The following is a 72,089-nucleotide window of genomic DNA, read 5'->3' as shown; positions in this document are numbered from 1 at the left end:
GAGGATTGCAGGAGGCCATCACAGCAGAAAATGGACCTTGCGAGGGCCGTGGGCAGCACTCCCAAGCTCCGTTTTCGTTGGCAGAGTGATCGGGCCATCACAGGCACTCCCTACACAAGTTGACATCAAACTGGCCATACCCATCCAGGCCATGCCCCCATCCCCCCCTGAAATCAAACATTTGTTGTGGCATTCAATGAAATCGTGTTTGAGACACCTGGTCTAGAACAATGGCTCTAAACCATCACAACCCTCTTTAAATAGCTTTTGTGGTCATGGACCCCAAGACTTAACACAAGATTTAAATCATAACATTTATTCAAGCCGCTGCAAACCCCATGTGACAATATCTTGCCCTCCCCCCCAGAGGTCCACTGACCACAAGTTGAGAACCACTGGTGTAGAATCTTAACCACCCAAAGTTAAAAGTTAATACAGTTATGAATACAGCCACTGAGTTCACACATCATGCTACCTATGTTTCTTCTTAACCCTGGTTTGAATAAATATAGCACAGTGGCTTGTTTTATACTTAACCAACAAGCTATAACTGTATTTTACAAATTATAATGGTCAACTTAATTCTACTAACTATAACCAAAGAAACCACACTATGGTTTAATGCGAGTTTGGAATCCAGTAAAGTTTTTGCATTCTAAGGAAGAGAGTCAAGATCTAAATTCTGTGGTTTGCCAATTATTTTCAGACTGCCATTCCAGTCCACCTGGATTATTGGTTATGGTGGCCAGAACAGAGAAAATGTAGAATCCAACAAGAATTTGGAGAAATATAACTTTCACAGCCTTAGATTAAAGGTAAAGTTTCCCCTCTCACATATCTGCTAATTGTTCCTGACTCTAGGGGTGGTGCTCATCTCTATTTCAAAGCCTGAAGAGCCAGAGCTTTCCGAAGACATCTCCATGGTCATGTGGCTGGCATGACTAAATGCCAAAAGGGCATAGAATGCTGTTACCTTCCCACCAAGGGTGGTTCCTATTTTTCTACTTGCATTTTTACATGCTTTCGAACTGCTAGGTTGGCAGAAGCTGGGACAAGTAATGGGAGCTCATTCTGTTACTGACACTAGGGATTTGAACTGCCAGGATGGCGAGTTTACCTTCTACCCACAATCAGCTGTGACACAAGATTTGTATTAGCTAGAATCATCGAATTTCTTACTTTTAGCTAATCTAAACTTCCTGGCACAGTGGACTTTCCTCCCCTCCCCCCTTCGCTGTTTACTTACGTGCTCGGTAGCAGGCTCATCCCTTTTTGATGCTCTGCACTTGCGTGGAAGGTCCTTGCGCATGTGTGGAAGTGGCATGTGTGAAAGTGAGTGCTCGCACTCACATGTGCGAAATGGTAGCAAAAGTAAGTTGATTTCAACTCTAGTCTACAGTCACTTTGTGCAGAATGGAATTATTCATAGATTTGATTACTATAACCACTCTACCTGAACTGCTGATTAACAAGCCTCACTGTCTTAGCCACTGAGCCACCATGTCCCTATAATTAAGTGAAGCCACTACATACCTTGGAGTAAGAGAAGCAAAGTTATTCAGCTGCTGGAGCAGATCAGAAAGCATAGGAGAAGAATAGGAGCCAGATCTAATTGGTAGGAATACCAACCAATAAGCTACAACAATATGGTATAACTGAGGCTTTACACATAATGACTGTTTTACCTAGGCCCATTCAACAATGGCTGCTGTCCCAACTATTTCTTTAAATCTACTTTCTGATTTATTGCGATGGCAGGGCCTGTTTGGAAGCTGATATTATGACACATCCAAAGCTTCAAAATAAACCTCTCTCTTGATACTGGGTTATTTTATCGGGTCCATCAAGGCTGCAAGCAACTTCATCCATCTTAAGAAATGTATTTTCCCATTTGCTATATAAATACATATCTGTTTCTTCTTCTAGACAAATGAACAGGGCAACAACGCACGGCCAACGTTTCTATGCCTGTAATTGAATTGACACTGGGGAACCTAGCAGCAGGAATGGCTTGGTATATAGAGGATTTCTTGGCAAAACAAGCTGGTAGGACGTGACATTTAACATTATTCAGAGCTGCATTTGGATGATGGGGAATATAAACACACACATTGTTCTGACCTAGGCAGAGCATGAAGTAAACGCCTTGTTCCAACAAAACACCCTTTTATTATTTACTGCTGAATTCTGCTCATTCAAATACAGCAAAGTCTTTCAAGGAGGATTTAAAGTCACAGATCTTATCTGGCTTGGAGAGCGGGCCAGATCGATACCTGCAAACTGGCAAGGAGTCTTGGCGAATCACGAAACCAATTAAGCGAACTAATTGTCTCCTGCAAACTCCGCTCCACCTTCCGCTCCTCTTTTATTTCCTCTGGGAGGGGCCATTCATCGTCCACCTGTGGCCTTACTCCAGAGGTGGGTTGCTCCCAGTTCGGCCCAGATCAGGCAAACACGTAATAGCAGTGGCGGGAGGCTTTACCCACCCACCTGGTTGCTTCTGCGCAGAAGTGTTGCATGCAAGCGTGCACAGGAGCATGGTCCAAACCGATAGTAGAAAAATTGACACCCACCTCTGCTTATTCCCAGGTCGACCTCTGTTCTTTAGCTGTTCCCTTCATCTGGCAACTCTGCGCATACGCACAGTGGAAACAGGCTCCAGCTGTTCTTCTGCTCACTGATGTCTGATTTCGAAGGCAGCTGATAACTGTCAGATGGCCCTGGTCCCCTCTCTGCCTCCGACAAAGAGCCCTCAACAGAGCTTTACCCAGACTACCAGGACTGGGCCATGTTCCTCCACAACCTCCTCACTGTCCGAATCTATCACAGCTCCACTGACTGCTGAGCCCAAAATGTATGTTTCTAAGTGAGACATTTGTTAAATGAGCCCCCCTCCCCCATTTTACGATCTTTCTTGCCACAGTTGTAATCACATGCAGTTATTAAGTTAGTAACGTGGTTGTTAAGCAAATCTGGCTTCCCCATTGACTTGCTTGTCAGAAGGTCTCAAAAGCTGATCACATTATCCTAGAAAACTTCAACCGTCATAAATATGAATCAGTTGCCAAGTTCCTGAATTTTGATCATGTGACCACGGGGATGATGCAACGGTCATAAGTGTGAAAAACGGCCATAAGTGACTTTTTCCCCAGTGCCACTGCAACTTTGAACGTACACTAAATGAACTATTCTAAGGCAAGGATTGCCTGTAAATACCCCTCTGGAATGCACTCTGGAATGCCCTCTGGAATGGAGTGAAAAAAGGAGCTGAGGTGGCGCAGTGGTTAGGGTGCAGTACTGCAGGCCACTTCAGCTGACTGTTATCTGCAGTTCAGCGGTTCTAATCTCACCGGCTCAAGGTTGACTCAGCCTTCCATCCTTCCGAGGTGGGTGAAATGAGGACCCAGACGGTGGGGGTGATATGCTGACTTGTAAAACCGCTTAGAGAGGGCTGAAAGCCCTATGAAGCAGTATATAAGTCAAATAAATAAATAAATAAATAATAATAAATAATAATAATAAATAATAAATAAGACAAGAATGTGGACACAACTATATAAACATAGCTCCATCCTTTTCTGTGTATCTTGACTTCAATTTCTTCATTTATTCAGAAGACTTTAATGGCTGCTTATCCCATACCTTGAGATTTGTAACCCACAACAATCCATTCAATAGTTAAGAACAAAAATATCCTTTCTTGGTGGCATGATGGCGCAGTGGTTAGAGTGAAGAACTGCAGGCTACTTCTGCTGACTGCCGGCTGCCTGTAATTTGGCGGTTCAGATCTCACCAGATCTCAAGGTTGACTCAGCCTTCCATCTTTCCGAGGTGGGTAAAATGAGAAGCCAGACTGTTGGGGACAAGAGGGGGCTGACCCTGTAAACCACTTAGAGAGGGCTGTAAAGCACTGCGAAGCAGTATATAAGTCTAAGTGCTATTGCTATTGCTATGATCCCTGCATTGATAACCCTGCCTGGAGATGATATCCAACTGTATGGACTGCAGAAGAATGAGGGTAAATGTTGCAGCTGCATGAAATGACTTAAAATACCAGAATTTCATTATATTGCAAGCATGAAAGAGGGATCCCGGAGTCTTAGTGGACAACCAATTAAATATGAGCCAACAGAGTTTGGTCGCAGCCAAAAAAGCCAATGCAATCCTAAATTACATTAACAGAGGGATAGTCAGGATCCAAGGAGGTACTAATACCACTCTATAAAGACTTAGTGAGATCACACCTAGATTACTGCATCCAGTTTTGGTCACTACATTATAAAAAAAAATGTTGAGACTCTAGAAAGAGTGCAGAGAAGAGCAACCAAGATGATTTGAGGACTGGAGGCTAAAACATATGATGAATGGTTGCAATAACTGGGTGTGGCTAGTCTAGTGAAGAGAAGGTCCAGGGGAGACATGATAGCAGTCTTCCAATATTTGAGGGGCTGCCACAGAGAGGAGGGGGTCAAATTATTTTCCAAAGCACCCAAAAGCCAGACAAGGAATAATGGATGGAATCTGATCAGGAGAGATTCAATCTGGAAATAAGGAGACATTTTCTGATAGAAATCAATCAACCAATAGAACAGAAGTTGCCTTCAGAAGTTGTGGGAGCTTTATCACTGGAAGCTTTCAAGAAGAGACTTGGACTGCCATCTGTCAAAAATGGTGCAGGATCTGCTTGGGCAGGAAGGGGAGGTTGGACTAGATGACCTTCAAGTTCCCTTCCAACTCTGCTCATCTGTATCTTTATCTGGTAGCAGATGCCTCCGAGGGCTTAAAACCTAGGTCTCATATTTTTCCCTAGTACTGATTCGACATGAATGTCTCCTGTTTGAACATCAACATATACTTTTTATCATGCAGTTATTTCAGTATCAATTTGCAAGTTTCTTTGTTTCTATTATTTGCCATACATATGTGGAAAAATAACTCTTATCTCCAAATAACTTTGCTTTTGTGAATGTGTAGAGAGATGTGTGTGAGTTCTTGTGCATGTAGTGGTAATCTACTGGTTTAAAAAGAAAGCTGTGAATAGGGATGTACACATTATTATAAATCCTATCTTTCTTTTCACTATTTTCCTTAGGTGGTTATTCTGGTCCATTAGTAGTGGAGGGGGTTTACACATTTTTTAAAAAAGATTTGTTTAAAACATTCCCTCCTAATTTGTCATCCGCTTTCTCTTAGATTCCGAGCTTTTAAATGAAAGTTCTTTTAATATCCAAGGTTTTGAACACAGATTTTTGAAGGTTTGCTTTTTCTTCTACAAAGCTTTCTGTAATGCTGTATTTTTTTTAACATTGTGTTCTTTTTTTAAAAAAAACCCACACATTTCTTTATCAATGTTTTGCTAAAAAGAAAAGAAGCATCTCTATTGTACATTGTTCGGAACATAACTTTCATATTTTTTGCAATGGTATTTTTACCCAAGAAACTGTGCTTTGGGCAAATTTTTGACAAGGGAAAAAGGAATGTTCATTTAACTTACGCTGACCTAACGATGGTGGACTTTCACTTCCAGAAAAGAAATCAGTGAGAGATTTCTTTTACATCTTTTGCTGTGATGATGATGAGCAATGTTAAAGTGAGGAGAAATTTTGCACTTCTCCCAAAGAAAATTTGCAGAAGCCTTGATACCAAGTATACTGTAAAATTCCCTTTTTGTGTATATGTATGTACCAGAGGTGGGTTCCAGATCATGTTGCAACCGGTACGGTACAACGGGGCCAGGCATCAACCACATAAATGAGTGCAGCATGCGTGCACATGTGTACTTACCGGCCGCGATGCTCCGTGACACCACTGCAATGCTCCAGCTGCTCAGTGGAGCATAGTGCGGGTGCCATACGCTCCACGTGGGTGCGTGGAAGCCCCGAACAGCTCAAATACCAGTAAGGAGAGTGGGAGAGTGGGTGGGCCCTGTTAGGTAAGCTCCCCATTGGGAGAGCGAGTACGTTCAGAGAAGTGTTGTGAGAGTTGTGTTGGAGAGCACACAAACCAGCATACAGAGAGACTGCAGTTTAAGTAGGCTTTTACTTTTGTGGAAATAGAGGTATCAGAGTCCATCAAACAGTCCAAGTCACACACGGATAAGACAGTCAGTCATCAACGTCTTTCAGTTAAGGGATAATCCAATAACGTAGTCCAGTATCATATATCAGTTCAGTACTCAACGTTTTGCTAGCAGTTGCAAAACTTACAATAGCTCACAACACTTTCTAACAGCCAGCTTCCAAAACACTCAGATCAGATCAGCCCAGCATTTAACAAATAGAGAGCTAACAGTCATTCTGGCTCCCTCTTATGGCCGATTGAGGAAACAGCAACCAATCACATTTTACAGTATGATTTAAAGAAACATTGTTACATGATTTATATATTGTCAACCCAACCGTTAGATTATATTCTTAACAGGCTCTCTGGGAGCCCTGTACCAGAACGGTACCCGGTGCTCCCAGCAGGCACCAGTACGCCCGTACCAGGGTGTACCACCTGCAACCCCCACAGGTATGGATGTATGAACAGACACATACAAGCTCTTACCCATCATATGATTAACACTGGCTGGCTAGATTCATGACAGTTTGTCCCTTGCAAATTTAAAATAGGTGTAAATATACTGTATCTACTTGATAAAAGATTTGATGTCCCTAAATAATTTGCTATGGACTTGGGAGACTTTATCTTTCTAATAACAGAGTAATAGAAGGTAAGCAAATACCTTGCTGAAAACAAGTGAAGGAAGGAAGTGCAAATGGCTTTAGGAAATCAGCATGGACATTGGGAGGCCTTGCTGGCCTGATGATTTACAGTAATCCTTTCTGTGATATCTAAACAGACTATTCTCTTTTCTTCTCTGCCCTACTAGCCTACACCCTATCACTATCCAGTTTTGATCCCCCTGTAGCTCCTCCACCATTTCCCATAGCTATCATATTTTTCAAACTATAAGCCACACCGGAGTATAAGCCACACCATGATTTTGAAGAGGTAATTTTTTTAAAAAGTTTTTGCACTTTACAGGTCTCCCAAACCCTCTGCACACCTCGTTTTTGCACAAAGGGGGGGGGCATGCAGAGCTTTGGGAGGCTTGTAGAATACTCCGGGAGGTTTAAGGGGGGCAAAAATGAGCAAAAAAACAGCCCATTTTGGGGGCAAGGGTATGCAGAACTTTGGGAGGCTTGTAGAGTGCTCCTGGGGGCTGCGGGGGGCAAAACCAAGCAAAAACGCCCCATTTTTGCTCATTTGTGCCCTCCCCATTCCCCAAGAGCACTTTACAAGCCTCCCAAACCCCTGCACATCCATTTTGCAAAGGGGGCAGGGTTTCGGGAGGCCAAAAATGCTGAATTCAGTGTATAAAACACACCCAGATTTTCACCCTCTTTTTTGAAGGGAAAAGGTGCATCTTATACTCCAAAAAATACAGTAGCTCTTCCTCTCTTCTTTGGATTTTTATCTTGCCTTTTTGCTGGAAAGAAATAGATAAATATCCATGCACCAGTGGTGGGATTAAAAAAAAAATTACGACCAGTTCTGTGGGTGTGGTGTGGCTTGGTGGGCATGGCTTGGTGGGCATGGCAGGGAAAGGATACTGCAAAATTCCCATTCTCTCTCCATCCCACCAACCTGCTTTTCAGCTCCGTTCTCCTGTACAGGGCAACAAAAGCTCAGCCGATCATCTGGGACTCAGGAGGCAGCAAATAGATTGGGGGCAGGGCCAGCCAGAGGTGGTGTTTGCCAGTTCTCTGAATTACTCAAAGTTTCTGCTACTGGTTCTCCAGAACCTGTCAGAAGTGGCTGAAAACCACCTCTGGTATACACGTGCCTTTGAGATATTGATTCGTGCCCAAGGGAGAAAATTATTGGTACATATAGATGAGGGATGAGTTAATTTTGCAAAACAGGTTCCCTTCATTAATTTGCCAAAATTAATCAGAGTTTTAAATGCAATACATTATATTCCTAGCCCTGGTCCTTTGAGAAATATGATTTCTGGAAAATTATATATACATGTGCACTCATGCACATATATTTATACGTATAATTTTTATATTTCACAGATACCGTATATTCATATGTTGGAAAGGAATCTTTTAAAATTTAGGACTTCTTTTTGAGCAAATACGATAACCAGATTGCAGAGCATAAAATAAGGCACTGTTATTATTAATTATTTCAAAAGTGAAGGACAAGAATGAGAAGGATGGACTCCAGATGGCCATATAAGTGGAAATCTTTAGATTATGCTTGGGTCAGAAATTATGGCACAGGGGCAGAGGAATCAAAATTAGATGCAGGAAATTTAGTTCAGAATTTGAGACATTGTCCTACTTGAATGTCTAAAGAAAAGAAAAAAATCTTATTTTGCTTAAGATAGATTCAGCAAGTACCAGCCAAAGATTATTTGGAATTTCGTTTTAATGTGTTAGGTCTTCTGACACTCAGACATGCTGTGGGAACTAAGCACTGATTTATTACTCTTTTTAATGAGGAAAAGTGTAAAACTAAAGCCCAATTTAGATTAGAAGACTATTTTGCTATCACCCCACATCCTTTTTGTTTAAATAATCTCCTTGTCAGCTTCTGCTTTGCTGCTGCTTCAGCTGCCATGAACGGGAAGGGGGGGGGCGTGTATGGTGGGAGGGTTTTACTTGGTGGCTGGAGGACTACTGGAGGATGTTCTAGGATGTACCAGTCGTTGGGATTGCGCATGCGTACGTGTTTCCCGCCTGCATCAACGGCCTTCACATTCCATCTTGGCCTGTCTTTTGAAGTTATCTCACACTGACAATTGAAGGACTTATGATTGGACTGGAGCTTTGATCCTAAGGGGGGGAACGGGCTTTGCTATATATCAATTGCTTTCGCGCCATATTATCAGATTTTGCTTCACTGCTGCTTGCTTACCATTTATAATTAGTAAAAGTACTTTGGATTTCCAACCCATGGAGTCTATTGGTCTTCTTTCCTAGTTATGGAATGGAGTGGGGCGTGACAAGAAGCAAAATCTGAAAATATCCCTTTCCAGAGATTTTACGTCTACCGAGAAGGGAAATAATGTCTTCTCCGACCAGAGAGGAGGAAGGCGCGTTGGAGGGACGGATTCCAGTGAACTGGGACCTCCCGACCTTTCTTTACACCAGCCCAGCCCGTCTGACCGGCCGTTGCACGAAGATTTATTTCAACTGCAAATTTCCAGTCAGCCTGAACCTTCCCCCCTACCCCGTTGGTCAACTTCAGTGGGCAAAGTAGAGACAAGCTGGAATGCTGGACTCACCCAAAAACCTCCTCAACAGACTTCGCTGGAGCCAGGGGCCGTGAGGAAACCTCAGGCGGGTGAGTTTCATGAATATTGGAGCCAAAGGGGCGATGAAGGGAATGGAGAAGTTATCAGCACCAGGCCCTGGGAGACAACCCCCCCGGAGTGACTACCTGATTATTGGGTCAAACATTTTTGGAAGAGAGAAGGGAGAGAGGACAGAGACTGAGAAATTGGCAACGTTACCCACGCCAGGATTCTCCCCCACCCCCCCCTCGGCCCGCATCACCCCCTGCGGCTAGAGGCTTTGCTGACCAAAGGGGACCTCCACCCCAGGCCCCCCCGAAGACATCGTATGGCTAAAATCCCTCCTTTGCCTGTGCGTTTTTAATGGGCTTCGGCTAGCCTCGCCTCCTTCCTCATGCAGGTTTTTAATTACATGGAGATATATGGCCGGGACTTTGAATCTGACATTTTAAGGGTCAGGATGGTCCTGTTATCTTTGGATGGTGGGCGCGGCGTGGTCGACTGCTTTGCATATGTCTGGTTCTCCCCTCTTGGGAATTTCAACCGTTTTATGGCAGCTTTCCGTCGACGTTTTGATGACCCGTTGACTGAGAAGCGAAACAAATTGAAGTTTTTAACTTTTGACCAAGACGACAGGCCTGTCGCCGAATACATCCAGGAATTTCAGTGTCTGTCTCAGTACATGAGAGCTGGGGGGAGGATGCGATGCTGGACAGATTTGCCGAGGCTTAAACCCTGAAATTATCAACAATGTGTTCGTAACCTGCCGAGGCGCTTAATCACTTGGTTCGAGCATGCGGCTGACGCTGACTTGACTTGATTCGTTTGCGATATGCCACTGAAGAAAAAGAAGCGGAAAGAAAGGGCTGCCAAGGCCCTCCCCCCTCCTGCTACTCAAGTGCTTTCCAAACGCCGGAGGCGACGCGAGAGAGCCCCCTTCTGGCCCCTCCAGACCTTTAACATGTTTTCGCTGTGGCAAGCTTGGGCACACCGCCCCCTCTGTAGGGCGAAAACACCTCTCTCTGCCCAACCCCCTCCCAGACGTGAGGAGAAATCTGCAAGAGGCTCTGAGAGGAAGAGAAGGAAACGGCTTTCGCTGGAGAAACCAACCCTCCTCCTCTGGCCCAACCGTTGAAGGATGACGCGGATGAACTCCTCTTCTTCTGATGACTCAGATGACGACGCTTCCCCTCGCTGGGTGAGTTCAAACAAGGGGCCCCTTCTGCTCCCTATTGTATTAAGAGTTCCTCCTGAGGGACCACCTGCCACCCTCCTAGCATTACTGGATTCCGGCTGTTCCCGGTCCATGATCAATCCGGCCATGGTTGAGAAATTAGGCCTCAAATTGCGCACTTTGAAAACCCCTATTGTTTTTTGCCAGATAGACGGATCGATTGCAGGGGGGGGCCCGCCCATTTTTTTACTGAGCCTTTGGAAATGACAATGGGTACCCACACTGAATTAATCTCCTTTGTGGTCGCACCTGGCATGGACAGACCACTTATTTTGGGCATCCCATGGCTCCGGAAATGGAACCCCCACATAAACTGGCGGACAGGCCGCTTGCGTATTCGCTCCAAAGTGCCTCCTGTGGGGGAGGGCTCTCCAACCCAGCCTAACGTCACTGACGTTCCTGAGATGGCCGCTAGGGGGCAGGAGAGGATAGCAGGAGAGGAGAAAATTCCGAAAGAATATTTGGATCTTAAAGAAGTGTTCAGCGAGCAATCTTCGGACATTTTACCCCCCACAGGCCCACTGATTGTTCCATTGACATTTTGCCCGGGGTCAAACTCCCCAAACCCCGCATTTACTCCATGTCGCCCAGAGAAATGGAGGAGATGCGTTCTTTCATTGACAAAAATTTGAAACGTGGTTTCATTGAACCGGCACGACCCAAGGTGGCGGCACCTGTATTATTTCGTGAGAAGAAAGATGGGTCTCTTCGTTTATGTTGTGACTTTAGAAACCTTAACGCCATCTGTTCTCACAACCTCTACCCACTACCCTTGATGAAGGACTTATTGGCACAATTGGGGAAGGGACGCATCTTCACAAAATTGGACCTGCGAGAAGCTTACTATAGTACGCATCAAGGAAGGGGACGAATGGAAGACCGCGTTCAACTGCCCCCTTGGTTGTTTCCAGTTCCGGGTTATGCCTTTTGGCCTTCAGGGGGCTCCTGCTGTATTCATGCAATTTATTAATGAGATCCTACACGACCACCTTTATAAGGGCGTTATCGTATATCTGGACGATATCCTCATTTATACCCGCACTTACGACCACCACGTCAATCTGGTGCGCACTGTTTTGAAGAAACTCCGTGCTGCCAACCTGTATGCCAAGTTGTCTAAGTGTGAGTTTCACCAAACTACTATTGACTATCTGGGCTACCGTATCTCCCTGATGGCGTTGAGATGGACCCTGAAAAAGTGAAGGCCGTCACTGAATGGGACGCTCCCAAAACTCGTAAACAGTTGCAAAAGTTTTTGGGTTTCGCTAATTTCTACCGTCAATTTATTCCCTCTTTTGCCGACATTGCTCTACCCATTACTAATCTGCTCAAAACAAAAGGCGACCCGAGACCAAAACCCAGTAAGCCTTTGGACTGGACCATGGAATGCCAGGCGGCGTTCGAAAAGCTTAAACGCCTTTTTGCAGCTGAACCAGTTCTTAAACATCCTGATCTCGACCAGCCGTTCGTTGTCCAGGCGGATGCCAGTGATGTCGCCGTTGGGGCCGTTCTCCTACAAGCCAATGACCAAGGTAACTTGCAACCTTGCGCGTACACCTCACGTAAACTCACTGACACGGAACGGCGCTGGGCGGTTTGGGAGAAAGAGGCTTTTGCAGTCCGTTGGGCCCTCGCTACTTGGCGCCACTTCCTGGAAGGCTCTAAGCACCCATTTGAAGTGTGGACTGACCACAAGAACTTGGAAGCGTTACGCACACCGCGCCGTCTCCCCCAAAGCAGATGCGTTGGGCCCAATATTTTAACCGTTTCAATTTCACTCTAAAGTATATCCCGGGGGAAAGAACTTCATGGCTGATGCTTTGTCCCGGTTACCTCAGTATAATTGTTCCAAACTGAGTATCGTCCAACCGCTCTTGGCAGCTCCGGTACTCACACGTCAACAGACCAAGGCTCAAAAGGACGTACCTCACGATCTGCTTTCTGACCTCAAAGCAGCTCTTCCTCAAGACGACTGGTTCCTGAACCATCGGGACGAGTGCACCATGAGGGAAGATCTACCGTGGATTGGTGCTAAATTATACATCCCCGCTTCCCTACGTCTTGTGGTCCTTCGTCGCGCCCATGACTCCAGGATGGGGGTCATTTTGGATTCGTCAAAACTTTGCACCTCGTGAAGAGACAATTCTGGTGGCCCTCTTTAAAAAAGGACATTGAACTTTATGTTTCCAGTTGCCCGGTTTGCGCTACCGCCAAAAAGCCACCAGGGAAACCACACGGCCTTCTGCAGTCTGTCGCTCGCCCGGTTGCCCCGTGGAAGGAGATTTCTATGGACTTTATTGTGGAGCTTCCCGAAAGCCAAGGGCACACCGTCATCTGGTGGTTACTGACTTGTTCTCCAAGCAAGTTCACTTCGTGCCTTGCCACAAGATTCCTTCCGCCAAGGCGTTGGCTAAATTATTCCTATTTCACATATACCGCTTGCATGGGGTCCCCGACCGTATTATCTCCGATCGTGGAGTCCAATTCACATCTAAATTTTGGAAGGAGTTCCTCACGCGCATTGGCTCCGCCCAGGGCCTTAGCTCCGCCTACCATCCTCAGACTAATGGCGGCTGTGAACGTACTAATTCCGTTCTTGAACAATATTTACGTTGTTTCATCAATTATCAACAGGACGATTGGGTGGACTTGTTGCCGCATGCTGAAGTGGCCTATAACAATTCGGTTCACTCCAGCACGGGTTTCACCCCTTTCGGGTGGTTTACGGCCAGGATTTTGTTGCTATCCCCGAACTGCCTACGGCCCAGCCTCAGGTTCCTTCCGTTGCTGACTGGAGTGAACGTCTCAGTCGCCTTTGGCCCCTCACTCTTTCCACCTTGGACGCTGCCCATAAGGCTCATAAGAAGCAGGCTGATAAGAAACGCTCTCAGCCTTATGAGTACCACGTTGGGGATTTAGTATATTTGTCCACAAATTCTTGCATACTACGCAGAAGTCTAAGAAATTGGGTCCCAAGTATGTTGGCCCTTTCCCAATTGTGAAAGTTATCAATCCTGTGTCTGTACGTTTGCAATTGCCCAAACATCTCAACCGGGTCCATCCGGTGTTCCATATCAACCTCATCAAACCAGTTCGGGTCTCCGACCTCCGGCCCGCAGATGCCCCTCCACCTGCTCCGTTACTTATTGATGGCGACCGTCATTTTGAAGTCCGGGACATTCTGGACTCCCGTCGCCACCGTAATCGCATCCAATACCTTGTGGCTTGGAAACATTTTCCCCCCTCCCACACGGAATGGGTTGATAAGTCCCACGTTCGTGCCCCGCTTACTGCGAAAATTTTATGCTTCGTATCCCGACAAGCCTTGACTTTTCTCCTTTCCCTCTCTTGCTTGTTTATTGTTTGTCTGTCTTGTTTGTTTGTTTTTTTTTCCCTTCCAGGCCTGACAGCCTTTTTTCCGGGGGACGGCCGGATGTCAGCTTCTGCTTTGCTGCTGCTTCAGCTGCCATGAAACGGGAAGGGGGGGGCGTGTATGTGGGAGGGTTTTACTTGGTGTGCTGGAGGACTACTGGAGGAATGTTCTAGGATGTACCAGTCGTTGGGATTGCGCATGCGTACGTGTTTCCCGCCTGCATCAACGGCCTTCACATTCCATCTTGGCCTGTCTTTTTGAAGTTATCTCACACCTGACAATTGAAGGACTTATGATTGGACTGGAGCTTTGATCCTAAGGGGGGGAACGGGCTTTGCTATATATCAATTGCTTTCGCGCCATATATTCAGATTTTGCTTCACTGCTGCTTGCTTACCATTTATATTAGTAAAAGTACTTTGGATTTCCAACCCATGGAGTCTATTGGTCTTCTTTCCTAGTTATGGAATGGAGTGGGGCGTGACACTCCTGTTCTTTCTGTCCCATTTATGAAAAAGAAAGACAAACTTTGGAAAGTTTATTTTCCAAGAGAGGCCTTACCGTTCCACCCAGAGTGGAAATGACCAAGTTATAATACCTACCAAGTATTCAGAATTTGTCTGAAAAAGGAGATGATACCCACAGCCAACCTAAAAAGTTTTGCTTCTTGGAGTCAAGAACAAGTTGATTGTCTTCCCTTTTTCCATTTTTTGAATAAAAATTGGCTTCTCAAACATTGGAGTGTTCTTCAATACTGATAAATAAATCTAGTATCCTTCAGTGCATTTAACTGACATCTTTAACCATCAGCCACACAAAGTATTTCTGTCTTTGGCCTAATGATAGGGTTGGTCCTTCTGACAGGCCTAATTTAACACTACAAAAATAGATGAAGACACAAGGGTTAAAACTCAGCTTCTTAAGAGCTAAGCATTTACTGTGCTTTGTCTGGATAGACTGAATATGCTCTGGCACACCATCCATTTAAACAGAAAAGAATCTTTCTAGTTAAGAAGAAATGTCCAATATGTTGATGTTTTTACTGAGGAAGGAAGGAGGGAGGGAGGGGAGGAGAGATGGGAGGGAGGGAGGGAGGGAGGGAGGGAGGGGGAGGGAAGGAAGGAAGGAAGGAAGGAAGGAAGGAAGGAAGGACATTCATACATTTACTTTTCCAAAGTTCCTTCAATGTTTCCATCAATTTTCTCTTATCACAACAGGATGGTGATGAAGTTGCTTTGAATGCTGTTTGCATAAAATCCAGTGGCAACTGGGAAAAAAAATGCAACCCTTAACTAATTCAATAAATAAATAAAATAATGCAAAGTACAACTTCTGCAAAGGAATAAAAGTGTTATCTGCCTTTAGGAATTACCGATTCTGTCCTTGGCGTGCAATAAAGGCTAAATAAGAATGCTGACAATAGCCTTTCAGTTACACAAATCATTTCTTTCCTCATTGCCTTTAGTACCCACGTCATTACCTATCTCTTAGTACACCAGAGCTTTCTTGCAGGTGCCACCAGAGACCTGAATGCATAAACTATCTTCAGTGGCGATTTAAGATATGCATCATCACATTTTCATGCTCACTAAAGGCTTGTTAAGCTAAGTAGCTATTCCTTTCCATAAACAATGAAATTTCCAAGCCCACTCCTAGCTTCCCTAAACACCCACTGCCAATAAAGGGCACAACCTTTTAAAGAATGGATGCCTTGGAACAATAGATGATTTTAATCAAACCCAGTTCTTGCACATCTGCACCAGCCAAATTCGTTACACACAACTATTCCTGGCACAAAGAGATTTTATATTGAACACAGCAGCCATTTAATTCATAAAGGTAATATCAGGCTAATAGGGAGGAACAGACTAAGAGACCAATGCCACATAGACCAAGTGCCAGGCCTGCAAACCATCTTTTGCATCAGGACTTCTGGCTTGCCATATCCCATGCTGCGGCAAAATGGGAGGGGGGTGTCATGTGGAGTAATGGAGAGATATAGTCTAAATAACATTCCTTTCTCTGAGACTCAAGGACACTTTGCCCTGCACATGGAGGGGTGTGACTGGGAGGCATCTCCTTTTGGGACAGTGTGATTGGACCATGTGATGGACATGTGGGTGCTGGGCAACAGCTTGAACTTTCATTTGGATGGGAGAAACCTGGAAGCTTTCAGATTTGGATTTTCCCAGATGTGCCAATGTGACATCTCTAATAAAATGGAACTTGGAGGAACTTCAAGCCTCGGAGTCTTCTTTCATTGTGGGTGTTACTTGGAATCCTAACACCAGATTTCTTGATTAAACCAGGATTACAAGATTGTATTGCCAGAGCTATAGTATCAGAACCTTGCAACTCTGAACTAGGAATGGTGAAGAAGCTCTGAGCAAATGGCCTTTATTCTCAAGGAAATATGAAGACCACAGTCAAAAATGTCGGCCATCTTTACTTCATTGTGTTAGTTGAATCTTTCTGGGTAATTCAAATTGGAATAGATTTCAGAGTCTCTCCTTTCTGGATTGCCTCTTTCCAGTTTATCTCTAAAATGGTAATAGCAAAAGGCAGTCTTGATGGATAGCCATTTACAATAGGAAAAGAAGGAATGAAGAATTAAATTAAGCCAGCAAGAAAGGCTTCACAATAGAATTGTTCACTGAATGGACTCCAGAATCTCACAGAGTTTGGGAAAGCCACAAACTTGTAGAAGAAATGCTTTTAGATGTGCACCTTCATCGATAGGGTAGGATAGGAAAAGAGCCTTGGTGGTGCAGTGGTTAAACTGCAGTACTGCAGGCTACTTCTGCTGATTACCGACTGCCAGCAGTTTGGCAATTCGAATCTCACCAGGCTCAAGGTTGACTCAGCCTTCCATCCTTCCAAGGTGGGTAAAATGAGGACCCAGATTGTTAGGGGCAACATGCTGACTCTGTAAACCGCTTAGAGAGGGCTGGAAAGCACTGTGAAGTGGTATATAAGTCTAAATGCAATTGCTAGTGCTAGTACTAGTGCGATAGGATAGGATAGGATAGGATAGGATAGGATAGGATAGGATGATAGGATAGGATAGGATAGGATAGGATAGGATAGGATAGGATAGAACACTTTATTGCCCAAGTGTGATGGACATACAAGGAATGTGTCTTTGGTGCATATGCTCTCAGTTGTACATTCCAACAACAAAGTAATATAATTATAAGATACCAATATCATATATCTTATATCACAATATATCACAATACCACAATAGTTTACTGTACAGCCTATAGCCATGTATTGGCTATGCCAATTAGAAATCTTTGATAGTGCTATTAGCAGAGATCTATTTCTGAGCTTCATTTGAAAATACATCTTAGATATATCCAGGATTAAAGTATAAAAAGAAGAAAAACACTCAAGAGTACATTTTAGGGACATTTCTTGTGGTTGCTTTTTCCATATCTCATAGAATAACTAAAGAGAAACAGATTTTTTCTTTCTTTCCCTGAAGGATAATTGCAGGCAGCTGAAAGAGAAGAAGTGGAAACAATTGCCCTCTTCATCCTCTTTAAAAAGCTCCTTTGATCAGAATCATTCTTTTCCAAAAAGTAAAAAAAAAAGAGGGGGAGGGGAGGAAGCCCCTCAGCTATCATGAAACTCCATCACTGCAATTTCACTGCCAACCTACAGAAAGGAATGAGTTTGCCAGCCTTGGAAACTGACCTTCCCCATCTTAAAATGAGTATTCTCTCCAGCCACACAGATCCATGGCAAGGGTCTACCCAGAGGGTGAGATGTACTTCAAGGGAGGGGATTTCGTACGATTGAAATCTTTTAAGTATAGTTCCAGGAAATGAAAGATTGTACAATGCAGGTGATTAGATAAGGGCTTATTCTGGCTGATCAGAATGTAAAGGAAGTTTATTTATGTCACATATGTCTGCTTCTCATGCCATGACACCTCAAACCAGTTTATAACTTGAACTACAGTAATAAAAGCAGAGCATTAAAACAGTTACAGAAACTGAATCATTGGAAAGTGGAGAAGGAAGGAAAGCAAAGAGGAGCTGCCAGCCCCACATTCATAAAGGGAAGTCCAGAAGGGAGGGAGGGAGGGAGGGAGGGAGGAAAGGAAGGAAGGAAGGAAGGAAGGAAGGAAGGGTCTTCAGTAGCAATCTAACAAAAGGTGGTTGATGAACGTCATTGGACAGTGAGACTTCCAGTCTAGAATCCAAAGATGCTTTTATTAGGAGGCAACTGGACTTTCTTGTTCTTTTCTTTCTTCTTAATGGAATGGAACAGAACAGAACAGAACAGAACAGAACAGAATAGAATAGAATAGAATGCAGAGTAGATTAGAATAAGTATATTTATTGAGAATAGAATAGAATAAAATGCATAGTAGAGTAGAGTAGAATATAGAAATAGAAATAGAAATAGAAATAGAAATAGAAATAGAAATAGAAATAGAAATAGAAATAGAAATAGAAATGAATAGAATGTAGAGTAGATTAGAATAGAATAAAGAGATAATTCTTTATTGGCCAAGTGTGATTGGACACACAAGGAATTTGTCTTTGGCGCATATGCTCTCAGTGTACATAAAAGACCAGATACATTCATCAAGAATCATAAGGTACAACACTTAATGATAGTCATAGGGTACGAACAAGCAATCAAATCATACTAGGAAACAATCAGTATAAATTGTAAGGATACAAGCAACAAAGTTACAGTCAGACAATCATAAGTGGGAGGAGATGGGTGATAGGAACGATGAGAAGATTAATATTAATAGTAATGCAGACTTAGTAAATAGTTTGACAATGTTGAGGGAATTATTTGTTTAGCAGAGTGATGGCATTTTGGGAAAAAAAACTGTTATTTTGTCTAGTTGTTCTGGTGTGCAGTGCTCTATAGTGTTGTTTGCTTCTCATCCAAGAAGCTTCTTCAGCTCTGACTGGATGGTGGGGAATAGAAGGATCCAGTCAGAATTGAAGAAGCTTGCTGGATGAGAACCATATCCTGGATAACAGAATATCCATAGACTTGCAGCCTAGAAAAAACACTGCATAGAAGAATCACTGAAAGATAGTTCTCAACACTTACAAAATAACCTTTCCTAGAATGTTATAAATGAACCAAATCTGGAATGTCAGATGTGGTCCATCAGGTCTCAAGCAGCTTCTGGACCAGTTCAAGGTAACAATAATCTAATTAAGAGATTACCAAATGGTTCAACAATAGTTGAACTATCCAGGGTTAGAAGATTATAATTGATCTATCAATAGATGTTCCTAATTAGAAAAGCCATATAGCTCTCCACTGTGAATGATGATTTAGGAGTCTCTCCAAAGTATGTCTTTGTTCTGTTTGAGGGATTGCAGTCCTATATTGAACATGGAAAGCCTCCATATCTCATAGTTGGGAACCATATATGCACATGATCTCACTTTTGGCAAAACCGCCCTCCTTTTTGACCAGGTTAATGGATTAGAATGTAAAAAACAGAAGATGAAGTTCTCAACCAATATGTCCATTCTGTCTACTTAACATGCATGCAAAAATCATTTTTTTATCAGCCTAAGAGATCAAAAGGAAAGAAATTGACACATGGGATTAATATATTTTTTAAAAAATAACTGGCTGGAATATGCTTCTCCCAATTAAATCCGTGAGTCCTTTTATAATTCGTTTCAGTGTCATACTTACTAGAACTAATTAGATTAAACATTTCCCCAAAGAATGCAAAAAAATAGTAGATCAAAATTATAGATAATGTATATTTCCGAGAAAAATATCCTTTACAATAAAATGAAAGTAAAAATAACTTTACAAGCTGGTTTGTAAACAAACAAGAAATGAAATATGATCTCCAGATCATGTAGATTAAATCAAGACAAAGAGAAACATCACATTTAACCAGAAAATACATCCTCTTTTATCATCAAACCTTGTTAGCCCTGTAATTACTTGTCCTGATAATTTTATTTTTCCTCTAATGTTCTTTGTTTGTTCTCTGATAGAGAGAAAACTACCTGCTCACTCTCTTCAGCATTCAGATATATTTCTGATACAATTACAGGTAATCCTCAACTTACAGCCACCATTTGAAGATACAACAACACTGAAAAAATGATTTACGACCAGTCCTCATACTTACACATCACATCTCCATGGTCACATGATCAAAATTCTGTGACTTGGCAACCGGAATATATTTACAAGTTATCTTGCAGATTCCTGGGGTCATGTGATCAACCACCCTAGCCAGCTTTCAACAAGCAAAGTCAAGGAGGGAAGGCATGATTGCATGATTCGCTTAACAGTTATCACAAAAAGGTCATAAAATCAGGCATGACTGGCTTAACAATCCTATCACTTAGCAATGAAAATTCTGGTCCCAATTTTGGTCGTAGGTTGAGAACACCTCTAGCAGCAAAGATAGTCAGGCTATTTTTGCAATGTGTTCTGACTCCTCGTCTTGATAAAACCTCTTTTATTTAGATTAAAGGGAATTCCTCTCCAGCAAAGTCCCGGCCAACAGTCTTTCATGAGATTTCACAATTACAGACCTTTATCAGGCTTGGAGAGCTGCCAGGCCGACATCTTCCAAATGCCACGCTGTAGCAGCAATTACATGGCAAGAAGTCAGGAACAGATCTTCACCCTAATGAATTGAACTAATTGTTTCCTGCAAACTCCCCTCCCCTTTCTCCTCTTTAAGATCGCACAGGGCGGGCCTTCTCCGAGTACCGTCGGCTACACAATGTCGTCTGGCAGCTCCTCGCGGGAGAGCCTTCTCTGTAGCTGCCCCAGCCCTTTGGAACGATCTACCTCCTGAGATCCGGACCCTCCCCACTCTCCGGCTTTCCGTAAGTCTGTTAAAACCTGGCTGTTACGGCAGGCCTGGGGCTGTTGATCTTGACTGACCTTCAGCCCCATTAAGATCGAGTGCATGTTGCGTTCTTCTTTTAATTCGTTTCTGTTTTGTATTTTAAACTTTCTTAATACTTTTAAACTGTTTCTATGTAAGCCGCCCAGAGTCCTTCGGGATTGGGCGGCATACAAATCTATTAAAATTGGAAAATTGGAAATTGGAAATGTATTTCCTATGGGAGGGGCCATTTACTGTGCACCTGTGCCTTTACTTCTGAGTCGACCCTTGTTCCTTAGCTGTTCCCTTCTCCTGGCAGCTCTGCATATGCACACACTGGGAACAGGCTCCAGCTGTTCTTCTGCCCCACTGATGTCCGACTCCAAAAGCAGCTGATGACTGTCAAATGGCCCTGGTCCCATCTCTGCCTCCAACACAGAGCACTCATCAGAGCCTTCCCCAGACTCCAGGAGTGGCCCATGTTTCTTCCCAACCTCCTCACTGTCTGAGTCTGGCACCAGCTCTGCTGGTCGCTGGCAGACCACAACACACACACACACACACAAAACACACACACAAACACACACAACACACTCACACACACACACTGTATAATAGCTTTCCCATTTAGTTTTGAAGGGAGGGCCTGCATCATTCTATGAAAGTACAGAGACAATTATTATTCCATACTTAAGTTATTCTAGACTGTTTTGAACAGCATGGTGGCCTAGATGGGGAGCCGTCGCCTCACAATCAGGAGACTGTGAGCTCACTCTTATGTAGTGGCAGATATTTTTCTCTCTGGGCACAATGAGTTATTGTCTGCTGTGAACACTGCATAGGCATCAGGAAGGGCATCTAGCCAGTAAATGCTCAGTTCCATTCAGCCATCCTGACTCCACCCCGATGCAAAGGATTACAGGGTTGTTAAAAGGGGGGGGAGTTATTCCAGATTGTTTGACACATTCCCAATAGTACTCGCAAGAGTTGTAGAAGCAGATTCAAGCCATATGTGCAAAGCTGTAGCGTGTATGGATTATTATACTCTCTCCCAGCTTAACGGCCTCCAACTTTTCTTGCACAAAAGTATTTATAGGCCAGCATTTCTATCTCCTCCCAGCAAAAGCTTGGGAAGAATTTGCAAGATTCATTGAATAGAATTTAATTCTTTCCCTCCCCACCTCCCTCTTCTGAACAGGCCTGTGTCAGCAGGGTACAGTTACAACAAGAGAACGTATTACAGCTTATCCAATACTTGGCAAGTTCTGAGTCTTAAGGAGGGCTATTTTGTACTACAAAGATGAATGCCCTTCACTGAATACTAAGAAAGAGAGAGAGGAAAGCTACCAAAAAAAAAAAAGAAAGAAAGATATTGAAAGAGGGTTTCTCAAAGCATCTTGCAAAGTTTTTTTTTTTTTTTTTGGGTGGGGGAAGAAAATGTAGAAATGCCTTTTTAGAAGGAATGGTATCTTATGTAGTCCGGTTTCTTTTTTCTTGTTCTCGCCTGCCCATTTCTCCACCCCAACGAAGCTGGCAATAAAGCAGTAGGAAGTTATCGGAGAGCCTAAAACAGCATCATGGGAGTATTTATTTATCAGATGCCAAGAAATAGAAGGGTGAAAAAAAAAGAGAAACTCTCAAAGTTAGATTCTGTTCAAAAAATTTAAAAAAAACAAAACAAAATATTCTTAGACAGGGATAGAAGTGGGAGTTCTTTAGGGCTAAAGTTCAGATATTTTAATGGAGCGTGATATTGTGATAAATTTACACCGACCAAAATTGTGTGCAGAGGTTGCCACAAAGAAGAAGGGAGTTAATCTATTCTCCAAAGCACCTGAAGGCAGGACAAAAGGTGTTAATACCACTTCATAATGCATTGGTAAAATGACACTTGGAATACTGCACCCAGTTTTAGTCACCACGATGTAAAACTGATGTTGAGACTCTGGAAAGAGTGCAGAGAAGAGCAACAAAGAGGATTAGGGAGCTGGAGGCTAAAACATATGAAGAACAGTTGCAGGAACTGGGTATGTCTAGTTTAATGAAAAGAAGGACTAGGGGAGTGTTGAGGCCCAGCAGGAGCTGTTGGAGCTGCCAACAGACTCCGATAGTGAGGGACCTTAGGAGTCAGTTCTGGAAGATGTGGAGGATCCTGGGCAGGGTTCAGTCTCCAAGCAGGGACCAGAGAGGCTGGTTGGCCACCAGGAGGCTCCTAGGCATGGAGCAGCGGTGAAAGCCAAAGGGATTTGTCCCTGATGTCAGGCAAAGAAGGGCGGAGAAGCACAGGCAGCAATTACGGAGACATAGAAGATAATCAGGGCCAGGTGGTTGTGCTTAGGCTCCTCCCAAGAGAGTATATAAGAAGAGACTTTGGGAGGAGACCTTTTGCAGGACACAACCGTTTTACTAAGCTGGAGAAGCTCTTGTGTATCTCTTATCTGTGGGAGTCTGGGTTGCTGGCAAAGTCTTGTCTGTGGGTAATTACTGTGAATAAAGCATGGCTAACAGTAATCTTGTGTCGGCGTGACTCACAGAACGAAGGGGGGTCAGAACAGGGAGGCATGATAGCAGTTTTCCAATAACTAAGGGAGTGCCACAAAGAAGTGGGAGTCAATCTATTCAAGCAACTGAGTCAAGCACCTGAGGGCAGGACAAGAAGCAATGGATGGAAACTAATCAGGGAGAGAAGCAACCAAGGACTAAGGGGAAATTTCCTGACAGTGGGAACAACGAATCAGTGGAACAAATTACCTCCAGATGTTGTGAATGGTGCAACATTGGACATTTTAAGAAGAGACTGGGCAACCATTTGTCTGAAATGGAATAAGGCAGGGGTGTCAAACTCAATTTCATTGAGGGATGCATCTGGGTTGTGTTTGACCTTGGAGGGCCGGGTGGGCCTGGCCAGGAGGAGCATAGCCAGCTTGATGTCACTCGTGTTGGAGGTGCCTGTGGTGGCCCAAGCACTCTGCCAATAAAAACGGGCTTCCAAGCCCCGTTTTCAGCTGCAACGGCCTCCTGCAACCCTCTGCCAGCAAAAATGGAGCTTGGGGGGAGGGACAACGACGTGCAGCCCTTGCGAGCTCTGTTTCTGGCTGTGATGGCCTCCTGCAACCTTCTGCAATGAAAATGGAGCTTGGAGAGGTCTCTTGCGGCCCTCCCGTGCTCCATTTTCACTGGAAGAAGCACCGCGGGTCAGTCCTTCACTGTTTCCAGGGTGACTCTGTGATCCAAACACCCTGTGGATCAGATCTGGCCCCGAGCCTTGAGTTTGACAGCCTCGTATAGGGTTTCCTACCTGAACAGGGGGTTGGACTAGAAGACGGCCAAGGTCCTTCCAACGCTGTTATGCTGTTAAATTTGGAATTAAACCAAAAAACAGAGAGTTTGATTAATCCGAAGCTTTACACTGGGGGAAGCACCACTTTGCATGTTTATAATGTCACTGTACAGTACATTGTAAAATGTTTATTTATGTGTCAGTTGTGTATTTTATGCTGGACATGCCTCATCGGTGACCAAAATAAAGTCCTTTGACTTCATGTACAAACAATTCCTAGAGACTTGTAGGAGTTGCACACATTTTGAACATCAGAAATCTTTTGACCTTGCATTCTCTATTTCTAAGGATGTAAGATATTGACAGACTGGAGAGAACCCATGAATTAATTAAACGAACCGATTTTAAAAATGTGACCTAAGATGCCACATGGAGTAAAATAAGTATGATTGAAGGGCCCTTATAAATAGGAATCCAATGGAAACATAACTGCACGTGTATACCGATGTGTAAATAAATCAAAAGCCCAAATTGACAAGAAATATTATTTTAGTTTACTCATCCCCAACTAGGTGTATCCTGCAGATTACAGGTTACAACTTACAACAGTTCATTTAGTGACTAAAATTACAATGGCACTGAACAAAGTGACTTAAGAGTTTTTGACACTTACGACCATTACAGCATCCCTTGGTCACATGATCAAAATTTGGATGCTTGGCAACTGACTCATATTCATGACGGTTGCAGCGTCCCCTTTGGTGACCTTCTGACAAGCAAAGTCAATGATTCATTTAACAACCGTGTTATTAATTTGACAACTGCAGTGGTTCGCTTTACAACTGTTGCCGAAAAGGTCGTAAAATGGGGCAAAATTCATTTAACAAATAGCAACATAAATTTGGGGTTCAGTTGTGGTCATAAATCGAGAACTACCTGCAGGGGTGAAATCCAGCAGGTTCTGAAGAATCAGTAGCGGAAAAATTGAATAGTTTGGAGAAATGGCAAATGCCACCTCTGGCTGGCCCCAGAGTGGGGTGGGAATGGAGATTTTACAGTATCCTTCCCTTGGAGTGGGGTGGGAATGGAGATTTTGCAGTATCCTTCCATTGGAGTGGGATGGGAATGGAGATTTTGCAGGATCCTTCCCTTGGAGTGGGGAAGGAATGGAAATTTTGCAGTATCCTTTCCCTGAAGTGGGGAGGGAATGGAAATTTTGCAGTATCCTTTCCCTGAAGTGGGGAGGGAATGGAGATTTTGTAGTATCCTTCCCCTGAAGTGGGGAGGGAATGGAGATTTTGTAGTATCCTTCCCCTGGAGTGGGGTGGGAATGGGCACACAGAAGGTTGTTACCTTCCCAAAAGGTGGTATCTATTTATCTACTTGCATTTGCATTTTTTGAATTGCTAGGTGGGCAGGAGCTGGGGTAAGTAATGGGAGCTTACCCCATTGTGTGGAGTTCAGGTCTTGAACTTGGACTGTCAGCTCACTAGCTGACAAGCTCAGCTTCCTGGACTGCTGAGCTATCATGCCCCACATATTGCCCTATGTAGTAATGAGAAATTGTTCCTAGGCTCCTACAGTTCATTTTCCCAAAGTGGGGGAACCAACTCCCCTTCAGAGGTGCTTGTCAAAGGAGAGGTATGACACTGCTTTTGTTTCGCAGCATCTTGGAATCTTGAATAATACAAAAATGCCCTCTAGACATTTTTTTCAACTAAAAAATAAAAAAAAATGGGATGCACATTATTGTTTCCCTACAGAGGCCTGAATAGAATAGCTAAGAGGTTCCAGAGGGATTTCTTTAGTTAAATTCCACTCATGATAAAGGTTTTGCATTGTTTTTTATCCTCCACCCCAAAAAAAGCCCCCATCCATGAAATAAAGAGGGGATGAAAAAGGATGCCACTGATGCCCTCAGTACTGCTGAGTTTTCAACCTTCCTGATTTGTGGAATATGGTACAATCCCACTGGAGCTTATTAAGAGCCCTATAGATAGAAAGCCATGGAACCAGGCACAATATTCAAATGTCATTCAAAAGTTTGAAAGGATACCAAGTAATTACACAGGACTGCCCCACCTTAAGGTTAATAGAGAGTTCTTTCTAGCAGAGGAAGGACAGATGGAGAAAACAGAGGAAGAAACAAAGCCTGCTGCCAATTACCTCCCAAAGACCCATTAGATCACACAGGGTTGGCCTCTACCAGCCAATGTCATCTGGCCACTACCGGGGGGAGGGCCTTCTCTGTGGCAGCTCCGGCCCTTTGGAACGAACTCCCCGCAGAGATCCGGACCCTCATCTCTCTCCAGGCCTTCCGAAAAGCCTTTAAAACCTGACTGTGTCGGCAGGCCTGGGGTTGATGAGTTCCCTTCCCCTCTCGATTGTGAGTCTGTTGGTTATTTTAAATGCTTGTATTTGTAGTTCTTGTGTTTCCCTTCACCTCTTGGGTTTGTGAGCCGCCCTGAGTCCCGCTGGGAATAGGGCGGCAATAAATAAAACGAAACCTGAAACCTGAAACCTGAAAGCATTTATAGTCACTTATATTTACAGTCTTATAGATAAGACATTTATTGCTTAACTATGGTTTTTCATTTGTATTACATCGTAGTACATTGCATTTTATGCAGGATCACACTACAGATGGATAAATCAATCCACTTCTTTCGAAGTCTAGTAAGTTCCATATTAAAGCTGTTGTAGTTTTGGGCAGAAAAAGATGAAAATTCACTAAAACATTACAAACAACACATATATTCAAGGCAGTGGTGGGATTCAGCCAGTTCGCACCTATTCGGGAGAACCGGTTGGTAACTTTCTAAGCAGTTCAGAGAACCAGTTGTTGGAAGAAATCTTTTGTTTTTTCCCACTTTACAGGGCTAATCCTGTAAGGAAACATTCTGGTGTTGTTTCTAGCCTAACTTTTATTGCCCTGCTTACAGAAACTGCCTCTCCGGTTAACCTTTATTACCATTGTAACAACTAAGGTGAAGCGCCTGTAGACCTGAGTGACATTGACTTGGCCATGCCCACATGATCACATGACCACTGAGCCCCACCTACCCAGCTGGTCATTAGGGCAGAGAACTGGTTGGTAAATTATTTGAATCCCACCACTGATTCAAGGGAACTTCCTTTTCTGTCATACATATATTAGGGAAATGTGGATCCTCAGAATTTTTCTTTGCTTTACTGTAGTGGGTATCAACCTTCCTAATGCCGCGACCCTTTAATACAGTTCCTCATGTTGTGGTGACCCCCAACCATAAAATTATTTAAATATTTTTTCGAAAATATGGTTTTCCGATGGTCTTAGGCGACCCTGTGAAAGGGCCATTCGACTCCCAAAGGGGTCACGATCCCAAGATTGAGAACCGCTGCTTTACTGCCTTGTTTTGAAGGGAGCCTTCTGAATCAGTGCATAGGGGGCCAGGTTGTGGTGGGATTCAACCCATTTAACAAGCAGTTTGACTGAACTGGTCCAAACTGGCTGAGTCCCACCCCTGGGGCCAGGGGAAGGGAGAATTGATCTGTGATTTTGATAAGAGCTAAAAAATAAAAACCCATAGTTACCTTATTGAGATTGAAGATAGAGGATAAAGATTGCACGTATTTTCAGAAAATGTACATGCTACTCTAAATAAAAAATAAAAAGACAAAGGAGGCACAGAATATTATTTAACGCTGAATAGGTTTTATCAAAGGTTAGAGATAAGAGGTAGAAATTAGATGAAGAAAGAGTATTGTTATATTTTAGTAAAATATGAATGTCATTTATAATCATATGTATGCTAATATATTTAACAGGAACATAAACGAGCAAATATAATGATAAATATGGTTAGAATTTTTTGTTATATCACTATTATTGCTATCAATATATGTCAGTGATTGCTAACCTTTTTGCTGTTGCTTGTCAAAAGTGTGCGCACCAGTGGTGGGTTCTGGATTCCATTCCAACTGTACCAGTTGGAATGGTACAGTTGGAATGGTCCCAGCATCACCCACGTGGACGTGCACAGTGCTTGGTGGAGCATTGTGCAGCCGCAGTACACCCCATGTGCATGCATGGAAGAGCCAAAAGCTTAACGCACAGGTAAGGAATGCGGGCGGGCGAGTGGGCCCTCCGGAGCACCGTAGCGGAACAGTAACCAGTGCTCTGGGCAGGATCTGGTACGCCCATACCGGGGCGTACCGCCTACAACCCACCACTGGTGCGCAACCATAATGCAAGGCGGGGGGCATCTGTGCATGCGCAGTGGAGCTGAGTTGGGGCAATGGCTCATGTCCCCACAGGTTCTGTGTGCCATAGATTCACCATCACAGGTATATGTGTTATCTATTTTTCTTTTGTGAAATCGTATGCCCATTCAATACACTGTACTCCAAATACTTATTATATAACTAAAAAAAACTTGACAGGAAAAAAGAAAGAAAGAAAATGTGCAATGCTACTCCTGGCATTCCTTGAAGTACACCATGAAGAAGCATGTACATTTTCTGAAAGTATGCAATCCTTATCCTTTGTCTCCAGTTTTATTTCCACCATAGGCATAAAGTCTGTGGGATGACCTTGGGCCAGTCACTCTCTCTCTCTCAGCCCTAAAAAGGGACAGTGGCAAACTTCCAAAAATTCCCACATCTAACCCTAGCAGGAAGTTAGGGAAGGGCTATGCCATGTTTGTACCAAATCAATCATCAGTCCAAAATATCAGTAACCTTTTAGACTCTAGAAAGAGTACAGAGAAGAGCAACAAAGATGATTAGGGCACTAGAGGCTAAAACATATGAAGAACGGTTGCAGGAACTGGGTATGTCTAGTTTGATGAAAAAAGAGGATTAGGGGTGATATGATAGCAGTCTTCCAATATTTGAGCTACTGCCACAAAGAAAGGGAGTCAAGGTGTTTTCCAAAGCACCTGAAGTCAGGACAAGAAGCAATGGGTGGAAACTAATCAAGGAGAGAAGCAACCAAGAACTAAGGAGGAATTTCCTGACAGTGAAAACAATTAATCGTGGAACAGCTTGCCTCCAGAGGTTGTGAATGCTGAAACACTGGAAGTTTTAAAGAAGAGATTTGTCTGAAATGGTATAGGGTTTCCTGCCTAAGCAGGGGGTTGGACTAGAAGACCCCCCCCCCAAGGTCCCTTTCAACTCTGTTATTCTATTTCTTCTATTTCTTTTAGGGTCAAATTTCAAAATTCCTTATTGCTTTACCAATTGGTCCAGGTTGACTTCAAAGTTTACACTTAAAATCTGCCTCTTAGTTATGAAAATAGTTTTTTTTCCAGGAGAGGGGTGGTAAGTTTTGAATTTATGTCTGAAAGAAAGGGCTACATCCACCGCTTGCAGCTAGCAAATTTGTAACTGTCTTTCTGACATAAAGAGCTGGAGCAAGGACATTAAAAAATGCTACTAATTCTGATGGATTGCAAAGAATGCTCGTACAGTATGTAATTATATAAAGTCTTGAAAGAGAAACTAAATCTGTCTAAAGGTAAGTGACTCAGTGAGAAACGATGACCTTCTTATTTTATACTAACTCTGGTTGGGTAAGACTGTCAGAGGGAAAGACTTGTCCTACCCTGGTTATCCATCCCTTTAAAAAAATTGATTATGCAGATAGATTTTGATATAAAAACTCAGCTTCATGGGAGAGTTTCAAAACCACCACTTCTAATAATAGTAATACTCCTGGAGGATTGTAATAGCCCCCATTCTTTCAAGTTATTATTCTACATTGTGAAGCTCCTAATATAAAGATATTAAAAGAAAAAGAAGTAAAGTGGAAACAAAAATGATATAGGAATCAAATGGATTTCTTTTTTCCAAAGCGATCATCTCAATGACTAAACATTGCGAGAGAAAAATAGTCCAGGAATCATCAGCCTAATAGCCTGGGTAGATGTAATTCAAAAGAAAGTTTTCTTCCAGTTGATTGCAAAACTTACAGTCAATGTTCAGAGCAGCAAAGATAATTCCAAACACAGACAACCAACAGATGCCACAATCCCCATCATTTACACATATACTGTTGTTCTGACCCCCCTCGTTCCACACCCAAGCACACTCCGAGCCAAAGATAAGTTACGGCATTTAATTAACAGACAGACAGGTCCTTGGCAGCAAACTGCTTGGGCAGCAATAAACACAGATAAGGCTTGGCAGCAATCCAGCCTGCCAAGCTCACAGTAATGTCCTCCAACATTCAGTCCTGCGTTGACTTCTGCAAAGAGGGGCGTGTGCACAAGGAGCCTTTTTTAGTCTGGAGAGGAGCCTAATGACCACCAGCTGAGTGCAATTACCTCCTGTAACTGCGCAACTGTTCCTGGCGCCTAGTAGCTCTTTGATGCTGTGCATCCAGGAACAACTCACTACTGGCATCCGCCGACTCACTCTCCCTTGTCTCCTCCCCACTGGTCCAAGGCTCAGGGGCCTCCTGGCGGCCAACCACCTCTCTGTGCCCTGCTCGGAGTCGGAACCCTGTCCACGTCCTCCACATCCTCCAGAGCCGACTCATAGGGCCCCTCGCTGTCAGAGTCTGGTGGCAGCTCCAACAGCTCCTGCTGAGCCACAACACCTGTATACACCTATGTTCCAAACATAAGTCAGTGCAGGGTGTCAAAAAATAAACATGTAACTGAATAGTCAATAACAGAATCAATCCATTTCCGCTCATATCAGAAGTAATTCAGACAGCAATTTGTCTAATGTTGAAGACACCAAGCAAAAACTTCTAGTCCTGCCTTAACAGGAAAGCCAGGTGGGTGAGTTTTGGGCCATTCTCTCCCTCTCAGCCCAACCTGCCTCACAGGATTGTTGTTGTGAGGATACAGAAGGAAGAAGTATTGAGTACAGGGGTGGGTTTCAAAAATTTTGGAACCTACTCTGTGGCTGTGACCTCCTTTGTGGGAGTGGCTTGCTGGCCATGTGACCTGGTGGGAGTGGCTTGCCGGCCATGTGTTTTCTTTCTTTCTTTCTTTTCTTCTTTTTTCTTTCTTTCTTTCCTTTTTTTTTTTTTTTTTTTTTTTTTTTTTTTTCTTATTTTTGTTCTTTTTTTTTTTTTTTTTTTCTTTTTATTTTTTTTTTCTTCTTTTTTTTTTCTTTCTTTTTTTTTTTTATTCTCTCTTTCTTCTTCTTTCTTTCTCTCTCTCTCTCTCTCTTTCCTTCCTTTTGTCTCTGTCCCTTTTTTCTTTCATCTCTCGCACTCTTTTTCTTTCTTTTTTCTTTTTTTTAAAATTTATTTATTTCTTCCTTTCTTTCTCTTTCTCTCTCTCTCGTGTCAGTCTGTCTGTCTCTGTGTGTGTGCGCGTGCGTGTGTGGCAGTGGTGGGTTTCAAAATTTTGGAACCTCTTCTGTAGGTGTGGCCTGCTTTCCGGGTCCACTGGTGGAACCTCTTCTAACCGGTTCTACCGAATAGGTGCAAACTGGTAGGAACCCACCTCTGATTGAGTATGTTTCCACCTTGAGTTACTTATAAAATAACAAAGATGTGACAAAAAAATTCTAAAATTAAAAAAAATAATTCAAAATGGATTCATCCAGTTCATCATTCCACTTGGATCCACTGCAGCATCCGCAGAGCAGTAGTGGGAAGAAAGATCCACAAATGGAAAATACCGATGAAGAAATAGGTTTGCATTTCCTCAACTATTTAACCATAAGAAAGGCTGAGCACCAAAGAATGGAGGCCTTAGACTCCAGTGCTGGGAAGACTCTTGCGAGTCCCTTGGACTGCAAGGAGATCCAACCAGTCAGTCCTAGAGGAGATCAACCCTGACTGCTCTTTAGAAGGTTAGAACCTGAGGAAACTCAAATACTTTGGCCACCTAATGAGAAGGAAGGACTCCCTGGAGAAGAGCCTCATGCTGGGAAAGATGGAGGGCAAAGAAGAAGGGGACGACAGAGAATGAGATAACTGGATGGAGTCATGGAAGCATTAGGTGTCAGCTTAAATAGACTCCAGGAGATGGTAGAGGACAAAGGCCTGGAGGAACGTTGTCCATGGTGGGTCACATGGGTCGGACACAAGTTCACGACTAACAACAACAAATTTAACAATGCTCTCTCAAGACTTGAGAGGCCACCCTGCAAAAGACAACCTCAACTGGTTTAATATGCATGATAATATTATTATTGTGGAGAATAATTCCATGTACAGTCAAACGCAGAGCATCGAGATTGCCAGATTAATTTCATAATGGCGGTCAAAACTAGTCTTTATCAAGAAAACACTCATGGCACACGCCAATAAGCTCAGAAACACTTACCACAGAACTGAGGGTGGCTTATAGACAGTGAATTTCTTTTCCCCTCTGTCAAAACATTTATTTCCAGTAATGTGAGGTAGCAATCAAGTAGAAGAGATTTTTCTGAAAGCTAAAATGAGCCAGCAATTCCAGGTCAACAGATTTTGGACAAGCTTCTAAGTGATAGTTACTGTGCCTGATAGTTGGATCCTTTGGGGTCCTACTTTAGGATCAAAAGCAGTCTTCTGCTGTAGAGTACACATTCAAAAAAAATTCCCCTATTTAGGCAATTTTCCACAGGCTTATAAATACACGTGGGTATCATTCCTGAAGATGTCGAATCCCTCTTGAGCTGCATCTATGCCTTGTAGTTGAACCAATAACAAGTGCCCCATGGTAAAAACTGAATAGTGCACCGCCTTTAATTAGCTACAGCTGAGAACTGTGAAGCAAGGAAATCAAAGTAGAGTAATAGGCCTGGAATTACTTTTAATCTTCAAACTTTCATTAAAAAATATTATGGAGGCAAGCTGGGATCAATCTTCCAAGAATGCTCCATCAGTGGAAATTGTGCATAGTTCAGAAGACACCTTATTGGGGGGGGGGGGTATTCCCACAATACGTCTGCTTGGAAACTTTAGTTATAGGTACAGGAAGTCCTCGACTCACAAGCATTCACTTAGTGACCGTTGAAAGTTACAACCACATTGAAACAAGCGATTTATGGCTGTTGTCAGGCCCAGAAGCCATCTTTTGCATTGGGCCTTCAGGCCTGTCATATTTTTGCTGTGGGAAAATGGGAGGGGTGATTATATAGAGTGAGGGTAGATATAGTCAAAATAACATTCCTTCCATTTGGGGAAGCAAGATTCACTTAGCAACCATGATACTGATTTAACAACTGCTGTGATTCACTTAACGGTGGCAAGAAAGGTAATAAAATGAGACAAAATTCACATAAGAAATGTTCCCCTTAGCCAAAGAAATGTTGTGCTCTGTTGTGGCCAGAGCACTCTCTGTGTCTTCTGCCAAACTTTAAGAGATAATTTTACTTATTGTAGACAGGTAATGGACTGATTGCGATTGTCAGGGTTCCAACAGATGCCCTAATTAAATCATGAGCCTCGAGCCAAGCTTCAAAAGAAATCAGGTTATTTATTAGGAACTCCATGTTGGTATGTACCCAGATGAAGCCAACTCTGACCCCACTAATTTACGCCCCAATCATGACCCTGTTTCGCCCCTCCACCCAGGATGTGTCATAAATCACATTTACCAACAGAGTAGCTTTGCAGATTGTAGAGATCACTCCCCTCCGCCTGCTGTGGTTAACCCTGGAAGATGGCCTTGAGGGAGATAAGGCTGGAATGTACTTCTGTGTTTGGTTGCCATGCTGCTCTGGCGGTTTCCCTTCCACATTGCCTAAGGCAACTCAAGAGCAGGGCAGGGATGCTTTGGGAGTTGACAGAGATATTTTAACGGACTGGGCCAAGAGAGAGAAACTCTTTTTAAAAGGATCTTAAAACCTAAGAGTCTTTCCATAGCTTTCTGTTTAAGTCAGCAATATCAGCGATTGCTTTTTGACTCCTATAAAAATGGCCTTAATAAATGAAAAACAAAACTGATCTCTGAGGAGAATTTCTTTTAAGATGAATGCAATGTCAGATTTAGCTCCAAGTTGTGCCGTTTTTATTCTTGATGTGAGAATAGAAGAGGAAGACATTCTCTATCCACAGGGCACATTGGATATGTCACATCTACATTCAGCATAAAGGGATTTGGAGGTTAATTTTCATGATCTAATGGCTCTCCGTAAATCTTCTCCATTGTTATGCTTATGGTAATGATGCCATTCTGGAGAAATATTGCAGGATAGGCACATATCAGGAGAATATATCTATATATATAGAGAGAGAGCAAGGTCAAAATTTCTCTGTGCAACTTGTTCATTTTGCAGCAATTTTTTTTAACCGAGTCCCTGGAAAATTTGCTGCTTCATCTAACTCCTTTGCCGGTTGGAAATGTGAGGCAAGAGGTCAGGGAAGGAAATGAACGGGTGAGTGGATTCACATGTTCTAACTAAGCCACAATTTATTTGTCCGTATTTAAAAAAACAAACACAAATTGGACTTGCTGGAGTCATGCATTCCTGCTTAGCCACGGTTATATTGTAGGCTGAAAAAAATGCAGAGGATTTTAGATTATGGGAGTAAGGGCAGAAAATTATTCTAATGTACCAGCGTATCAATCACACGTGACCAGGTGGATTTGGTTTTATCTTCTTTGTGCTTGCTCCAGGATGTTCTGGTGATGGCAACTCATTCTCCAATCACCACTTGGCTGGACAAGACCATTCAGAAGTTGCAACTGGTAGAGAATTTAGTAGCCAGATAATTGGAATTTCACGGATTTTTACAGTGGCTGTATTGGTGTATTGGTATCACTTATGCTATGGCCACATCACTTATGCTATGGTGGTTCTTCTGTCTTCTGTCTTCAAATGTCTGCAGCCTTGGTGGATCAAGTGCGCCATGCATACCTACTTATGTACAGATAAAGTTAATTGTCGTTAAATCTGTCAGAAAAAGGACAATAGTGTTTTCCATTCTGATAGCGCGAAACGTTTTTTTTTTTAAAAAATATAATCTAACCCAAGGTCAAAGCCACACACTGAATATAGTCTTGACTTAAATTCTATCAGACAAATCTATTTAATTGTTTTTTTGTTTGTTACTGCTGCTATTGTTGTCAAGCAGCACTCTAGATTTTGGAAAGTAATTAGCATATATCAAAGAATTATTCCATTCAGATATTTACTTTTAAAACTCGGTAGATCTTGATCTCTCTCTATATATACTATATAAGCACAAGTGGAGAATGTTTAGTTTTCTATTATGCTTTTGAAATTAAGTTATATGGCCCTAATAATAGTGTTGGCTTTTAAAAGAACGTGGTATTTAACGAACAAACTCTCCAATGTCGTTGGCATGGCATATTTGTCTTCAGTTAATTTCCACTTGCTGTTGTATTATTAGACGTTAACACGGCTGTATTGTTTAATCTGCAGCTCCGTTGCCCATGGCTGACTTCAAACTGATCGTTCTCACCCATTGATGAAAATCCTAATTCATCCTTTAGTGCAATTAGACAGGAATTGGATAACGGTACCAGTTCTTCCCAAAGGTCCCAGAGAAGGTGATTTTTTCTCCCCTTCTGACAAGTGAAGGTACCAGATTATTTTTGATTGGTAGAGGGGACTTTCTCTCCCTAAGCAAGGGGAGAAGTAACATAAGTTAGAGCTCATGAAGATTTCTTGTCCAAACAAGTGTCAGGATTCCAAGTGACACCCCCAACAAAAGACTCCAAGACTCCTCAAAGTTCCATTTTACTAGAGATGTCATACTGGCACATCAGGGAAAACCCGTATCTGATAGCTTCCAGGTTTTCCCCACCCAAAGGAAAGTTCAAGTCCCTGCCCAACACCCACCTGTCCATCACGTGGTCCAATCAGGCACCATCCCAACTGGAGATGCCTCCCAGTCACACCCCTCCAGGTGCAGGGCAAGACGTCCTTGAGTCTCTGAGAAAGGAATGTTATTTAGACTACATCTCTCCCATACGCCATATAGTCCCACTCCCATTTCCCCGTAGCATGGAATGTGGCAGGCCTGAAGGCCCAATGTAAAATGGCTTCCAGGCCTGACACAGACTACCAATTTACATCCTTGCCGAAGGTCATTGTCTGTTCCTCCATCCCACAACCGCTATCTGACTTTCAAATCAATGTTCACAAAAATAGCAAGAACTGCCTCATTTTTGTCATAACTTATTTAAGATTCAGAGATAATTTATGACAACTGAGTTTGTACATCCTAAAAAGTCTTCACATGGTTCATTTAGCTTTAGCTTATCATGTCAGACAGACTCAACTGTTGAAATTCTAAACCATTGTTAAAATCAATCATCTCCATTATGGCTTAATACAGTAAATTCAATCCTGTGTAGGATTCAGTGGGTACATTTCAAATCTTTCATTCCAGACTTTCCAAGCCAAATACTAGAAGCAATATTATTTTTTTGTCTGTACAGTCTAGATTTTGGCATGTTAGGTAAAGATAAAAATTCCCCTTGCATATATGTGCTAGTCATTCCCGACTCTAGGGGCAATGCTCATCTTCATTTCAAAGCTGAAGAGCCAGTGTTGTCTGAAGATGTCTCTGTGGTCATGTGGCCAGCATGATTAAACACCGAAGGTGCACAGAATGCTGTTACCTTCCCACTAAAGGTGGTTCCTATTTTTCTACTTGCATTTTTACATGCTTTGGAACTGCTAGGTTGGCAGAAGCTGGGACAAGTAAAAGGAGCTTACTCCATTAGAGGGTGCTAGGGATTCGAACCGCTGAACTGCTGATCTTTCTGATCAACAAGCTCAGCATCTTAGCCACTGAGCCACCGCATTCTTTTTGGCATGTTGGTTACTACTAAAGGTTCAGCTGCACCTATGGAAGCTTATTAATGGAATTAAAAGGAGAAGATGAAAAGTTTCTCAAATCAAGACTTCATGGAATTGTCTCCCTAGTTTTCCTGGGAATAATACAGAAACTATTTGCCTTCATCTTATGATTTTATTTTTATTTCCCAGACTAGCCTACAATTCTAGAATTTTCCAGTGGACACCAACGTATGTAGATACAGCTCTGCTTATTTTTGGAGAGCAGAGGGTAGATTTCCAATAACTTTTACAAAATTATTATTGCTGTTTATTTTTGTGGCTTTGAGTCAGTTTTTTGACTCATGATGACTGTCTGCATCAGTCTTTGCAGTTTGCTTGAGAGGGTTTACCATTGCCCCTTCCTAGGGTTACTGGACCAGGGTCAATATGTTGGCTTTGTACCTAAATTGGGACTAAACCCACTGTCTCCTGATTTCAGGCCTGATACCGTAACCACTGCACCAAACTCTCTCACCAGTAATTCAGGGCCCTGCTAATCAGATTGTTAGAAAGAAAATCCATCTGGTTGAATTTCAATCCAGGAGAAAGGCACTGGAAATGAAATGGAGACTGGAGACTGATTGGAAAGAAAGGTTCTCTTTATTGATGAAGCAGAACCACCAACGACAAGTGATTCTGGGCAGCTGACAACATGGAGTTTAGAGTGGTGGGTTTTATATCTTCTGGATTCGTATGGGGGGTCATGTAGGGTTATGTAAGGGTGATAGCTGGCTCTATAGGCCAAGAGGAAATGCAAATCCTAGGTGATTGTCTGAGCTAATTTTGTCAACCTTGTGTTTTTGCTTATCTAGAGTTTTTGTCTGACCCAGTCTTTCTGAATGGATCACAAATCTCCATTTCTAAAAGTTGGTCTCTTCAGTTTCTGCTTGGGGTGGAGGCGTGGCCAGCTTGGGTCGTTGCCGGTTCTGCGAGCCAGGCCAACATTCAACTACCGGTTCACCCAAACCGCTGCAAACTGGTAGCAACCCACTTCTGAGATGAACCTAATGCCTTTTGAATATTTCAGACTAAGAATGTTGAAAACATCTGGAATAGGTCTATCTCTTCTCTAAAGAAATAAAGCCTTTTTTCTTTATGTGATCTTTAAAAAAAAACAGAATTCCATATCTGCTTATTCTGTCCAAAGGGTACAAGTCAATTCCTATTGTGAGTAAACAGCTGCATTAAAAATGACAACATGGTTTGCAGTGTAGAACAGTAAATCAATTTCTCTAAGCAGATCGTGATTAGCAATCACATAGTTATAAAAGCTTAATTTAATATCCGAGGCCGACTTTATGGGCAGATTTACTAATTAGATTGTTGGTTTCTGAACTCTTCGTGCACAATCTTTAACCGTAGATTGGCATTCCAACATTAGCGTTAAAGTCCCTGTTAATGCCATGCAATAAAAGAGGGGTGCATGCAAGTTTGTTTATTTGTTTGTTTGTCTGTTTATTGATTTATATGCCGCCCTTCTCCCAAAGGACTCAGGGCAGCGTACAACATTTAAAAAAAAACACATATTACAAAAGTTAAAAAGGAAATTAGATAGAGTATCCAAAAACAAACCCAATTAATATAAACAATAACAGTTTAAAAAATAGATTAAAATTAAAAATTAAATCGAACATTTCTTTTATTTTGTTCAGGCCAGACCGGCTTGCTAGAAAAGCCAACTTTTTAGCGCACGTCGGAAGGACCGGAGGTCGGGATTATACGAAGCTCCGGGGGCAACTCATTCCAGAAGGAAGGCGCTCCCACAGAGAAAGCTTTCTCCCTGGGGGTCGCTAGCCGACACTGTCTGGCCGACGGCACCCTGAGGAGGCCATGCATCTGCAGATGGCCCCCCTGTTAAAAGGGCAGAGATAAGGCAAGCGAGGTTTTTGTTTTCCAGAACAGTCAGCAGCTTCCTTGATAACAATGTGCTACTCGATGAAAGGGACGAACAGGAGACATTATGCACCCCTTCAAACAGAGTCTGAAAATAGGTACCGGTTCCTTTAAGTGGCTCTCAGCAAGATTTCTGTAATTGTCTCTGTGGAAAGTAAGAGTTCCCCCTAGTGCAGAGTGATAAATCATAGATAATAATAGTTCTTTCCAAAATAATCCTCGGGCAGAAGAAAAACCCAACAGAGAAGGTGGTGCAGAGTCAAAATGTGGCACCTGGATTTGTCATTTCAGAGACAAAATATATACCAAATGTTGTCGAATGTTGTTATCTTTGTCACACCCATACACCCATTGACATAATGGTTGGTCACACAGTCAGCAAGAGGTTTAGAATGGATTTGGCATTTTTGTCCACCAATCAGCTTCTTCCCAAAGACCTGGAATAGGCAGATTGTTTAATAATATTAAAGGTATCATCATAGGACACAAGCTGTTCCAAGTAAAGCTGCTTTTTGCAACGGGCTAGTAGTCATATTAATGCCAGTGTTCAACTAGTAGTGTTCCAATTATTGTTGTTGTTGTTGCTGTTGTTGTTGTTGTTGTTACATACATAGCAATGTGAAATCATAGCTGCTGTTTCATCAGATGTTGTTGGCCCTCATAGGCATTAAATTCTTCCCAAGAATCTAGAATATCATTATGTATTTGGCATACATTTACTGGGCAAAGTTTCATTTCTCTGTAACTGATGATCCTCTTCACTCTCCTAGAATCATTCATTCATTCATTCATTCATTCATTCATTCATTCATTCATTCATTCATTTTATTCTATATCTATCTATCTATCTATCATCTATCTATCTATCTATCTATCTATCTATCTATCTATCTATCTATCTATCTATCTATCTATTAACCGAGGTGGTGCAGTGGTTAGGGTGCAGTACTGCAGGCCACTTTAGCTGACTGCTATCTGCAGTTCGGCTGTTCAATCTCACCGGCAAGGTTGACTCAGCCTTCCATCCTTCCGAGGTGGGTGAAATGAGGACCCAGACTGCGGGGGCGATATGCTGACTCTGTAAATCGCTTAGAGAGGGCTGAAAGCCCTATGAAGCGGTATATAAGTCTAACTGCTATTGCTATTGCTATCTATCTATCATCTATCTATTTATTTACTCTATCTATGGTTCTACTATCTGTCTATCTGTTTAACCCTAACTAATTACTAACTACTTACTATTCGATCTTATCTACGCGGTATCTGTTTGTCTGTCTTCATTTATTCATTCATTGCTCTACCACTCACAAGGTGGCTCAATGTTTATTGATTGGTTGATTGAATTCATATGCTGCCTATCTGATTGCCTTCCCTTCCCTTGCTACACACGAGTGAGGCCAAAGATATTGTTCAACAAAACTGCATTTCTTTGATACCTTTAATACTCCCCCCTCCCTTGCCTTCTTTTTCTGTAACTCATTTAATTTGTTATAGGTGTCTTTTTAAAATATATTATCTATCTAATATATGTGTATGTACACAAACACACACACACACACACACACACACACACACAGGTTTCTGAAACACCTGACAAGGCAGAAATCCCAAGCAAACTCCACACACTCACTTTCCAGAAATACAGGTTAATTTTAATCTATTTTAAGTCCTTTAGATGTTGGTATACTAATCCACATGAACACGTTGCTTTTTTTTTTTTTAAAGATCTCATTTTAGAGATCTAAACTGATGCCCAATACGTTAAACCTATTAAACTGGAGACAATAAAAGTACAAACTGGACTGAAATATTGTACAAATAGCAGCCTCGGAACAATTTCCTCTGTTTGGGAGGAGAGGAGGAAAAATATTTCAAATCTTTTTTACCTGATTCAATTTCATGCATGCATAACCTTAGTCAGATACTCATAACAGCATTGATCAGTTGTTTGTGGGCAGAGAAGACCGGGATAATCAAATTCACCCGCTTCAAAAGGAAGGGTCCATTCCTCAATAGCTGAGCATTCCCATTTCATATAACAGCAAAGCACTAGGAATGCACCTTGTAACCACAAATCTTGTTATTAATCTCTATTTCCATCAAAAGGGATGATGAAATTCACACTGCTGAGGAAATTTAAAACTTTGGTTCCACGTTATCCTGCCATGACTAATTTAAATTCTGGGTCAAGGAAACAATGCCACCTGTGGATAATCTTTTCTTGACCTGTAGTTATTTGCTGGAGAAGACTCCAGTGAGTCCCTTGGACTGCAAGCCGATCCAACCGGTCAGTCCTAGAGGAGATCAAGCCTGGCTGCTCTTTAGATGGCCAGATCCTGAAGAGGAAACTCAAATACTTTGGCCACCTAATGAGAAGGAAGGACTCACTGGAGAAGAGCCTAATGCTGGGAAAGATTGAGGGCAAAAGAAGAAGGGGACGACAGAGAATGAGGTGGCTGGATGGAGTCACTGAAGCAGTAGGCATGAGCTTAAACGGACTCCAGGGGATGGTATAGAGACAGGAAGGCCTGTAGGAACATTGTCCATGGGGTCGCAATGAGTTGGACATGACTTCTCAACTAACAAAGTTATTTGCTAGTAATGTAACAAGGAAACTTAGGTTTAGAAGCTGCTCTTCTTCTCTCCTCCCCCCAGCATTCTTCTTCCCATGTAAGAGACACCTTATCTTCAAAGAATGTCCTATACAGGTGTCAATCTGCAAAATGACTTCAGCTGGAGCCATGCTTCCTCCTGCTTCCTTTCTTGGTTGCCATTCAAGGGGGAGTGGGGAGAGCATGGTGTGGGGGGGGAGGGCTCAGGAATATGGTGCCTCATCACAACATCTCCCAGCCGGCATGTGAACCTAGGTCATTTCAGTGTATATATATATATATATATATATATATATATATATATATATAATATATATACACTAGCTGATAACTCATATTTATCCCAATCCTGTATTAGGGGGAGCCCCCTTGGGAAGCTGTTACTATGGCAAGTCCTCTGTGCTGTACAGTAGAAGCCATTTTAAGACACAACAGGCTGTATCTTAACAGAACTTGAATCCAAAATGCACATTCACTGTCAAAAGTACTGTGACTTGACACTATAAATATAATTTAGTCCTTTTCATTTCAGCAGCCCAGGCATTCCAGAGTTATGCTAGAACACACACACATGGACACACATCCGAGGAGTGTTAAGTTTTTGTAGATTTTCACAGGTGTAGGTATGCTGGTCTTGTTGTATTCGGGTCTTTTCCCGTGTAAGATTGAGATTGCCTTGGCAACATTTCAGCGAGGTCTCACTCAACATCTTCAGGCTGGGTTTTGGGCTCAAATCCCTATATAATATATATATATATATATATATATATATATATATATATATATATATATATATATATATATATATATATATATATATATATATATATATATATATATATATATATATAATATATATATATATATATATATATATATTATATATAATCCCATATATATATATATATATATATATATATATATATATATGGAAAGTGAAGGCCAAATACACCTCTCTTGCAGAATATTTCTTAGTTACACTCTTTTCATCATATCAGATAGCTGAGCTCCTGACAGTGGGGATATCTTCAAAGGAGTCTCACTTGCTGATTGAAGTAGCCAGGAAGGCTCATAATGAGAGAGGCAATCCCTCAGACAGGAATTGGGAGGAAATCTGCATTTCATGAGGATAGAGTCAAGAAATTCCTCTAAGGTGGCGGGAACTCTCAGCTCCTCTCTGGGCTTTCAAGAGTAACATATGGCTTTAACTAAGAGATAGAAGTTTTTCAGAAAGGAACACGAAAACCTAGATTGGTGCTCAGTTAAGACTAAGGTCTAGCAACCATTTTGATATCATTTAACGAGCATAGTTGTGAAATTTACGCCGGTAATTATGCAGCTTTAAGTAAAGCTAAAATGCATACAACAAAATGTAGTTAGTTGTGTATTACCAAGATAGAGGGGGGGGAAAGTTTCGATCGATCAATCCATCCATCCATCCATCCATCCATCATCCATCCATCCATCCATCCATCTTTATTCAATCATAGAAAAGCAAATGAAAGAATATTTGCTAACCAGAGTGTTTTAACTTTTCTTAAAGAAGAACACATATTAAAAAAAAAACCTTGGTGGTGGCCCTTCATTATGGAACATTATTCCTTCCCAGGTACAATTGGTCCCTATCCTGGTAGGATATGGTACCCACTACCCTGAAGACAGGACAAGAAGCAATGGATGAAAAGTAATCAAGGACAGAAGCAACCTAAGAGAAATTTCCTGGCAGTTAGAACAATTAACCAGTGGAACAGAAGTTGCCTTCAGAGATTGTTTCATCACTGGAGGCTTTCAAGAAGAGACTGGACAACCATTTGTCTGAAATGGCATAGGGCCTCCTGCTTGGGTGAGGAATTGGACTAGAAGACCTCCAAGGTCCCTTCCAACTCTGTTATTCTATCCTGTTCTGCCCTGCCCTGCCCTGCCCTACCCTATCCTACTCTACCCTACCCTATCCTATCCTATCCTATCTTATTCTAAATAATAGGAATGCAAAATAATTCTTTAATGGATTTCTGTGGAAGCAAATATTGTAAATATTGCTCTACAATATGTTAGAGATTTTCTCACTGGGGCAGAGTGGATGAATACAACAAATACAAGTGCCTTGTCTCTTTTTTGATTTTCAACTTCTATGCAACAATATTTTGTTTGTAGGAGATACATTTAAAAATAATGATTATTTCTGCTCCGGAGAAATTGATTGTAACGAAGAAAAACATTGAAGATTGGTGGATTAAAACAAAAGGTTTCGCAGAGAACCCATATCAACAAATGTGTAAGGAAGCAATTAAGAAAATTGCTTTTAAAATTTTCTATTGTATAAAAGCAAAGTGTATAGAAAGTGATAGTCAGATTAAGGATGCTGTAATCATCTGTGATGGGCCATTTTCAAGTAGCAATAATACACAGGGATGAATAAAGTGTCTTAGACATAATTTGAATCAACGGTTAGATTCAGTTTATTGATTTGATTCAAAGATTCAGTGCATAACAAATGAAGGAAGCTTGTTCTGCTCTTTGAATTAATTCCAGTATAATAACTATTGAAGTCTTTCAACTTGATATGTATAATTATAGCAATTAAAGAACACGCTTGAAGGACAAGAGTCTTGAAGATTGGGCCTACAGGGATTACTACAACTGAATCCAACATTTCTGTTGCTAAATGAAACATTTGTTAAGTGAGTTTTGTCCCATATTACAACTTTTCTTGACACATTTGTTAAGTGACTCGCTACAGTTCTTAAGTTAGTTGTAAAGTGAATTTGCCTTTTGCCAACGGCCTGAATTTTGATCACGTGAGCAAGGGTTGTAAGTATGAAACATGGTAAGTCACTTCTTTCAGTGCCATTTTAATTTCCAATGGTTACTAAATTATTATTTTTTGGCAATCTGTTTTTTAAACATAAAAATAATAAAAAACAATATTAAAAAAGATGATTTCATCCATTACATACAGCATGTCATTTGGTTACAAGTGTTTCTGCATCCATATTCTCAATTACATTTACAATCCCAGATTTTTCATCTAATATAACTAAATACCTCACTTTCATTGTACAACATATATTCAATTACAATTAATATTTTTTTCAATAAACCTAATTCCCTTACATTCTCGATTTTCTGTTTAATAACAATATACCTTTATATAATCACAGATCCTGATATGAAAGAGATTTACCAACCATTTATATTTGTATATCACTGTTTTCAATTATGTATAATCCCGCCAATCAACTGTCGAGTATGCTTATGTTCATTATTGTCCTTGTACATCATACATTCAAACTAGGATATTATTCCTTCATTTTTCAACAAGGTATTCTAAATAGTCACTCCATATATACCAATGGTTACTAAATTATTATTTTAAATCAAGACTGCATTCTGTATTCTGTCACATGTGGGTTTTTCCAATCTGTGAAATGGTTTTGAGAAGCTCAAACCAACTCTAATGCCTCTCTTCAATATAATTTAAGAATTTAAGTATTATCAAAGACATTTGTTAATATCTTTGTTAGAGTGAAGAGTGAAGAGAAGAGCAACCAAGATGATTAGGAGAACAGAGGCTAAAACAGATGGGGAACTGGGTATGGTTGGTCTAGTGAAGAGAAAGACCAGGGCAGACATGATAGCAGTCTTCCAATATTTGAGGGGCTGCCACAGAGAGGAGCGGGTCAAGCTATTTTCCAAGGCATCTGAAGGCCAGACAAGGAGTAATGGATGGAAACTGAACAAGAAGAGATTAGACTGAGAAAAAAGGAGGAATTTTTTGACAGTGAGAACCATCAACCAATGGAACAAAAGTTGCTTTCAGAAGTTGTGGGATTCATCACTGGAAGCTTTCAAGAAGATCCTGGGCTGCTAATTATCAGAAATGGTGTAGGCTCTCCTGCTTGGGTAGTGGGTTGGACTAGATGACCTACAAGGTCCCTTCCAACTCTGTTAATCTGTATCTGTATCTATCTGTATAAAGAGTAAAACAAAAAAGCATAAATACTATATGCTGCTAAAACTAGGAGTGCCATTTTCTTTTAAGGGACACTATAAATTTCATACTGGTTTTATTTCCTATTCTATTCTATTCCTGTGACAGAGGAAAGTTTTGGCTGCAGATTCGTTCTTCCTTGCCATGCAGCCCTCAAGGGGCCATCTTGTCCCTACAACTGAAAACAAGAAATGTCCACTACAAACACGACAACCCTCTGTGCTTTATTTATGAATTCAGTGGGATGCATTTCCAAATAACATTGTGCAAGCCATCATTGTAGATGCTATTAGAGTACAGTATTAATTACCGAGATTCTAATCTTTATAAGCAGCAGAGTACAATCTGAACGACCTTGGAATGTATTAAATTCCCCCTACTAAACTCACAGACAGATGGAATTTCCCACAACAATTCTCAAATTTTCCTTTCCTTTGATACACAGAGATGGAAGCTGAAAGGATTTGGGTAAAAAGCTGGCTTCTTCATGCAACCACTGTTCAAAAGGGGTTTGAGAACTTGGAACAAGCCTCATCAAGTCCCAAAGGTGCTTTTTTCTGGAGGATTTCTTGGACTTTCTTGTTGTTGTTTTTTGTTTTCTTTTGAAGGCATTTCCCTTCTCATCCAAACGCCTTCAAAAGAAAAAAACAACAAGAAGAAGAAAGTCCAGTTGCCTCCTGAAAAAAAGCCCCTTTGGGACAACCATGATCTGGATGACTGAGAATCTCTACAGACTTTTAGCTTTACAATTTGCGATGAAGACCCTTTGAATGGTGTGGGAGTAGGAATGGATTTCCAGAGGAAAAATGTCAGACTACAGGAACCAGGAGCACCACTCAGGTGACCCTGAGGACACAGATAAACCTCCAAGTGCTTCCACAACCCTCTAAAAGGAATCCACAGTATATATCAGAACATTAATATAATTGAACAGGTCCAGAGGTATTTCACGAGAAGAATCCTCCACTCCTCTGCTCACAATAGAATCCCTTATGACACCAGACTTGAAATTTTGGGCTTGGACAACCAGGAACTAGCTGCCTATAGTCCAACCTAAGCATAGTACACAAAATTGTTTGCTATAATGTCCTACCTGTCAATGACTACTTCAGCTTCAACCACAACAATACATGAGCACACAATCAATACAAACTCAAGGTAAACCGCTCCAAACTCGCTTGCAGAAAATACGACTTCAGCAACAGTCAACACCTGGAATGCTCTACCTGACTCCATTGTTACATCCTCTAACCCTCACAGCTTCAACCTTACACCATCTACCATGATGGACCTCAACCCATTCCTAAGAGGTCCATTAGGGAGCGCCCATAAGCACACCAGCCTGCCTACCCTCCCTGTCCTACTGTCCCCACTTATTTGTACTCCTGTCCTGTGTTCATCTCCATGTTATCTTGTATCTGTTTGACAAATAAAAAAATAAATAAATAAAAGGATGCAAAATGATTAGCTGTTTGCAAGGAATATAAATCCTTCCGTTCCCCATCATCCAGTCGCAGCTGGAAAAGCTTCTTGGATGAGAAGCAAAACTTCTTCAAAAGAAATAAAGAAGAAAGTAAGTCCAGTTGCCTCCTGAAAAAGCACCTTTGGGGTAACCATGACCTGGATGACTGAGAATCTCTACAGGCTTTTAAGCGCCATCAAGATGATAACAATTTGGAAGATGGTGATTGCACAACCTTCTTCAGAGGTTGCGTAACCAAATAGCAGTATGAACATCCTTGGCATTCTGGGAAAATCCTTTCCAAAGCCTGGGCAATGCGCTCCTGCTTAAAACTAATAAAGTTGACAGCATTTAAGGGAGATTAAAGCGGAAGCATAGGAGACCTCTGCTAACCTTGCTCTATATGCATAGATACATTTGTTTCTCCTACTGTTGTATTTGAGCAGAGATTTAACGTGTTGTTATTAAAAGAAAAAAACAATCTGCAAAACCTCTTTACGGCCAGAGATGAAAGTACAATATGTTTTTGTACCATGATCAAGCAATTCCCTGTTTATAATATCAGAACTTTTTTTTTTTTAAAAAAAGCAACTTGTCTCTTTTCCTTCCCGGCTTAAATGAAGTCAAATGATGAACATATATTATTATGATTATTATTCTGGCTACACTGAATATCCTTTGATGGGCAATGTGTGGATTGGAAATATTCCCTAAACAAATAAGCAAATAAAAAAACATTTGGGGTAGTTTAGGAGTTGCATGAAAAACAAGCCATTTTCCTCTCCCCCTCCTCCTCCTCCTCCTTTGGACAGAGATTTCTATGCCTGCAAAATAATGTGGTGTAAATTTGGGTGATTCTCCAAATCTATATCAAACGGTACTAGGAATAGCAGTTAGACTTATATACCGCTTCATAGGGCTTTCAGCCCTCTCTAAGCAGTTTACAGTGTCAGCATATTACCCCCAACAACAATCCGGGTCCTCATTTTACCCACCTCGGAAGGATGGAAGGCTGAGTCAACCCTGAGCCAGTGAGATTTGAACAGCCGAACTGCAGAACTGCAGTCAGCTGAAGTAGCCTGCAGTGCTGCATTTAACCACTGCGCCACCTCGGCAATTACAAAGGGAGGGATGAATTGGTGATATTGGTGACCTCCTCTTTGGGTTGTCAGCAATAGTAACAAATATCCCGATTTCAACTGCTTTCTCTTTCACTTCCTTCTTATCCGGTCGCCATCGCTCTGGTCCTAACCAAGTGGCGGGATATTTCCTCGTCCGTTTAGAGGGTTTCTCCTATCAGATGGGGGATTTGCCTTATCACCCCGTCTACAGAACATTCCTTTTAATCTGCTGGCCCCTTCAGGGTCAACAGCACTAAAAAATGAGCCCAAATGAAGAAGTTAGAGTTAGAGGTTAGGAGAGCTCCCTTTCCTCCACTCTAAGCACGATGACGTCACCACAGGAAGTCCCTCCTTTTTTTATTTTAAACAAAATAAAATTAAGCAAAAGGGGCCCTTGCGTCTACAGATCTAGTCTCAGTCTAGATCCCATTCTTGTTTGTAAAATGTATTGCCTCTTGGCTTGGAACTATCGTTACCCTGCTCTTATTTTTGCACAAAAATATGTTTTATGCTTTGGGACGAAACAGGGTAAGGATGTGTGCAACCATGAATCTACACGTTATGATCAGTTTCTGCCAAGGTTATATAAATGAGATCAACTGAGGCTAAGAATTTGTTTTTCCGCCTGATCATATTAGGCCGAGTCCGGTTGCTAACACTGGGATTAACTACTACTTTGAAGAGAGCAAGCTTGGACTCTCCCTAGAAATTCAGAGTACCTACATTACGGCATCAGTGCAAATGATCTAGAGTTATTGCAGATCATAGCTTTCACTTGACAAGATTTTCTTTGTAAGTGATCAACAATAAAGGTACAATTCAGAAGTAACACCTTGTGTCATCCTTGGTTCTTTGGGCCTGACAATCACAGAGATCAAACCAAGTCAGTTAAAGATAACAGAAGGCATTAAATGTAAATCAAGTGCCGCATTTTTCACAAGCAACGATAAATCAACAAAATACTTTCAGAAGCAAGGATAAATATTTCAACACTCCCCCTGTGTTTCTGTGTGTGTCTGTGTGTGTGTCTGTGTGTGTGCAGTATGTGTGTCAGTGATGGGTTCTTAACTGGTTTACTACCGGTTTGCTGAGAGGGCATTTTGCATGCGCGCTGCTCGCTTTGCTCGTGTGCATTGCTGTGCATGGCAGTTGATTGAAAACTGTCCTGCGCATGTGCAGCAATAGCAATAGCAATAGCAATAGCAATAGCAGTTAGACTTATATACCGCTTCATAGGGCTTTCAGCCCTCTCTAAGCAGTTTACAGAGTCAGCATATTGCCCCTAACAACAATCCGGGTCCTCATTTTACCCACCTCGGAAGGATGGAAGGCTGAGTCAACCCTGAGCCGATGAGATTTGAACAGCCGAACTGCAGAACTGGAGTCAGCTGAAGTAGCCTGCAGTTCTGAACCACTGCGCCACCTCGGCAACATGCCAACAATGACAGAAGAGACCTGGGAATCAGTTTGTGGGTGTAGAAGCCCTGGGTCACTGCCGGTTGCCAGTTCCAGCCACCCAGGCTGCCATACTACTACTGGTTCAGCCGAACCTGTCCGAACAAGTAGGAACCCAACACACACATATATAATACACACGCACACATGTATGTATGTATGTATGTATGTATGTATGTATGTATTTGCCCATTTCTCAGATAAATATTAGAATGATTTCAGAAGTACAATTCTTTTTCATTTTAACTCTGATGCATTGCATTTGCTAGCAACTCCATTGCATTTGCTAGGATTAAAAGAGGATATTTTTGCTAGGTTGCATCCAATGGTTCACTAATAATTAAAAACCATTGAAAGGATGAGGGTCTTGTATAGCAGGATGAACAAAACTAGGAAACTCCCCGTTACGCCAGTGAGACCTTGTCTCTCAATCTGCCTAACTAATTGATCCCTCAGTAAGCCATCATTATCATTTCTAACCCATTATTATTAGTTACTTCCCCAAAGATCATTTTTAAAAGCTTTTCAGTCTGGATGTCGGTGTGTTTCTCCCAAGATCTACAATTTACATGAATGAATGCGTAAGCGGCAAAAGAAAATCGTCCGCCACTCAGAATCATTTCTAGGACTGTCAAAAACTACCGAAATAATTAAAGCTATTAAAGCTATTACTGCTTAAAAGCAGAAACAGTGGCTTCATTAACAGGCGGCGTGATGCTTTTACGGAACATTTTATACGGGATGACATGCAAAGGTTATTTTTAAAAAAAAAAAAAAAACTTGGTGGTGATGATGATGAAGAAGAAAGGCCTGAAACTTTATTATGAGTTTGCAAAAACTTTTCAAGCTCGCACCGAATGTAGTGAGCTGAAGAAGCTTCTTGGATGAGAAGTTAAACGTCTTCAAAGAAAAACCAGAAAGTCCAGTTGCCTCTTGAAAAAGCATCTTAGGGACTGAATGTAGTGCTAACAGTCAAACAAAAATAAAAATTGTCTTCAGTAACATGTGCCCTTAACGTTGAGGGATGCAGGGAGTGGTGGGTTCTGGATCTCATGCATCCTTACCTCTTGCGATGCCTCCGCGAGCCTCTGCAACACTCCAGCTGCTTGGCAGAGCATCGCACGGGCACCGTGAGCTCAGTGCACGCTGAAGAACTCAAATACAGGTAAGGAACTCAGGTGAGTGGGTGGGGTACCATACCGGAATGGTACCCGGTGCTTGTACTGGGACGTACCACTGGATGCAGGAGAAAAGTCCCTGCTATCCAGAAGATATCACACCCTACTGTTGTGACTCAGCAGAAGTTTGCTGTGAGTTGAGTCGGGATGCAGGAATATTGCTCCAGCTGTTGCTCGTTAGTGTCGTCTTCTGGAGATAAAAGGACTGATAGTGCCACGCCCTGGTTGCAGAAGTCAATGTTCATTCATTCGTTCATGGTTAGTCATTCATCGGTCGTGGTTTGTTGTTCATGAGAGGCCCTTGGATAAGTGATTTGCTTTCTGTAACTCTGATTCAAAGAGACACTTGGATAAGTGATTTGCTTTCTTTCTGTAAACCTGGTTTTGCTGTAAGAGCTTTTTGTTTTGCATCCGCTGTGTAACTGTGTGCCAGAGACTTATCTACGTTTATTTTGAGTTCGCAGCCAGCTTGAGCCAGGACTGATAAAGTTATTTCCTTTTAAGTTTGTCTGACTGCCGTTTGTGAATGAGCGAAGAAGGGGGGTCAGAACACCCTACTATTTATCATTTGCTCTGAAAAAGGTCCCTTCCAGTCATATATTTATCAACCATGCCAATTTTAAAATTTCAGAAGGCTATCACTTTAGCTAGGGTGAATACTATGCCCTCGGAAGTCCTTCTTGGATGTTTTAAGGATATTCCTATTCATTTTTGACAGAGTTTGTTGCAGCAATCACATCCAGAAAGAACACCCAGGTAATTGATTCAGCAGGATTCATTAACTTCCCTTTTATACAATATAAACAGGGGTGAGTTTCAAAAAAATTAGTACCAGTTCGGTGGGCGTACTAGATTGGGGGGCGGGGAGGCGCATGTGACTGAGTGGTCATGGCCAACTTGACATCACTCAAGCACACTCAGTCACATGACCCCCTCACAAAGCCACACCCACTGAAACGGTGGCAAAAAGTTTCGAACGGGGGTAGGGAGGAACTTCAGCCTCACGGGAGCTAAGGGAGCACCTACAAACTACCCAGTAAGAAAACAAAAGTTTTTGTCCTCCCCGGCCCCCAGGAACACTCTACAGGCTTCAGCAAGGCTGGGGGAAGGCAAAAACACTCTGTTTTTGCAAAAAAATCACCAGGAAATGGGTCTTTTTTCACAAAACGGCATATTTTTCCCTTCCCCCAGCCCCGCTGAATTGAATTGAATTGAATTTATTGCATTTATATGCCGCCCTTTTCCCCAAAGGGGACTCAGGGCGGCTCACAATCCAAGTCAGGGAAGGGGATACAGATAAGGGATAAAAAAGACCAACAAAACAATACACAATTTAAAAGCACACAACAACCATACCATTCGAGGGGGGGGGGGCAAAAGCTCTTTAGCCCCAGGCCTGTCAGAACAGCCAGGTTTTAAGGGCTTTGCGGAAGGCCTGGAGGGTGGTGAGGGTTCGAATCTCCACGGGGAGCTCGTTCCAGAGGGTCGGAGCAGCCACAGAGAAGGCTCTCCTCCGGGTAGTCGCCAGTCGGCATTGGCCGGCGGATGGAATTCGGAGGAGGTCTGCAGAGTGGTTCAGGAGGCTGGGCGAAGGCAAAAAACAACTCAGTTTTTGAAAAAAAATGGCCCATCTCTGGGACTGGCATGTACACCCCATTAAAAAAAGGGGGGAAATTACATTTTTTCAATGAAGATTGTTCTGTGCATGTGGAGAACAGAAAATAAAGTTGGTGGCGTGCAGGATAGAACCGGTATGGCCACATGTCCAGCTGAGTTACTACCTATTGGGCTGAACTGTTCTGAATCGGTAGGAACTCACCTCTGAATATAACACATGAAGTAAATAGCAATACCAAAAGCAGGTTTTCCAATGTGGTAGTGAATACAAGCAAAACACAATTTCCCATGATCAGGTTATCAAAATTCAGATGCTTCACAACTGGTTCCTATTGATGACCATTGCTGTGTCCCAAGGTCATGTGATCACCATTTGCGACCTTCTGACAAACAGAGTCAACGGAGAACTCAGATTCATTTAACTAACTTAGTTGCTAACTTAGCAAGTGCAGTGATTCACTTAGCAACTGTAGCAAGAAAGGTCGTAAAAATGGGATAAAACTCACTTAACAAATGTTTCACTTAACAAGAGAAATTTTGGGCTCAATTGTAGTCATAAGTTGAGGACTACCTGTAATATTTTATTTGGATTTATTTTAGTAACTATATTCTCAATTAGATTCCCTTATGTCAATTTTCTCATAAGCATACATGCACACACACACACACACACACACACACACTACATGCATATATACATACTATACATATATGCATATGCATATATGTATATGATATGCGTGTGTACGTATGTATGTATGTGTGTGTATGTATGTATGTGTATGTGTATGTGTATGTGTATGTGTATATGTGTGTGTATGTATGTATGTATGTATATATACATACATACATATACATACAACATACCCACATACATACACACACATATGTACACACGCATATACATATACATATACATATATATATACACACACACATATACACACACATACACATACATACACACACATATACATGTACATACACACACACATACACACACATATCTGCCTTTAGGTTGTAACAAAATGGAATGCTGTAGCTTTTGAAATTGAATTTCATGCCATTTATGCACATCAAGGAGATGGGTTGACAGCTGTCATAGGGAAGGCTATTTCCATACCAACTTTGGCATGTCAAACCCTTATACGAGTATAGTTAAATGCCTCTTAATATCCAATGTTAGCCTTCCCCAAACATTCTTCACGTATCCCCTTTGTTTATGTTTAATTCTGTAGCACCTGTTCCCACTCCCAGTTCCGAATGTTATTTATATATTTATTTTTCGGCTGCCTTCAAGCTAGTGCTGACTCCTGGTAACTGCCGATATAAAAATGCAGTTTTCTTGGCACAATTTCGGAAGTGGTTTGCCTTCTTCCTAGGGCTAAGAGAGAGTCACTGGCCAATAATCACCCAGCTAGCTTCATGCCTAAGGAGGAACTGGAACTTTCTGTAATGTTGAATGTTAGAATAGAATAGAATGGAATGGAATGGAAGGAAGGAAGGAAGGGAAGGAAGGGAAGGGAAGGAAAGGAAAAGAAGTTAGTAACTAAGTTAGTTAATGAGAAGCAATACAGAAATAAGTGTACAATTAATCGTTACGACGAGAAACTGCAGAGGAAGTGTTCTTGAAAATATTTAGATGTTCCTTTAGGGATGGGACAGAGATAGAGATATAAAAGAATGCAGCATTTCAGAAAACGAAGAAGTGCTATAATTAAAAGCACTATAAACAAGGATCTTTCAAAACTACCAAACAGATGGCTGTACAAAGCTGGGTAGTTATGCCAAGTTTAAATGGATACCAAGTTCTGTTTTCTTTTTCTTTTTTTTTAAGTGAAGCATTTCATTGTGCCAGAAATATGCACTGTTACTGTAACAGATTTTGTTTCTTCGGTGCTCTTTTTGTTTTAATTTCTCTGCATCGGTTTTTGACACCTTGCTACCGTTTGAGTAGCTAAAAGAGGAAAGAAAAACCTGGAAGGGGAAAAAAAAAACTTTTACTGTCTCTGCACTCTAAAATGGAAGCTGAACATCTGCTTGGGAAGGTGAGGAAGAAATTTTTGTAAAGTCATTTTGTGAAGTGCATTGAAAGTATTACTATTAATAATCAAGGGACTCATTCTGACAGCACAAGACCAAGGCTTAAGAACAAATGCGTAAAAATTCGTAGAATTGAGAAGACAGCAACAAATGTCCTCTCTTCCAAGGAAGCTGGAGAAAGAATGGACCACCTAATTAGCTGCTGCAAGAACGATTGTATAGAGCAACTTCAAACAACGCATGACAAAGTAGCAACATGATGTATTGCAAAATAGAACAGAACAGAGTAGAGTAGAGTAGAATAGAATAGAATAGAATAGAATAGAATTAGAATTATTTATTAGCCAAGTGTGGTTGAACACACAAGGAATTTGTCTTTGATGCATATGCTCTCAGTGTACATAAAAGAAAAATACATTCATCACGAATCATAAGGTACAACACTTAATGATAGTCATAGGGTTCAAATAAGCAATCACATCATACTAGGAAACAATCAATATAAATCGTGAGGATACAGCAACAAAATTATTTGTTTGTTGTTTGTTTGTTGTTTGTTGTTATTTATTTGTTTGTTTGTTTGTCTTGTATGCCGCCCACTCCCGGAGGACTCCGGGCGGCTCACAAAAGACAAGGGAAAGGGGGGAACGAGACAAAGACAACATATTAAAAACAAAACCAACATTCACAATTTCTGTGGAGGTAGATGCTTCTCAGCTCCCCCCAGCCTGCTGGAACAGCCAGGACTTGGTGGCTTTGCGGAAGGCCTGGAGGGTAGTAAGGGTCCGGATCTCAACAGGGAGCTCATTCCAGAGGGCCGGAGCTGCAACAGAGAAGGCTCTCCCCCGGGGAGTCGCCAGCCGACATTGGCTGGCAGATGGAATCCGGAGGAGACCTAACCTGTGCGATCTAATTGGTCTGAGAGAGGTAATCGGCAGGAGGCGGTCTCTCAGGTACCCAGGTCCGATGCCATGTAGGGCTTTATAGGTAGCGACCAGCACCTATATTACACTCATACAGTCATAAATGGGAGGCGATAGGTGATAGGGATGATGAGAAGATTAATAGTAATAGTAATGCAGACATAGTGACTAGTTTGACAGTGTTGAGGAATTATTTGTTTAGCAGAGTGATGGCATTCAGGAAAAAAACTGTTCTTGCGTTCTAGTTGTTCTGGTGTGCGGTACTCTACAGCATCGTTTTGATGTAGGAGTTGAAATAATTTATGTCCAGGATGCGAGGGGTCTGTAAATGTTTTAATGGCCCTCTTTTTGACTTATGCAGTGTCCAGGTCCTCAGTGGAAGGCAGGTTGGTAGCAACTGTTTTTTCTGCAGATCTAACTATCTGCAAGAAGTACCATTTACCTGCAAGCAAAAACTGTGAGACCACAAAATAGACAAAATAATAAAAATGAAGAAGCCAAAGTGCTCTGGAACCTAAGAATCCAAACAGACGAGTACTTGTCACAAAAACACTCCAGACAAGATAAGAAAGACTTTAAAAAGTCTGAGTAATGGACCCAAAGGTGTTTTTTCAGGAGACAACTGGACTTCTTGTTTTTTTCTTTTGAAGACCTTTTGCTTCTCATCCAAGGAGCTTCCTCAGCTCTGACAGGATAGTGGGGAATGGAATGATTTACTCCCTTGCAGACAGCTGGTCATTTGCATCCTTTTAGAAGGTCGAAGTTGAAGCAGTGGAGGTTTATCTGTGTCTTCAGGGTCACCTCTTGGTTCCTGTAGTCTGCATTTATTCCTCTGAAATCCATTCCTACTCCTCCACCATTCAAAGGGTCCCCAAATTGTATAGCCAAAAGTCTGTAGAGATTCTCAGTCATCCAAATCATGGAGAATCAAGTCAAGAATTCGGAACAAGTCCCATCAAGTCCCAAAGGTGCTTTTTCAGGAGGCAACTGGACTTTCTTGTTTTTTTCTTTTGAAGACCTTCGTTTCTCATTCCAAGGAGCTTTTTCCAGCTTCGCTTCTCTCATCCCACAGGATAGTGGGGAATGGAAGGATTTATACTCCTTGCAGACAGCTGGTCATTTGCATCCTTTTAGAGGGTCATTGAACTACTTGGAGGTTTATCTGTGTCTTCAGGGTCACCTGAGTGACCTTTTTCCTCTGAAAATTCATTCCTACTCCTCCACCATTCAAAGGGTCCAAAATTGTATAGCCAAAAGTCTGTAGAGATTCTCAGTCATCCAAGTCATGGTTGTCCCAAAGGGGCTTTTTCAGGAGGCAACTGGACTTTCTTGCTTTTTCTTTTTGAAGACATTTCGCTTCTCATCCAGAAGCTTCTTCAGCTCTAACCGGATAGTTGGCCGTCAACGACCCTCTAAAGGATGCAAATTAACAGCTGTCTGCAACAATACAAATCCCAGTCCTTGGGGAGGACTCAATAGGTGGATAAAAATGCCAAATCCAGTCTAAACATATGGCTGGCAGAGCCACAAACCAAAATAAATAATCAATCCAATTCACTGAGCTTTTCACTGCCTCAAATTGAAATCTCCTTACTCCCTGTGTTCAACGCTTCACATCCAAGTTTTCTTATCTTTCAGCAGCTTTCAAAATGCTTGTGATTGAATTAGAGATTTGGCTTTTGGAAGAAAAGCCATTTTCCAACAAGGAAGGGTCAGTGATGGTAAGCTATAAGCTTACAAATTAGGGTTTAAGTTGAAAAGTCAGAGACAGATCTTGAACAGAGACTCTGGAGCTAGGGAAATTAGAAATCATTTTATTTGCAGTCTCCACACTTATAGGAAACAATAGGAAGTTTTGTTCAGCTTGTCAGATATAGGGTTTCCTGAGCAGGGACTTTCCTGAGCAGGGAGTTGGACTAGAAGACCTCTAAGGTCCCTTCCAACTCTGTTATTCTGTTATTCTGCCTGTAGTTATGTTCAGTGGTAGGATTCAAGTAATTTAACAACTGGTTCTCTGCCCTAATGACCAGGTGAGTAGGCGTGGCTCGGTGGTCATGTGACTGGGTGGGCATGGCCAACTCAATGTCACTCACGTCAATGGGTGCTTCACCTTAGCTGTTACAATGTAATAAGGATTAACCAGAGAGGCAGTTTCAGTAAGCAGGGCAATAAAGATTAGGCTAGAAACAACACCAGAATGTTTCCTTCCTGCCTTCCTTACAGGATTAGCCCTGTAAAGTCTTGAAGCCGTTAGGGACTGGATGAGGGCTAACAAGCTTGTACTCAACCCGAGAAGACCGAGTGGCTGTTGTGTTTCCCTCCCAATAATTCAACCAGTGTTCCATCGCTCAGGCTGGGGGGTCAAATTTTATACCCCTCAGAGAGGGTTCGCAACTTGGGAGTCCTCCTGGATTCACAGCTGACTTTCGACCACCATTTGACGGCTGTGACCAGGGGGCATTTGCCCAGGTTCGCCTGGTACGCCAGTTGCGACCCTACCTGAACCGGGAGGCTCTCACAACAGTCACTCGAGCCCTTGTGACCTCAAGGCTGGAATACTGCAACGTGCTCTACATGGGGCTGCCCTTGAAGAGCATCCGGCGACTTCAGCTAGTCCAGAATGCGGCCCGCGCGAGTGATTGTGGGTGCACCTCGGTTCGCCCACATAACACCTATCCTCCGCGAGCTGCGCTGGCTACCTTCGATCTCCGGGTGCGCTTCAAGGTGCTACTTACCACTCATAAAGCCCTTCATGGTAGTGGATCTGCATACTTGAGAGACCGCCTCCTGCCAATTACCTCCTTGCGACCAATAAGATCGCATAGATTAGGCCTCCTCCGAGTTCCATCTGCCAGTCAGTGTCGATTGGCAACCACGCGGAGGAGAGCCTTTTCAGTAGTAGCTCCAACCCTTTGGAACGATCTCCCTGTGGAGATTCGTACCCTCACCACCGTCCAGACCTTCCACACAGCCCTTAAGACTGGCTATCCCGTCAGGCCTGGGGATAAAGACCACAATCTGTCCCCACCCGGATGATGAATGAATGTTGTGTACTATTTTACTCTCATGTATTGTTTTATGTTTATTGTTTTGTACCCCCCCCCCTCCCTATTTTATGTAAGCCGCCCTGAGTCCCCTCAGGGAAAAGGGCGGCCTATAAATGTTAATAAAATCAAAATCAAAATCAAAAGTTAAAAAAAAAACACAAAATGAGATTTCTTCCAACAACTGGTTCTCCGAACTGCTTAGAAAGTTAACAACCAGTTCTCCCGAATAGGTGCAAAGCGAACTGTCTGAATCCTTCCACTGGTTGTGTTCATACATTGCATGAAACCTTCATGCTTTTTTTGAATAACCACAAGTGCTGGATCATACAAACTGCAGTGGCTGTGTCATATATTATGCAAAGCCAGAAGCTATATAAACCTGATGTGGCTGAAATATACTGCATAATGTGCTATGTAATTCAGTTAGATCCCTCTGCCAATTTGTGGACAAATTGAGCTAGATTACAAGTGGGGATCACCCATCCCACTAAGCCACAAACCATGGTTTATAACCCATCATGGCTGGTGGGCGATGATCTGCTGAGCCAAAAATAAATAAATAATATCAGGCTTATGAACGCAACCAGAGAATGCAAGCAATTTACACAGAGTAAACAACAGATAAGATAAAAGACGTTTGAATTAAAGACCCTTCAATGAATCAAATTCATTAAATCCACAGTGCCTCTCTGTTTATGTCTGCATTATAATTTTTAGAAATGTATTTGAAAGAGATCGCTTAAGTAGAAAAAAAAAACCAAAACAAAAACCCTTGGCATTGTGAATTTTTTACATGGCAATTAGGTTGATGACCTCGAGCGACTGACCTAAATTGGCCCGCAAATTAAATAATACATTAATTGTACTTGGTATGAATGAAACACAGAATTGGCTAACTTTGCCTTCTATGAAATTCGCAAGAATCATCTTTTAAATACCTACATAGACATACATTAGCATTTGCAAATATTATGCAATGTATGCCCTCTGAGGTTGCCCAGAAGTTTTACATTGCCTGGTGATGTAATGGACAAAAACCATTAATAATTTAAAAAAGGTTACTTTCTGCAAATATTTCTAGGCAGCATAATATTTTGTTTACGCACATTTCCAAGATTGTTAGTGATTAGAATTTCTTTTTGTTGTTGTTATAAATTGCCATTTAGGTTTCTCAGCCAAAGGACCTGCTTCAGTACTGAAAATATTCTTGTCTAATCTTGGGCTAAATTGATCTCAGTCATCTACAGCAAAACAATGCATGGATTATCATGAAGGGTCTATTTACATGCTAGTTCCTACTGGTTTTCTTCTATTCCTTTGTATGTCTGTGTGCATTTTCAAAAGAAAAAAAGAAGGAGCATTATCTCTTATATTGATTAACTGTTGCTTTGCAATTTGTGCAAAAGGAAAATATAATTCTTTTCGCTTAATAGTTGAGGTCAGAAAATATTGGCATAAGATAAGAAAGCGACTGGAAGAGACCACTGAGCATAGGATAAAGTTGAAGCCAGAACTGTTTCTCCTAGGTATTTTTGATGGGAAAATGGGGGGGAAACTACAATACATAACTTTACATATTCTAACTGCAAGTAGAATCGTGTTAGCACAGAATTGGAAACAAACAGATACACCTCCAGACCCGATCATAAGAAGAAAATTTATGACTGCAGAAATGGATGGACTGTCTATGGCAATGAAGGAGAGGGAAGAAACCGAGTACTATCAAATCTGGAATAGATGGTATTCCTAGCTTGAAAGTAAATGTGAATCTTAGGATGTAAAATGTTAAAGTATAATATATAGAATGTAAAAGGTATAGGAAATAGATGATATTGACTTGATGCTATTATAACCTAAATAAGGATTTAATTTAGGATAGTGAAATGGAGATAGAATTTTTGTTAAAAGGATTGTTACAAAAGATATTGATACTGATATGGAAAAGCTGTTATAAGTGTAAATTTGTGTTTTGTCTTTTAAATGTTGGAAAAATTCAATAAATACTATTTTTTTTTAAAAAAATAGTTGAATTTGAATACAATGTGAAGGTGTTTTCCTCTGTATGGAAGTATCTTGGACTGGCCTAGAAGTTTAATTTATTATATTTATCTGTCCATTCATCCATCCATATATCAATCCATTCATCTCTGCACAGAAAGGGGGCAGAGAAGAGCAACAAAGATGATTAGGGGACTGGAGACTAAAACATATGAAGAACGGTTGCAGGAACTGGGTATGTCTAGTTTAATAGAAAGAAGGACCAGGGGTAGACATGATAGCAGTGTTCCAATATCTCAGGGGTTGCCACAAAGAAGAGGGAGTCAAACTATTTTTCAAAGGCACTTGAGGGTAGAACAAGAAGCAATGGGTGGGAAACTAATCAAGGAGAGAAGCAACTTAGAACTGAGGAGAAATTTCCTGACAGTTAGAACAATTAATCAGTGGAACTACTTGCCTCCAGAAGTGTGAATTCTCTAACACTGGAAGTTTTTAAGAAGATGCTCCAACTCATGTAGTGCACTTCAAAGCCGCAAGAGAAATGGGAAATGGATTCTTAAAAGATTCCAAGGCTGTTAAATATCAGAATCTTCTTTCACAGTGGAAGAAAACCTTTGAGAATTACAGGGTTGATTCTGGAAACTTTAATCTATATCATAACTGCAGACTGCAGTACATTAAAGAGAAACCTTATACAGAGTATATTGAAATCAATATCTTCCCCTAAAAGAGGTTCATAAACAGGTTTTTATCATAAGTATCTTTTTTTTTTGGGGGGGGAGAGGAGATTCTTTGTAATAATTTAAGAGGAATGAAAAGTTACTAAAATTGCTCATACTTGTTATGATGAAAGTTGAGAGTCAATTCTTTGTGTGTGTTGTGTGTGTGTGTGTGTGTGTGTGTGTGTGGTAATTTTCTTTGCTTTATTCTTCCTTTTCTTGTTGTTCTTTTTGTCCTTTCTTATTTTTTCCCCTTTGCACCTTTTATCTCTGTTTCTATTTTTTAATCTTTCTTTTACTTAGTATTAGTTTTTTACTATCATGATTATAATCTTAAATAAAAGTATCTGGAAAAAAAGTATTCATTTTAAACAAGCAGTAAAATTAGCCACTGGGGAGCCGATTTGGTCTAGTGATTAGAGCTATAAACCAGGAAACTTGAGTTTAGTCTCATTTTAGGCATGAACGCTGACTTTGGGCCAATCACTAGGAAGACAGTGAAGTTCTCCGATTCTTTTAGAAACAGTCATTATACTTCTTAACATAAGGAACAGCTTCATTGATGTTAGGAAGGGAACACCAGTGGTGGGTTTCAAAAAAAATTTCAAACTTACTCTGTGGGTGTGGCCTCCTTGTGGGAGTGGCTTGCCAGCCATGTGTTTTCTTCTTTCTTTCTTTTTTTCTTTCTTTCTTTCTTTCTTTTCTTTCTTTCTTTCTTTCTTTCTTTCTCTCTCTCTCTCTCTCTCTCTCTCTCTCCTTTCTTTGTCTCTCTGTCCCTTTTTCCTTTTTTTCTTTCATTTCTCTCTCACTTTTTCTTTCTTTTTTATTTCTTTCTTTCTTCCTCTCTTTCTCTCTCTCTCTCTCTCTCTCTCTCTGTGTGTGTGAGTGGTGAGTTTCAAAAAAATTTGGAACCTCTTCTGTAGGTGTGGCCTGCTTTCTGGTGGAACCTCTTCTAACCGGTTCGGTAGATTTGATGAACCGATTCTACCGAACTGGTGCAAACTGGTAGGAACCCACCTCTGGGGAACACATACTATATACTATATCAGGGGTGTCAAAATCAAGGCCCGGGACTGGATCCCACCCATGGGGTGCTTAGATCTGGCCCACAGGGCCACCCTGAAAACAGTAAAGGACTGGCCTGTGATGCTTCTGCCAGTGAAGATGGAGGTCGCGAGGGCTGCAGGCAGCCCTCCCCAGCTCAATGAAATTGAGTTTGATACCCCTGGTCAGAGATAAACAAATGCAGGTATATCTGAAACCATGAGCCAACCTGCCATGGGTTGGCTAAGTCAGTATCTGAATAGAGCTTTTAGTAAGACTTTGATATCTGCCTTCTGAGAAGATCTGTGGCTCTCTGTTTTTCATGGATTTCTTTATAGCGGTCTCGGTGAGCGAGAGTTATATGTTTCATAGCTCACGTTACCCTGGAAAAAAAATTAACTATTTATTCCTTTCATACTCCATCCTCTCTAGTCCTCATTACTGGCTTTTGGACTAGTGTAAGCTGTGTCTCTTGAGGTGGATGGTCCCTTGTGCTTTTAATATTTATGGAGGAGAATGCTTGCGTAGCTGCAGCTTATCAAATAAGGATGAAGAAGCTAGAAGTCTCTCTTCCCCCTAACAAAAGTGATAGAATTCCAATACTGTATTATACGCAGATCCATAAACACATGCCTTGAATGAAGATTACTTGGGATCATGGCATTTTTAGGGATCATGAAAAAGTAAAGTACATTCTTAGGGTTCATAATCTGTTGTTCAGAATGAAATATAAACATTTTGGGTCAATCACCGGGACCAGAGACACAGTTTTCCGAGCTTTCAGACTTGTTCTGGAACCCCTTGTCAGGCAACTCCTCTCCTCTCTGGTGTTCTGACCTAGGCTTCTCAAAAGCACGAAGCTGACTCCTTGTCCTGACTTTTATATAGTTTAAAGTGAATTCCTCTTCAACAAAGTCCTGGCCAACAGTCTTTCAAGAGATTTCACAACTACAGACCTTTATCTGGCTTGGAGAGCTGCCAGGCCAATATCTTCTAAACGCCACTCTGTAGCAGACAATGCTTGGAAAAAGTCAGGAACAGATCTTCACCCAAATGAATTGAACTCATTGTCTCATGCAAACTCCACTCCCCTTTTGCTCCTCTTTATTCCCTATGGAAGGGGCCATCCACCATCCACCTGTGCCTTTACTCCCCAGTTGACCCTTGTTCCTTAGCTGTTCCCTTCTCCTGGCAGCTCTGCGCATGTGCACACTGGGAACAGGCTCCAGCTGTTCTTCTGCCTCACTAATGTCTGACTTTGAAGGCAGCTGATAACTGGCATATGGCTCTGGACCCCTCTCTGCCTCCAACAAAGAGCCCTCATCAGAGCCTTCCCCCGACTCCAGGACAGGCCCATGTTCTCCCTCAACTTCCTTACTGTCCGAGTCTTCTGCCAGATCCATGGCGGGCCACAACAACTGGAACATGTGATTTGGGGTATTCTATCTATTGTGTTTATGTGGTGCCTTGGTCGATGGGTGTGTTTATGGCCTGTGATTAGCTGTTGTTTCCTTGTGCTGCCAAGTCCTTGGCTCCTAAGTACCTGATCATCTGGTAGTAAATCTTCTGGTTCAGGTGACCAACCCAGATTGGGTCCTGCAACATTATCCTGAGACACGATTGTATATTTGCCTTCATTTGGAATAGCTCTAGTCCCATAATAATTTTTCAATATGATCTATTAGAGAAGATATAGATGACCACACCAATTCCAGGATTACTTATATACCCCCAAGCCCTTTTCTTGCAGTCCTCCAAAAGTTCTCTCCAGCTGCACCACTGATCATTTCACTCAAGTACTTTCTGAAAATTGGCACCAGTTTCTTATCATTTGGAAGTACACAAAAACTGTCACGAAAGCAATAACGTTGACTTAGTATGCATAGGCCATTCCAACACCAGAAAAAGACAATCCTAACCATATCAACTTATGTGATCTATTTTGTCTCTTGCAGCCTTAGTCTCCACCCAGATGTAATACATAGCTGCCACCTGTCTCTGTCTGATTTACAGCAATACAAAGTTGCAGAAAACCAGCAGTGAAACCCGAAGAAGACATGACATTAAACACAGTTTAAAAATGCAAATAACAGCTGCAATAACTACTAAGCAGTAGTTGGAGCCCCAAGGGAGAGGGAGGATAAGCTGCATCTTTTCTCTCCTCGGCTGTCCATATGCCAACTATATCTCCCCCCCCTTTTTCCCCCCAAAATTGTTACTCCTACTTGAAGGAAAGATACTCTTGGTACCAGTGAAAGCTTTCCTCCCAAAGCACATTTTCATTGGTGAAAGAAATCTATTTGCCAATCCAAGGAAGGGATTTACTGAAGAGTGACTTAAATGAATAAAGATTGCCTTAAACTAATTCATGCATTTTGTTCCATTAGCAAATAGGGAGAAGAGAGATTTAGAAGCAAGCGTGTTCCCCCTCCCCCAATAAATAACAGAAATACACTATGGCACTAATGAAGAAATCAACACTAGGTCTAATTGCTTGAGGTTGCAAGCAAATTAGTAAATTACTTGAGATTATTGACAGAACAGTAGCTATAACGGATAAACCCCTGGTTTGAATGTTTTCATTCTAGTCTTTGGGGTCCAACTTCTAAACTGAATGCAAATTTTAAAACTAAAGGCCAAACCAGTCTGTTTAAAGACACTTCATCTGTTGCATGTTACAACAGTGCAAGAAATGTCAAATGTTAACAGAGAAAACAAACGAAATCCCTTTCACTTGCAAATAGTGAAGGGCTCTTCAGTGTTGTGACAGGAAGGGAATTGCCTTTGGGATGGAGAAAGAAATTAAAAGTTTTATTTCTTAAACCAGGGTACTCAGCTGCAGTTTGTTGTCCATGCCTGGGGTGTCATTCCAGAGGGCAGAGGAAAAGATTGGGTAGAGGAGTACCGTAATAGCTGAAAGTCCAACAGTTCTGTTGAAGTATTAGTATATCCTGGGACAGCTTGAGAATTGAGCTGTAGAGATTCTATCCTGAAGGACTGTTGACAATCCTAAATTTAATTAGCTGCCCAGAAACATATTTTCAATGCCTTGGTTACTAGCCAAAACAGAGACAGTTCTAACCAAATAGCATAAATACCATGACTACATTATTTGTGGGATTGCTCTAGTTGTTTCTGCATATTCACACTTTGCAACAAAATAGGGAAATCTCTTCGTTGGAAATAATGCTATGTCTTGGGATCGAAGAGGCATGCCTTTTCAATTGTGATGGCTCACCGGTTAAAGATGCTGAGCTTGTCAGCTGAAAAGCTTGGTTGGGTTCGCAGCTCTCAGGTCTGGGTTCAAGACCTGAGAGCTGCGAAATGAGGTCCGCTCACATTCCTTGCTTCAGCCCTTGCCCGCCTAGCAGTTCGAAAACATGCAAATGCAAGTAGATGAATAGGTACCTGTTCTGACCCCCTCCTCCATCCAGTAACGAATGCCGAGACAAGCTTAAATGAGAATGTCCTTTAATAACAAGTTCAGACTCTCGGTGGCTGAAAGCCAAGTAAACAAACAGATAAGGACCTCAGCAGCAAGGCCGACAAACTTTGGCAGCAATTCAGACAAACTCTGGCAGCAATCCAGCCTGCCAAGTTTGTTTCTCTTTAGTCCAAGTGTTGACTTCTGCAAGAAGGGTGTGGCACAAGCAGTCTCTTTTATAGTCTGGAGAGGAGCCTAATGACCATCAGCTGAGCATAATTACCTCCTGTAATTACGTAGCTGTTCTTGATGCCGAGTAGCCCTTTGACGGCGTGCATCCCGGAACAACTCATAGTTGGTTTCTGGATCACTCTCCCTTGTCTCCTCCCCACTGATCCAAGGCTCAGGCACCACCTGGTGGCCAACCAGTCTCTCTGCGCCCTGCTCAGAGTCAGAACCCTGTCCAGGGTCCTCCACATCCTCCAGGGCCGACTCATAGGGCCCCTCGCTGTCGGAGTCTGGTGGCAGCTCCAACGGTTCCTGCTGGGCCACAACAGGTACCATTTCAGTGGGAAGGTAACGTTCTGTGTGCCTTTTGTGTATGGCCATGCTGGCCACTTGACCATGGACAATGTCTTGAGACAATGCTGGCTCCTTCAGCCAAGAAACAGAGATGAGCACCATGCCCTAGAGCCAGATACAACTGGCAAGGGAAACCTTAGCTCTGCCTGCTTGCTCTGTGGAATTATTTCTTCCCATCCTCCCTCAAACCTTGTCAACCTTGAAGGATACTCTGAAGAAGTGAAAGTTGTCTCAGGCATCTGGGCAAAGATGCTTCATCCTAGAAGGCTGAATATGTGTGATTATGTCCCAGTTGTGCAATTTGTGTTCATTCTTGAGGTGATGTTATTGTTGGTGGTGGTGGTTGGGATATTGTGATATATTTTGCGGTGGTACACTGCCTGAAGTCTCAAGCTGCGTGATCATCTAGATCTTTGAATGAATGGCAGAAGAATCGCTTCTACCTAGAAGAAAGGGATTTTTAAAAAATATTTTATTGTATATTTTTCTTTGTAATATATCACATTTCCAGGTTTGCAATGGCAGTGTACTGTCTGTATCCAATCCTTTTTGAGTATACATAGTTTTATACACCCTGATTATAACCAATATTCTCTTAATCATACACTTATAGTCACTTTTAAATACATAATGTTGTACATCATTGTTATAAGCATTATTTTCATAATTGTACCATAACATTCTATATATTTATTTATTTCTTTTCTCCTCTCTACTTCTTTCTCTTTCATTTTCCTCCTTTTTCCTCTTCTCCTCTCCTCTCTCTTTTCCACTTCCCTCTCCTTCCTTCCCTTCCTCTCTCCTACTCTTCTCATCCATTTCCTTCTCTCCTCTCCCCACTCTACTTCCCTCTTCTTCCTTCTCCTTCCTTCTCCTCTTCCCTTGACTATTCTCCCCTCCTCTCCTCTGCCCTGCTCCACTCTACTCCACTTCCTTCTTTCCCTTCATCTCTCCACTTCCCAGAAGGGATTTTTTTATTTATTTACTTAGCAAATTTATTTACCACCCATCCCAAGGTTTTTTTCGTAACACTATGAAAAGGTCAGAGTAGTTTCTTCATTACTGTTCGCCCGTAGACAGGAATCCTGCCAGATGTAAGTATCACATCAGTTTTGTGAAGGTTTAGGAAGGATCCTAAGAGCCAGGGTGGTGCAGTGCAGAGGTGGGTTCCTACCAGTTCGCACCTATTTGGTAGAACCGGTTCGTCAAATCTACCGAACCGGTTAGAAGAGGTTCCACCAGTGGACCCGGAAAACAGGCCACACCTACAGAAGAGGTTCCAAAATTTTTTGAAATCCACCACTGGTCCTTGGATATGATTACTCTACACTATCATGCTCATATTTATAAAACTCAGTGCCTCTGTGAAAGGTAAGGATGACTACTGCGTTTGTGGTGCAATCAGAACATTGTGTGTGTTGAAGTTGTTTTAACGCAAACCAAATATGCCTTTTAAAAAACAAGTTTACATCATATTCTTATTTATTCCAGTGCTGTGTGTGAGGTAATTTAAGGTGGTTCTGACAAGTGTTGTCGGCATCTTCATATTCAGTCACATGGGCGGCAAGCCATTCCCAGAAAGGAGGCCACACCCACAGAGTAGGTTCGAACAATTTTTGAAACCCACCACTGGTCATGACTAAATGGAGAACTTGTTGAAGGGTAGCAGTGAGTTATCCAGCCATTGCCTTCCTTTGTGAGCTATTTAGGTCATCTAAAAGCAGTTAGTAAAGATGTGGTTGGATAGTTAATTAACCCACAGATAATTTTATCCTGAATTGGTTCATAGCATGACTTCCTTTTTTACTTCAGAGAGAAAGTCATTACCTAAATTTCCCACAGTGCTTTGAAACACGTGGAGATGCCTGAGAACCTCCAGCTTTCTGTGAATTAGACTGATGGCTGGAGTCTCTGAATATTATGAATGCTTGTAGGTCTCTAAATCAATTAGAAGATGAGTGTTTTACAATTATGCGTATTTTGATACCTATTTTTCAACGCACACCAAAATGCATGGGTATTATCTGAATATGAATTAAAACTCAGCGAGTGAATTCAGAAGCTGATGGAACAGATTTATAAACAAATATATGCAAATGCAGCCCGGAGGGGATATAGCTTTGTCCATGTATCTTGGAGGAATGTTCTGGCGGGAATGTGATAGGGGAAATTAAACACCCGCTCCCGCTCTCTTAACACAACACCTCCCGAGAATGCGTCAGGGTGAGTCCTGTAGATGTTTTCAGATCCTGATTGCTCTCTATGGATGACACGTGGTGGCATCAAGCTTGGTCAATGGTGAAGCTTGTCATGCACAGATCTAGACCTTGGGCCGATATTACAGCTTAATATGCAAACTCCAAATACATTCTGGAACCATTAATCTGAAACACTATGAAACAGCATATGGTTGCAGATGTCTTTTCCATCTCTCTTTTCTGTTCTCTGCCATTGAGGCTTCTCCGTTTCTCCAGCTGGGTGCTGAAGCTAGACTGACAGCTCAAATGAGAGCAGACTGCTGGCTGATTCAGATTAATCTCACTGCCCCAGGTGGAGTTCGTTCCTGCTCTAGGTAATCTTGTTCTGGGGCTTAGCTCTTTCTTTCCTTTTAATGGAGAGGCCAAGAAGTCTCCATGTTATCTGGTAGCTCCAATTTTTTCCTGGGCTGGGAAGGATCATTTGGCAGAATGTAATATTGTTGTTGTCGCTGTTTTTTTTTTCCCAAGGAGACAAAAACAGTCTGGACCATTACAATTTTGCTGAACACAGGGATAATCTCGGAACCAAGGATATTTAAAGCAGAGACTAGTCCCCTATTTCAGGGACGCCGTGGCTCAGTGGCTAAGGCACTGAGCTTGTCGATCAGAAAGGTCAGCAGTTTGGTGGTTCAAATTCCTAGCGCCATGTAATGTAGTGAGCTCCCATTACTTGTCCCAGTTCTGCTAACCTAGCAATTCGAAAGCACATAAAAAATGCAAGTAGAAAAATAGGGACCACTTTGGTGGGAAGGTAACAGCGTTCTGTGCACCTTCAGCATTTAGTCATGCCGGCCACATGACTACGGAGAAGTCTTCGGACAGCGCCGGCTCTTCGGCTTTGAAAATGAGATGAGCCCTGCCCCCTTGAGTCATGAATGACTAGCACACGGAGGAGAGCCTTCTCTGTGGCTGCTCCGACCCTCTGGAACGAGCTCCCCGTGGAGATTCGAACCCTCACCACCCTCCAGGCTTTCCGCAAAGCCCTAAAAACCTGGCTGTTCCGACAGGCCTGGGGCTAAAGAGCTTTTGCCCCCCTCCTTGAATGGTATGGTTGTTGTGTGTTTTAAATTGTGTATTGTTATGTTCGTCTTTTTATCCCCTGTCTGTACCCCCTTCCCTGACTGAATTGTGAGCCGCCCTGAGTCCCCTTCGGGGAAAAGGGCGGCATATAAATGTAATAAATCCAATCCAAATCCAATCCACATATGTGCGAGGGGAATTTTAACCTTTCCTTTATTCCCTTATTTCAACCCTTTAGGTATCAGAACACCTGAGTTATTGCATTTGCTATTTGTGTTATGCAGTCAGTTTGGAGTAGTACTGAAGGCACTGACCTAAAAACTAGGACTCTGTGAATTCTAGTCCTGTTTTAAGCATGTAAGCTGGGTTGGGTGACTTTGGGCCAATCGCCGGGAGATGGGGAATTCTAGCCCTACTTTAGCCATGAATGCTGGCTGGATGACTTTAAACTAGTCCCCTCAGCCCAGCCTGACCCACCCCACAGGATTGTTTTTGTGGGTAGAATAGGAGGAGAAAGGAGTATATCATTCACTTCTTTGAATTAATAAAGCCAGGGTAAACAAATTACCTGATTTTATAGTTTTACCCTTCTTTAATACTTGAGAAATTGAGGTTCTAGCAATAACAATAGCAGTTAGACTTATATACTGCTTCATAGGGCTTTCAGCCCTCTCTAAGCGGTTTACAGAGTCAGCATATTGCCCCCACAGTCTGGGTCCTCATTTCACCCACCTCGGAAGGATGGAAGGCTGAGTCAACCTTGAGCCGGTGAGATTAGAACCGCTGAATTGCAGATAACAGTCAGCTGAAGTGGCCTGCAGTACTGCACTCTAACCACTGCACCACCTCGGTTCTGCACAAAACCATCTTCTACTTCAGAAGATAATGCTAAAGCAGTGTCCTCAGCAAGGGATGCATCAGCTGGCTGGGGAATTCTGGGAGCTGAAGTCCACATGTCTTAAAGTTGTCAGGTTGGACACCCCTGTGTTCAACAGTCCTTCAGTACAGTCACTCAACACAGAATGAACCAAGGCATTCACAAGACACAACATCAATCCTGAAAACATTTGGTTGATTGGAGGGAAGAGAGCTTGAACATGGGAGAAAGGATGGAAACTAAAGATCAGCAAAAAAAGTTAACTGTAATGACATGGTGCGGAAGACAGAGTGGCCCAAGGAAAATCCTCATACTCAAGAAGCAGTCAACATTGAAAACCCTTGCTTTGGTAATATGCCTTCTATATGATAGTTGAAAGATAGCAAGAACCCTGTGAGCTAAGAACTTCCGTCAGTAGTATTAGTTCCAGCTTCCAGCTGCTATGAAGCAGTATGTGAGTAGCAAATAATGTTGGCTGACACACAAGATGCTATATACACATAGTCATATTAACATGCAAAGGAGGATTTGCCTCTCATAATCCAAAGCAAAGCCAGGAAAGTAACTTTGGGGAAAACAAAATCCCATTACAAATCAGCCTGTTGTGAAAAGCCACAGCTGAACTGTAGTCTGAGCATTATTTGTCAGCATGAATGCCTAGGTGAGAGATTTCTGCTTATACCTCCAACATATATGTATGTTTGTATTAGGAAAGGAGAAGGGAGAAGGGAGAAAAGAGAGAGGAGAAGAGAGGAGAGAAGTAAACAAATTTGATCTGATTTATTGCCATGCCTATGGTAAGGCCTGATAATAACATCCTCAAAACCAGGAATAGGTAACTGTTCTGACTCCCCTCGTCCCACACCAACACACACTCCGAGCCAAAGATAAGTTACGGCATTTAATTAACAGACAGACAGGTCCTTGGCAGCAAACCGGCACAGAAAAGCTTGGGCAGCAATCCAGCACAGATAAGCCGTGGCAGCAATCCAGCCTGCCAAGCTCACCCTAATGTTCTCCGACATTAGTTCCTGCGTTGACTTCTGCAAGAGGGGCGTGTGCACAAGCAGTCTTTTTATACTCTGGAGAGAAGCCTAATGACCACCAGCTGAGTTCAATTACCTCCTGTACTTGCACAACTGTTCCTGACGCCTATTAGCTCTTCGGTGTCGGGCATCCAAGAACAACTCACTGCTGGCATCCGGCTCACACTCCCTTGTCTCCTCCCCACTGGTCCAAGGCTCAGCCGCCTCCTGGTGGCCAACCAGCCTCTCTGCACCCTGCTCGGAGTCGGAACCCTGTCCAGGGTCCTCCACATCCTTCAGAGTAGACTCGTAGGGCCCCTCACTGTCGGAGTCTGGTGGCAGCTCCAACGGCTCCTGCTGGGCCACAACAGGTAACTAACAAATTGTAGACAGATTCCCAAGTCAGCTGTTATTATTGTCATTTGTTGAAGTGGAGATGGAAAGATGATAAACTGGGTTGTTTTTAGATTTAGCTCATTTCAACTGTGATTATTACTGATAATCCTGCTGCGACCCATTGCTGCAAAATATCATAGTCCACATGGGGCCAGGAAGAGAATATTCAAGCCACTAAGTCCAACCTCCAGCTCCAAACCCAACTTAAACCATTCTAGACAGATGGTTGTTTAAGATCTTCTTGAACTCATCCACAGATGGGAACGCATCCATAGATTTTGCCTCTGGGTATTAGTTCAGCTGTTGAATACCCTTTTATTGAAAATCAGATCTCTGTGACTGAAGCTGTGTCTCTTATGTAAAAGAAGCTGCTGTTTGTAAAGCAAGAACACTAAAATTCCAAAGGAGCATCTGATAGTTCAAATAAAACCGCAACTGTTAAAATGAATTCTCCTTCTCCTCCTTCTCCTCCTGTAACCCTGAACTTAAAACTGCAAGAGGAATCCAATAGTCCAACTGTATAAGTTGCAATATGAAACTCACGGTTAATTTTTTTTCTAACCGTACAAATTATTGTTTTCAGGGGTGCCTAAGTCAACCCAGCAGATCGGATTTCTAATGTTTCAGATTG

This window comes from Thamnophis elegans, chromosome 13, assembly GCF_009769535.1.
Source record: "Thamnophis elegans isolate rThaEle1 chromosome 13, rThaEle1.pri, whole genome shotgun sequence".
Taxonomy (NCBI): Eukaryota; Metazoa; Chordata; class Lepidosauria; order Squamata; family Colubridae; genus Thamnophis; species Thamnophis elegans.
Note: the sequence above shows the minus strand (reverse complement) of the source record.